We start from the raw sequence: 65,136 nt of genomic DNA on the forward strand, positions 1-65,136 counted from the left end.
TCAAATTTAAAAAAGTGCTCATTGTTCATTTTCAAAATGCTCACTACACATGAAGTTTAATCTACTTAAGAACTGAGCCTCTTTTTTAGATCTGTGGTTTACAAGTTAAAATCATTTTTTTTGCTAGAAAATTACTTAGAACCCCCCAAACATTATATTATAAATAAATACTTTTTTTTCCAGACACCCTACAGACTAATATGGCGGTCATTGCAATACTTTGTCACACCGTATTTGCGCAGCGGTCTTACAAACACAAATTTTTGGGAAAAAAGTTAGCCCGATTTTTTTTTAGATTGTGAAAGAATGTTACGCTGAGTAAATCGATACCCAACATGTCATGCTTCAAAATTGCGCCTGCTCGTGGAATGGCGACAAACATTGACCCTTAAAAATCTCTATAGGCGTCATTTAAAAGAGGAGGTCTTTTGCTAGAAATATTGCTCTTGCTCCAACAATCACGGTGATACCTTGCATGTGTAGTTTGAACACTGTTTTCATATGCGGGCATGACTTATGTATGCGTTCGCTTCTACGTGCGAGCTCAGCGGGACGGGGCGCTTGAAATTTTTTTTTCCCCCATTTTACTTGGGTCACTTTTATTCCTATTACAAGGAATGTAAACATCGCTTGTAATAGAAAAAAAGCATGACAGGACCTCTTTAATGTGAGATATGGGGTAAAAAAAAGACCTCAGATCTCACAGTTACACTTAAATGCAATAAAAAAAATTCCCCTTTAAGACCACTGAGCAGAAGGGAGGTTGATGTCGTTTCCTTCATTCAATGGTATAGAGCCGAGTGGGAGCAATCTTTCCCTCACTTGGCTCCATGTTACTGAGGGAAGAGGACCAGATCGGCTCCGCCACTATCGACGGCTACAGAAAGTGGCAGAGACCACCAGGGAGCGCCATCTCTCCCGCCACTGATAAAAGTGATCTTATGGCGAATCTGCCGCAGAGACCACTTTTATCTGAAAGCGGACTGCCCACTGTATAACAGGATACCGGGGTTTTGCCAGCTATCTGCTGCCATAACAACGGTTGCCCCCGCAGGCGCCCAGTCAGGATAACAGAACCACTGCCCGGCGGAAAGTGGTTAATGGCTGTATACTATATATATATATATATATATATATATATATATATATATATATATATATATATATATATATAAAATTTATTATTTATACACACACACACACACACACGTGATCCTGTGCACAGCTGCCACCCTGTAGCAGTGAAACTGCTATTGGTCGGTCGGCAAGTGGTTAATAAAATATAGTAACATGCATCTGCGCCATAAAAATCAACACTAAAGGCAATATTTAAAGTGTATACTGTATATTCATCCAACCTCCTATTACTGCAATGATTTTCAACCTCAACATTTAATTTAAATTTCTGCAAAATTCAAGTTTCTTGGGTCACATTTATGAAACTTGCCAAAATAGTCTGGAATGCTATGACTGGTCTTGCCTTTGCTAAACTCCCTAACATGCTCCTCTAGATGGAAAGTGTTTAGTGTGTTTGACATAGTGTATGCTAGTCACACTCCAAAAGCTTCATGACATGTTCTTGTCACATATCAAAAAATTGTTTTAATCGCAAAGTTCCTCCCATGTGCCAAAATTTCTCCAATTATTCAAATCCCCTAAATACTTCTTTTCCATCTAAAAAAGCATTCCAATATTGGTGGTCTTTTTGTAAAATAAAACTATGAACTAAGGTGTCTCTTAAAGTGAAGGCCACGCTAAAACTATTTTAGGTTGATCAAGTAAAATTATTTGAATCCTCAGTACGGTTTTAAAATGACACTGGCATAGCTTCTATTCCTCCCAAAGCCTTTTAAAAATGGTACTTTGGAATCAGTGGCTTGTGTGGGAGCTGGCCAGTGTTCAATAGGGATGAGCCGAACACCCCCCTGTTCGGTTCGCACCAGAAAATGCGAACAGGAAAAAAGTTCGTTCGAACACCCGAACACCGTTAAAGTCTATGGGACACGAACATGAATAATCAAAAGTGCTAATTTTAAAGGCTTATATGCAAGTTATTGTTATAAAAAGTGTTTGGGGACCTGGGTCCTGCCCCAGGGGACGTGGATCAATGCAAAAAAAAGTTTTAAAAACGGCCGTTTTTTCAGGAGCAGTGATTTTAATAATGCTTAAAGTCAAACAATAAAAGTGTAATATCCCTTAAAATTTCGTAGCTGGGGGGTGTCTATAGTATGCCTGTAAAGAGGCGCATGTTTCCCGTATTTAGAACAGTCTGACAGCAAAATGACATTTTGAAGGAAAAAAGCCATTTAAAACTACTCGCGGCTATTGCATTGCCGGTCCGACAATACACATAGAAGTTCATTGATAAAAACGGCATGGGAATTCCCCACAGGGGAACCCCGAACCAAAATTTAAAAAAAAAAGACATGGGGCTCCCCCTAAATTCCATACCAGGCCCTTCAGGTCTGGTATGGATATTAAGGGGAACCCCGCGCCAAAAAAAAAAAAAAATGGCGTGGGGTCCCCCCAAAAATCCATACCAGACCCTTATCCGAGCACGCAACCTGGCAGGCCGCAGGAAAAGAGGGGGGGGGACGAGAGAGCGCCCCCCCTCCTGAACCGTACCAGGCCACATGCCCTTAACATTGGGAGGGTGCTTTGGGGTAGCCCCCCAAAACACCTTGTCCCCATGTTGATGAGGACAAGGGCCTCATCCCCACAACCCTGGCCGGTGGTTGTGGGGGTCTGCGGGCGGGGGGCTTATCGGAATCTGGAAGCCCCCTTTAACAAGGGGACCCCCAGATCCCGGCCCCCCCCCTGTGTGAAATGGTAAGGGGGTACTTACCCCTACCATTTCACTAAAAAACTGTCAAAAAATTTAAAAATGACAAGAGACAGTTTTTGACAATTCCTTTATTTAAATGCTTCTTTCTTCTATCTTCCTTCATCTTCTTCTTCTGGTTCTTCCTCCAGCGTTCTCGTCCATCATCTCCTCCTCCGCATCTTCTATCTTCTTCTCCTCGGGCCGCTCCGCACCCATGGCATGGGGGGAGGCTCCCGCTCTTCTCTTCTTCATCTTTTTCATTTTCTTCTCCAGGCCGCTCCGCACCCATGCTGGCATGGAGGGAGGCTCCCGCTGTGTGACGCGTCTCGTCTGACGGTTCTTAAATAACGGGGGGCGGGGCCACCCGGTGACCCTGCCCCCCTCTGATGCACGGTGACTTGACGGGACTTCCCTGTGACGTCACGGGGAATGCCACAGGGAAGTCCCGTCATGACCCGTGCGTTAGAGGGGGGCGGGGTCACCGGGTGGCCCCGCCCCCCGTTATTTAAGAACCGTCAGATGAGGAGACGCGTCACACAGCGGCCCGGAGAAGAAAATGAAGAAGAGAAGAAGAAGAAGAGAAGAAGATGAAGAGAAGAAGATGAAGAGAAGAAGATGAAGAGAAGAAGATGAAGAGAAGAAGATGAAGAGAAGAAGATGAAGAGAAGAAGATGAAGAGAAGAAGATGAAGAGAAGAAGATGAAGAGAAGAGCGGGAGCCTCCCCCCATGCCATGGGTGCGGAGCGGCCCGAGGAGAAGAAGATAGAAGACGCCGGAGGAGATGCTGGACGAGAATGCTGGAGGAAGAACCAGAAGAAGAAGATGAAGGAAGATAGAAGAAAGAAGAAAGAAGAAGCATTTAAATAAAGGAATTGTCAAAAACTGTCTCTTGTCATATTTAACATTTTTGACAGTTTTTTAGTGAAATGGTAGGGGTATTTTTGTACCCCTTACCATTTCACACAGGGGGGGGCCGGGATCTGGGGTCCCCTTGTTAAAGGGGGCTTCCAGATTTTGCTAAGCCCCCCGCCCGCAGAACCCCACAACCACCAGCCAGGGTTGTGGGGATGAGGCCCTTGTCCTCATCAACATGGGGACCCCAAAGCACCCTCCCAATGTTGAGGGCATGTGGCCTGGTACTGTTCAGGAGGGGGGGCCGCTCTCTCGTCCCCCCTCTTTTCCTGCGGCCTGCCAGGTTGCGTGCTCGGATAAGGGTCTGGTATGGAATTTAGAGGGACCCCCACGTCATTTTTTTTTTTTTTTAATTTTGGCAGGGGTTCCCCTTAATATCCATACCAGACCTGAAGGGCCTGGTATGGAATTTAGGGGGATCCCCACGTCATTTTTTTTTTAAATTTTGGTTCGGGGTTCCCCTGTGGGGAATTCCCATGCCGTTTTTATCAATGAACTTCTATGTGTATTGTCGGACCGGCAATTCGTTAATAGCCACGAGTAGTTTTAAATGACTTTTTCCTTCGAAATGTCATTTTGCTTTTAGACTGTTCTAAACACAGGAAACATGCGCCCCTTTACAGGCATACTATAGACACCCCCCAGTTACGAAATTTAAAGGGATGTTACACTTTTATTGTTTGACTTTAAGCATTATTAAAATCACTGCTCCTGAAAAAACGGCCGTTTTTTTTAAAACTTTTTTGCATTGATCCATGTCCCCTGGGGCAGGACCCGGGTCCCCAAACACTTTTTATGACAATAACTTGCATATAAGCCTTTAAAATTAGCACTTTTGATTCCTCCCATAGAGACTTTTAAAGGGTGTTCCGCGGCATTCGAATTTGCCGCGAACACCCCAAATTGTTCGCTGTTCGGCGAACTTGCGAACAGCCACTGTACGAGTCGAACATGAGTTCGACTCCAACTCGAAGCTCATCCCTAGTGTTTAAGTATAACTAAAAGCATTTTTTTATATATTTTGGATAAAGTGGAGAGGGATTAGAATGCTTGTCAGGTTTTTATTGCTTTCTGTGCCCCCGTTAAGGAAACTTTACCCTTTCTATTTGTCCTGTTTATCCATATTATTGAAGTAAAGTAAAAGAAAATCCTACATTTTTGGGTTGTCCCCAGAAAAGTAATAGAGGAGAAATGTTCTAATGTGGACACTAGGTCTGGTGACATGGAGGTCCCCAAGAAATTCGATTAATTTGCAGGGGTTTCCTCCCACTTCCCGTTTTAGCTATGGGACAAGAAGTGAAGGGAAAGGTCTGCAAAGGTACACAGATAGCGGAAAAACATCTGACAGGGGTTATAACCCTCCCTTACTCTATCCAAAATGAAAAAAAAAAAAAAAAAAAAAAAAAAAAAAAAAAACACAGAGCTGACAGAGGTACAGGTTTTGTGCATGAACAGAGAGAAGTGTTTTAGATGGTCAGGAGGACCAAGGTACGAGGCCTGAGCAGTAGTTAACAAGAGCCAGGAGGCTGAATACTGTTCTTCTGTATTGATGGTGGAAACCCTCCCTGTAAGAAGTTATTTGTTTGTGAACTTTGTTTTAAATAAAAGTGGGCAAAAAAAAAAAAGCACTAAAAAGCCCATCTAAAGTGAAGTGGACTGGACTCACTGGGCTATATTTATTAAAACTGAAGCGTGCAAAATCTGGTGTAGCTCTACACAGAGACCAATCAGGTTTTGACGTCAAAGCTTAAAGTGATTGTGGAGTCTTTTTTTTTTTTTTTTTTTTTTTTTTTTATAAAACAACACAAAAAAACAAAAACAAGTTATACTTACCTCTTCTGTGCAGCTGGATTTGCACAGAGCAGCTCAGTTCCTCCTCTTCTCGGGTCCCTCTTTTGCTGTCCTGGCCCCCTCCTCATATTGAGTGCCCCTCAGCCAGCAGCTTGCTACAGGGGACATACAAGCCGAGTCAGAGCTCCATTTATCCATTCAGACACGGAGCCCCGAACCAGCCCCGCCCCTTCTCTCCCCTGATTGGCCATCAGGTTTTAATTGACAGCTGAGGGAGACAATGGCGCCGCTGCTTAGTCTCAGCCAATCAGGAGGAGTGTCTGCGACAGCTAAAGCACTCATGGACATTGCTGCAGAGAGAAGGTAATTAATTAGGAGGGTACTGGGGTGGCTGCTACACACAGAAGTTTTTTTATCTTAATGCATAGAATGCATTAAGATTAAAACACCTTCTGCCTTTACAACTCCTTTAATTGAACAAGCTAAAGTTAGAAGCTGATTGGGTTATCAAATCTTTCTCTCATTATCCTGATATATCCTTCTATTTTGTCACAACACTGACACATATTCATTACACAGCAGTGTTTTATCCAACACTCACACTAGGTTTCACCACTCCATTCACATATTCATTCATCCACAAAAATGTTTTTTTTTATTTTTTTTATTTTTCTCAGTTTTATTTTACCCATTCACCTATACACACACACTATATTTTAGATCATGTTTGATTGATTGCACTCTTTACACCTGTGGAAATGTGATGTGGCGTGGTGGTCGGGCTGTCCCATGGCCTATTCCCCTGGACCCCCCCAATGGGAGGGAGGGGTTTGGGAGCCTCTTGCCTCAACCCCGGTTAAGACATCATGTCCAGGCCCTTTTTATCCTGAAGCTGAGCCCAGTTTATGAGCTGATCCGTAAGTCTTTGATTAGTTTGCGGCTTTCAGTACATAAAATTGTGTCCCTTGGAGGGCATTATATGCTAATAAACCTCTTTCATTTATCCCTCTTTAGTTTGATTAATGCATCACACTCCTGATGAGTAGCTGTCAGGAAGGGCATGCCAGCACCCAAGATGGCTGCCGAAGAAGACGACCTGTTACCTCTGCCTGTCAGGAAGGGCATGCCAGCACCCAAGATGGCTGCCGAAGAAGATGACCTGTTACCTCTGCCTGTCAGGAAGGGCATGCCAACACCCAAGATGGCTGCTGAAGAAGATGACCTGTTACCTCTGCCCCTGTCAGAATGCCATTGGTGCACACACACCCTGTGACAGCTTTTGACACCCCAACAGGCTACTTAAACTCAGTCAGTTTCCAGACTCAGTGCTGTCTGCTCTACAGCGTTCCCTATGTATCCTGCAATTACCTATCTGACTTCTGTTCCTGTTGTGACCCGGCTTGCTTCCCGACATTCCTGTTTTCTGCCTGCATCCGGCCCCGGCTCGTCCTCTACATCTGCCTGCTCCTCCTGCCACTTCGCTGCCAGTCTGCTGACAACCCGGCCTGTAATCTGATTCCGCTTCCACTTCAGCCTCTGTTCCTGACGTGCCTGTTTATGTATGACCCGGCCTGCCAGTACCTGCCTTCTCTTTAGCCTCGATAGTGCCACAATCCCTTCTGCTGCACCTGCACTTCTGCCTGTGGGGACCGGTTGTCTACTCACACCAGCTACCTGCCTACCACTGCTCTGGGATTCCTACAGACACCTCTACAGCCCGGCCGAGTGCTCCGATCCAGCTCCAGGTTCAGCGATCCCGCCAGGCACTCGTGCGACTCTGCATCTCGGTGCTTCCTGTCAGCTCTATCAGGGGCTCCAAGTCAGAGTTGTAAGAGAGGTCGTAATCTGCATATCAGGCTCCATCACCAGGTACGTGACAGCAGCTATAGACTACGAAACGCGTAGAGTCCACAACCAAGGGTGCCAAGACCAGTTTGTCTTAATCATGGATTTTTATATTTTAATATTTTATTCCCTGAACATCATGCATTGAGATGTATTTTGGATGTATGATGCGATCTTGAATCTATTCTGTTGATTATGTTCATATGACTATTTATATAATCATTTTCTATCTTCATCTACATCAATCATGTTTACTATACATTGTATGACTGTTTTAATTATAAATGATGAATTTATCAATAAACATATTAGCACTAATGTCAAGGTTATTATTACAGTTATTAGTTTCATTATTATTATCAATATCAGTGCTATTATGATTGCTATTATGTTCAATATCATTATTATTATCAACTCCCATGAATTGATTTGATGTGTGGGACAGTCATGCAATGCATTGCATAATGGCGGCACCACATTGTATCAATAATTATCAAATTATACATCATTTAATTAAATCTAATTTTATTCTTCAATATTCACTGCATAGACATGCCTCATGTAAAGTCCCACTACCTCTCCTTTTTTCCACATATTCATGTATTAGGGATGGAGGCATGTCGATGCTAGTTGTGGCAGGTCACTTTTGTCCTTATTGTGCCATTCATCCCCCCATCAAGTATCTGTTGGTGGGGTCCGTGGGTTCACTGCAGATATCTTAGCAACTTTCATTCCATGTCTGAGTAACTAAAAGCTGATTGTTCATAATTTAAAGCATCCAGCTGTTTATCTGGCAAAACATTGCCTTGGGATTTATCTCAGGGTAAATTAAAAGGATCAATTTTTAAACTCATCACCGGAATGACTGCTCCCCTTCTTACTGACCTCATAACAACTTTGATTTGGCCAAAAGAGTTGAATCCAATTTGTTGGCAATAGTCTCATGAGACAGTACCAATGTCTAGAGAGTACAGCTCACTTTTGCAAATACTAAGGAAGAGTGTTTGGGTTTATGACAGACAGGGTAAAGGCACAATCTGCCAACCAACTCTATCATAAATACTAAGATAGAAGATTTGTGTTCAGGACATGGACAGGGAGAAGGAAGGCACATACAGACACCTCCAATGATGGCTTATTTCAAGGAAATGATGTGCCTCGGACAAAGATTTCTAAACTGTCCAATAACTTCACCCCCATCAAGTCTCGGTTGGTGGTGGCTGTGGGTTCACTGTGTCTGCGGGTTCACTGTAGGTATCTCAGCAACTTTCATCTCATGTCTTTTGGTAACTAAAAGCTGATTGTGAACTATTTAAAAGCACCCAACAATTTATCTGGCAAAAAAAAGTCTTGGACTTTAAAACTGATCCTTGGAATTTACCGTGACATAAAACCATTACCGGAATGACTGCTCCCATTCTTGCTGACCATATAACAACTTTTATTTGGTCAAAAGATTTTTTTTATCTACCCAAGAGGAAATGGGCTGGCATTCATCTCATGGGACAGTACTAATGTCTGGAGATTACAGCCAGGGCTGGTGCAAGGATTTCTGACACCCTAGGCAAAACCTAATTTTGCCGCCCCCCTTTGCCCTGCCCATGTATACAGTGGAGGTGGCGGGGTGGAGACTTTTGCGGCGCCTCTCCACCTTTTTTTTTCAGCTGTGGTCCGCAGGCCCGCACTGGGGGGGAAATGTGAACACCGATAATATATAATCATCAGTTGCAATGTGGAATCTACATATTTCAGCTCATACAGACATAAGTGCGTTTAGGTCTAGTGTGAGTTCAGACGCAGTACAGACCACTTACTGCTGACAGCGCAATCCAGTGTACATTTTATACTGCCATACATATGCCCCTTGTGTCACATATTGTCTTTTTTAATGGTATATGGCTATTTATAGCAGATTACTAATAATATAATATAGAAATAATAATAATCAACCCCTCTACAGCAAACACCTACATTTCAGCTTCCAGACACAGAGGTGCCGATTTTTTGCCGATATGACATTCAATAAACATTCTTGATAATCAGATAATTTTGTGAACGCGGACAATACAATGTATTTGGGGGGGCAGTATGCAGTGGGACAGTATGCAGTGGGGGCAGTATGCAGTGGGGGGGCAGTATGCGGTGGGACAGTATGCAGTGGGGGCAGTATGCAGTGGGGGGCAGTATGCAGTGGGGGGCAGTATGTATTTGGGGGTGGCAGTATGTAGTGGGGGGGGCAGTATGTAGTGGGGGGAGTATGTAGTGGGGGGGCAGTATGCGGTGGGACAGTATGCAATGGGGGCAGTATGCAGTGGGGGCAGTATGCAGTGGGGGGGCAGTATGTAGTGGGGGGGCAGTATGCAGTGGGGGCAGTATGTAGTGGGGGCAGTATGTAGTGGGGGCGGAGTATGTAGTGGGGGGGCAGTATGTAGTGGGGACGGAGTATGTAGTGGGGGGGCAGTATGCGGGGGGGCAGTATGCGGGGGGGCAGTATGTAGTGGGGGCGGAGTATGTAGTGGGGGGCAGTATGTAGTGGGGGCAGTATGTAGTGGGGGGCAGTATGTAGTGGGGGGGCAGTATGTAGTGGGGGTGCAGTATGCAGTGGGGGCAGTATGCAGTGGGGGCAGTATGCAGTGGGGGGGCAGTATGTAGTGGGGGCGGAGTATGTAGTGGGGGGGCAGTATGTAGTGGGGGGGCAGTATGTAGTGGGGGGGCAGTATGCGGGGGGGCAGTATGTAGTGGGGGCGGAGTATGTAGTGGGGGGCAGTATGTAGTGGGGGGGCAGTATGCAGTGGGGGCAGTATGCAGTGGGGGGCAGTATGCAGTGGGGGCAGTATGCAGTGGGGGGCAGTATGCAGTGGGGGCAGTATGCAGTGGGGGGCAGTATGTAGTGGGGGGCAGTATGTAATGGGGGCAGTATGCAGTGGGGGGGGGCAGTATGTAGTGGGGGGCAGTATGCGGTGGGACAGTATGCAGTGGGGGGCAGTATGCAGTGGGGGCAGTATGCAGTGGGGGGGCAGTATGCAGTGAGGGGGCAGTATGTAGTGAGTGGGCAGTATGCGGTGGGGGCAGTATGCGGTGGGGGGGCAGTATGCATTGGGGGCAGTATGCGGTGGGGGGCGGTATGCGGTGGGGGGGCAGTATGCAGTGGGGGGGCAGTATGCAGTGGGGGGGCAGTATGCAGTGGGGGGGCAGTATGTAGTGAGGGGGCAGTATAAGGTGGGGGGGCAGTATGAAGTTGCACCCCTGGGAGCAGTTCCCTGTTTGTGTGCAGATTAGGGAACTGAATCCTTATAGACAGAAGGAACTACTGCAGGGCAAAACTTCAGTCACTCACCTCATGGTTACAGGGGAAGATTCCCGGGGCTGCCATCTCGGCTCCTCCTCCGTCCTCCCAGTGCATTTTCAGCCAGAGAGAAAACCAATGTATGTCGTAGTCAGCCACACCCCCGCCCTGCCCACCATCTCGATCAGCCCCGAGATAATCTACAGGCTTCAGAGAGAGTCCTCACAGGCTGCCAGCCCTATGAGGCTAATCGATGTGTACTGCAGCTGAAGACAAAGTAAAAGGCTGCTCCTGCCAGATCCCTTTGCGAACCTAGCGGAGGACTAAGCACCCACCTGGCGCTGCTCTGGGGGAGGGGAGGAGGGGGGGGGGGGTCTGCCAGTGCGCCCTAGGTGGCTGCCTACTCCGCCTAGTGGTAGCACCGGCCCTGATTACAGCTCACTCTCACAAATACTAAGAAAGAACGTCTCAGGGTACTTAGTACTGGGAGCAGACATGCTGATTTGAGGTTCTGACAGTATTCCAACTATGGACTGGATTTTGTTTTGTGAACTTCATTTTCTCGGCTCGTCGTAGTGTTGTACGTCACCGCGTTCTTGACGATCGAAAGTTCAGCAAGGCAAGCTTGAGCGTAATCCCTTCGGAAAAGCCATCATATCTTTTTCCGACCAAAATCCTGATCGTGTGTACGCGGCATAATAGTCACCATTACTAAAAGGATTAATCACTGTCTCACTCACTCATTCCTTTTTATAATAAATATCTTGAAATATGAAATCTCTGGAAAATTACTTTGTTTTCAACTTTTTTTTCCCCCAGAGATGAGATTATATATGTCAACCTATTCTTTATTCGAATACATAACTTACTAAACCATAAACATCTTAAAATCCAAGCAAACTTTTCTTAATTTCCTATAAACATTTTTTGGGTATTGATATCAAACATAGCTAGTAGATATATTATCAAATACATTATTTACCAATTTGTACATCTAAGATATATAACATAATTAGAAAAGTAAATAATTATTTTGCAAAGTGAATATTCTCTACTCCAGCCCCTTCTCAACCTTTTCACCTCAAATTACCCCATTAAATAATTAAAATAATTTTTTTAACCCCTTCCCGCCGACCGTACGCACATCTGCGTACTCGGCTTTCCGGGGTTATACCGGGATGATGCCCGCAGCTGCAGGCATCATCCCGGTACCGTTGTTTAGAGCGGGCGATCGGCTATCCGAGTATAACAATCGATGCGGCTAATAGCCGCTCGGCTGTTATACCGGAGGAGCGGGAGGGGACATCCCCCCTCCCGCCGCCCCCCGCCGCTCTTACCGGGCCTCCCGTGCGTTCAGGAAGCCCGGTGTCCAATTGGTCACCTTCGGCGGCTGGGGGCGGGCTGGAACGAAGCTGTGGGCGGCTTCGTTCCAGCCTTCTCAATGTAAACACGGAAGCGACGTCATGACCCGTTTACTCAGCCGCCAATGGCACCGGTTTTAAAAAAATATACAGTGTTCAGAATCGCCGTTTTCGGCGATCTGAATACTGTGAAGTGCAAAGGAGGGATGGGGGGTCTTTTAGACCCCCCCATCCCTCCATAAAAAGAGTACCTGTCACCACCTATTACTGTAACAAGGGATGTTTACATTCCTTGTGTCACATTCCTTGTGACAGCAATAAAATTAAAAAAAAAAAAAAAAAAGATTTTTTTAAAACACAATTTACAAGTATAAAAAAAAATAAAATAAAAAAATTTTTTTTTTTAAAGTGCCCCCGTCCCCACGACCTTGTGCAGCGAAGAAAACGCATATGGAAGTCGCGCCCGCATATGTAAACTGTGTTCAAATCACACCTGTGAGGTATCGCCAAGATCGTCAGAGCGAGAGCAATAATTCTAGCCCTAGACCTCCTCTGTAACTCAAACCTAGTAACCGTAAAAAAAATTTAAAGCGTCGCCTATGGAGATTCATAGGTACCGTAGTTTGTCGCCATTCCACGAGTGCGTGCAATTATAAAGGGTGACATGTTTGGTATCTTTTTCCTTGGCGTAACATCATCTTTTACATTATACAAAAAAATTGGGGTAACTTTACGGTTTGGATTTTTTAAAATTCATGAAAGTGTCCCTTTTCCAAAAATTTGCGTTTAAAACATTGCTACACAAATACCGTGTGATATAAAATATTGCAACAATCTCCATTTTATTCTCTAGATTCTCTGCTAAAAAAATATATATAATGTTTGGGAACTCTAAGTAATTTTCTAGCAAAAAATACGGATTATAACTTGTAAACACCACATTTCAAAAATAGTCATGAAAGGGTTCAAATAATTTTCAGGCCTCAAAAAAAAAACCCCTACAAATTTTTTTATATCTACAGCACAAGGTACATTAGCATTATGAGTAAGTTATAGATACAATCATAAAAACCATGATCTATATAATCAGAACATTAAAGTTAATAATAATATTAATAATAATAATAATAATCAGAAAGGAAGACAGTGAAAAATGTCATTGTGGACAGTTAAAAGAATATTGCCCTTTACTTTAGTGATCAGTATAGAAGCCCATTACATCGAATGTCAAAAGTAAAGTCCCCCCTCCCCCATAGAGGGTCAGTTGAGAAGGATCACCCTTACATTTACTGTAAAATCATATAGGACATGGGTGAACAGTTGGAGGAAGAATGTCCATTACATTGGTCGATACTCAATGAACCTCTGAACAAAACAATGGCATTCAAAGGAACCCAGGTTGAAAGGCTGCTCCTTTAGTAAATAATACCTTTTGAAATGTATTAAGCCTATAAACAATACAGAAGGAAACAAGCCTAGCCTCGTGAAGCACACTAACAATAAAGTACAATGAACAGCTAAACAACCCTTACATATGGTGAAATGATGCCACCCAGGACCTCCATCCCTATGTTTACATTAACAGAGCATCTGAGAAGAAATTCCACAAACCCAAGAACATACAAATTCCATACAGATAATGTGGCTGATTTACTAAAGAAGTTGAGAAACACAATAGATTGTGTGCATATTCACATCAATTATCCAATCATGCGCATATGAAATTAGTAAACATAAATTGACATTTAATACAAAATTAATACTGCGCATGTAAAAAAGGTAACTTAGTGTGGGGGAAAAAAAAAAAAAAAAAAAAGCAGCACCACAAATGATATTACCACAAAAAAGAGAAACAAAATAAAAAAAAGGGGTGTTGCACTACAGTCATTGATATTAAAATAAGTTGAAAAAAATAAGTACAAATAAAGATTCCAGAAAAGTATCAGTCTCTCAGATGGACCATAATGGTCAAATGGCAAGCTCCGTGATTCAACTGTGAATAAGATGCACAAGAGATAAATAGATTGGATGCTTGGTCCCCAACCAAGCCTCCCAAAGGAACAGGGGCAATTGGACTGTAAATAAGATGCATCCAATCCCAACAACCACCACCACCACAATCAGTTGAACTCTCACCAGAGAGCCTGGACCCTTTATTACGAAGGGTAAAACAGGCTTGATGTATTTATACTGGTAGAGGTCATCAGTAGGGGATGTATAAAAGGAACCACTTCAGGATCAGTTTCAGAGTATTCAGAGGACTCCACCCAAGCAACGATCGTGCAACCAGATCCAAATAAAACATAGAACGCTAGATAGTGTAAAACCTCTTAAGGGTTGCATTTAAAATAAAGTATTGTACTTTTACACGTATCCATAGTAAAAACAGCATTGCATGGTAAAAAAAACAAACAAACAAAAAAAAAAAACAAACAAAAAAAAAAAAAAACAGGCTGCCACAGAGCATCCAAAACATGTAAAAATGCGTGGTAGCAGGAACATACAGCGTAGCCTGACCGGTTTGGTCAACAAAAGGACTTCTTCCGGGGGTTCCAGAAGTCCTTTTTGTTGACGAAACGGGTCTGTTGATGAAAATGATCTGATGCTGATCAGCAGACCGATATGTTCTGGGGGGCATCCCCCTGACAGAACACAATAGCTCAGCGGGGGGGATTTCTGTACTAACATTGCATAAATAGTACAGTGGCTCCTCCCGAGCTCTTCAGTTTTTTTTTTGTTCCGCCTACTGGGTTAAACGAAAAAAAAAAAAAAAAAAAAAAAAAAAAAAAAGAAGGAGGAGGAAGAAGAAAGAAGAAGAAGAAAGAAGAAATAAGAGTGTGTACCAGGCTTTAAAGACCACAAAAAAACATTCCTTTAACCACTTCCTGCCCGACGTACGTCATACGACGTCCTTGATTTTGAGCCGTGATATCTGAATGATGGGTGCTGTTACAGGCATCATTCAGATATCAGCTTTCTCAGCCGGCGATTCCCTACACCATAAGAATGATCATAGCGGCTGTTCCACTGCTTGATCGTTCTTACAGGCGACGAGTGGACATCCCCCCCTCCCGCCGGTGCTTCTACCGACTCATCGCTTCCATCGGTGAGTCGGAGACAGGATCCGCCGGCCCCGGATGTTTACCATAGAGATTTTTGGCAGACCAGATGGTTGCCGGAGTCTCTATGATCGTTTGGAGGCTCGGCGCGATGTTATGACGTCATGCCCAGCCTCTGCATTCAAACAAACGGTGCTGCTCGGCTGGGAAGCTGAGATAGTTTTTCTTTTTTTTTTTTTTCTTTTTTTATTTCAGGCTTCCCAGTCTAGGAGGTGAGATGTGCGGTCTTATTAACCCCATATCTCACTGTAAAGAGGACCGATCATGCCATATTCCTATTACAAGGGATATTTACATTCCTTGTAATAGGAATAAAAGTGATTAAAAATATTTATTTTTTTAAATGTCAAACTAAACAAATGGAGTATGGTTATGAAGAGGAATCTGTCACCTATCATCATTTGCACTTGCACTTTTTTCATCTATTTTCTGCACAAACTGTTTTATGAAGACTCACTTTGTTCACGCTGGAACTGTATTACATTAATTGGATTGACTTGTGGCTATTTTATAGCGTTTCTGCACTTTATGCGATTTTTGTTATTGCATGCAACTTTTTTTTATCTCATGCGTTTTTTTAATTTTTTCCAGATTTGTGATTTTTTTTTTCATCTTGATGCACTTTTAGACTATTTTTGGATTTATTCACCTTCATTTGGATTTGTTTATTTTTTTAATTGATGTCATTTTTCATGAATTTTTACTGTTATTTATCCAATGTCACTTCCTATGAATTTAATGGATGTTTAGTCATTTTATTTATGTGATTTTGCACTTTACGCATTTGCACTTTACTTGAAGAATTGGATTCTATATTTATTTCATCACATTTATGCACTTTGAGTTAGCGTCACATATCTTTACCTTATATATTTCAAAGCGCCCCTGTCCCCGTGTGCTCGCACGCAGAAGCGAACGCATACGCAAGTCCCGCCCACATATGAAAACAGTGTTCAAAATACACATGTGAGGTATCAATACAAACGTTAGAGTGAGAGCAATAATTCTAGCCCTAGACCTCATCTGTAACTCAAAACATGTAACCGGTAAAAAAATTTAAAGCGTTGCCTATGGGGATTTTTTTTTTTTATATAATTTATTTATTTTTCTTTTATATAACAGGAGAAAAATGAACAATCCTTCTGTATATTACATTCCATTTCTGCACATACAGCCAGACAAGAAATAAAAAAAATAAATAAATAAAAATACATGATAATAACTCGTTACATTCCATTTTCTCCTGTCTATTTCTAATATATTATCCAATAAAGATGGATAAAAGAATGAACCCAAATAAACAAAGAAATCACAAAAGAGGCAAAGAAGACAAAGAAATAAGAAGAGTAATCTTCCTCCCTCATTTCCGCCCTCCATGTTGTTACTCCTTGCCGCGTTAGGAGGGGGGCGCTTCCCCCAGACCCGGCCATAATGCTCCAACTACCTCTCAGTATTCCGACTGCAGTTCCTATTTATAGTCCATTTTCCCCTCCTTTCCTTACCCCCTCCCAAAAACAAAAAAACAAAAAAACAAAAAAAAAAAAACAAAAACAAAAACCAAACATGGAACTTTCCTCCCTCCCCCCTGCCCCCCCCCCCCCCTTAATTTGTATCAATTTGTTTTTTCCCTTCCTCTGAAGAAATAAAACAGTTCCATGGCGACCACGTTTTTAAATAAATTTCCCTTTTTTTCCCCTAGTTGTCCAGGTCTTCCATCCTGTTTACTTCCTCTACTTTCCTAAGCCACATACTCACTGTAGGGGGTTGTGCCTGTTTCCACTTAAGCGAGATGCATGCTTTAGCTGCATTCACCAAATGACACAAAATAGAGTTCCTATATATTTTCCCTGGAATCTCTGACAGATGCAAAAGGAAAAAGGTCTGGGTCTTCCTGTATTTCCACATCGCTAAATTTTTGAATTGTCTCCCGGACCTCCCTCCAAAATGTCCTCACTCTGGGACAAGACCAAAATACATGTAGCAAAGTCCCCTGTTCTATCTGGCATCGCCAGCATCTGATGCATTCGGGAAACATTTTTGAAGTTTATCTGGGGTTCTGTACCATTGTGAAAATGATTTTATAATTAGTTTCCTGTATTTTGGTACATATTGCTGTCTTAAATATTGAATGTATCATATTAGTTTTTTGTTTCTCCGAAAAGGTCCTCCCTAAATCTGTTTCCCATTTCCGGAGGAAAGGTAACTGATAGTTCTCCGATGGTTTAATCAACAACGCATACATTCTGGAGACAGTATGCTTTATTGGTTCAGTCTCCATACAATATTTCTAGAGTGGTAACAGATTCCGATCCAGAGGACTTGGCAGTACCCTAGTACATAGATAATGTCGTAGTTGTACCGCCGACCAAAAATCTAATAGGAAGGGGCCATTTCTGTCTACCAATTCCTGCACCGTTGGCCACCTACCAGATCTCAAAAAATGCAATGCCTGATACAGTCCCCGTTTGATCAGGACGTCAAAAGGTCCTTTTTGTGTTCCGAATATGAATTGCGGGTTCCCCAATATAGGTACTAAAGGTGATTTCGGTGTTGATAGCCTACCCTTAAAAAAGAGGTTATAACAAACACGGAGGGTAGGTCCTATTGTTGGGTGTGTCTTAGTTTTAGATGCCAAGTCTTTGAAACACCAAGGGGCCCTATGCAGTAACTCCCCACTCTGCGCTTGCTCCAATCTTGGCCAAATTTTAAGTTCTCCATGTCGGCACCAATCCAACAGGCGGCCCAGATGTACTGCCTGGTAATATTTATATATATCTGGGATGGCCAGCCCCCCGTTTTGTTTTGGTAGGGACAACAGTGTCCTCCTGATCCTAGGATGTTTGTATGCCCAGATGAATTTTGTAAATAATATTTGTATGTTTCTAAAGAACTTCCTAGGGATTGCAATTGGGACTGCCTGAAGGAGGTACAGAATCTTTGGTAGGATATTCATCTTAATTATATTGCTTCTTCCAAACCAGGAATGTAATCCCTTATGCACTTTTTTTAACGCTGGCGGGAAATTAAGCTCATATGTTTTAGAAGGGTCCACTGCTATACAAGTCCCTAGATACTTCAGGAATTGATCTGCCCATTTAAATTTATAATTTGCTTTTAATGACATCATCATTTCTTTCGGGACAGCTACTGCCAATGCCTCTGATTTAGAGAAATTTATCTTGAAAAAGGAAAGTGTACTGTATGTCTCAATTTCTCTAAATAAGTTTGGGAGTGAGATTATGAGATTGGTCATTGGGAAGAGCATATCATCTGCATATGCTGCAACTTTATGTTGAGTTCCTGCTACCGTTATTCCCCAAATATCCTTATTAAGCCGAATTCTACATAACAGAGGTTCCAGTATCAGTGCAAACAATAAAAGGGGACAATGGGCATCCCTGCCTTGTCCTGTTCCTTATCGCAAATGGGGGGGGGGGGGGGGGGAGACTACTCCGTTTACCTTCACTTGAGATTTAGGTTCTTTATACATACCTGCAATCCATCTAATCATTTTCCCTCCCAGTTTTATGTGACGAAGGACTGCAAACATGAACCCGCATCCCACCCTATCAAATGCCTTCTCCGCGTCTGTTCCTAGAAACACACACGGAGTCTTAGTTGAGTTTGCATGCATCAAATTCAGGGTTTTGATGGCATTATCCCTTGCTTCTCTTGTTGGAACAAATCCTACCTGATCCTGATGGATAGGAAGGGTAATTGCTGTTGTAGTCTTAGGGCTATAATCTTACAGAATATTTTTAGATCCGCATTCAATAAGGATATCGGCCTATAACTTCCACATTGCTTTGGATCCTTTCCTTCTTTTGGAATCACTGCTATCATAGCTCTTAAAGTCTCTAGGTGGGAAAGAGGCTCCATCCCCCAGCTCATTAAGCTTTTTACCCAGATAGGGTCCCAATATTGATGAGAATAATTTATAGTACTGGGCTGAGTGCCCATCTGGTCCTGGTGCCTTCCCCATTTTTGCTAATCTTATTCCTCTCTGTACCTCTTCTAAAGTAATTGACGAGTCCAACTCCTCCTGCACACTAGTAGTAAGGCACGGCATTCCACTTGCTTTTAGATACTCCTCCATCACTGTTCGATCTGGTGCGTCAGTATTCAAATTGTAAAGTGAATAGTAGAACTCGCCAAACACCTCGGCTATCTGTCCAGGCATCCCAACCTCCTCCCCATCTCTTTTCCTCACTGAGGGAATAAACGTTCTTGTATGCATTTCACGGAATGCGCCTGCAAGTTGCTTGCCACATTTATTGCCCGACTTGTAGCTACATTTAAGTCCTATTTGTAATGCCATTTTGGCTCTATATTGTAATAGGTCAGTTACTTGTCTACGGGCATTTAATAATTCTCGTTCCACTTCTGCAGTCTGAGCATGTTTATGTTGTGCCTCTAAGCCTTGGATTTTGGACAGTAGCATTTGGCTTCCCTCTCCTTTATTCTTGCTCCGTGTTTTATCATTACTCTCCATATTACTGCTTTATGTGTTTCCCAGATTACTCCCGGGGGGGCTATCTGAGTTATCGTTCATCTGGAAAAACCATTCTTTTTCCCTCTGGACGTCCTCCCTTACTATGGGATCCTGAAGAGGGCTTTCATTAAGTTTCCATAGCCTTGTTGATGTATGGTGTCTGTCTGTCAAGTTATATTTTAAAAATATTGGTGCATGGTCTGACCATGTGATTAAACCAATAGAGGCCTCACTTACTGAGTAATTGTTTGTGTGGTAAAAAAAAAAAAAAATCAATACGTGAATATACTCTATGTGGGTTGGAAAAGTATAATCTTTTTCCCTTGGATGGAATAATTGCCACACATCTACCATTTTTGCCTCTGCCATTGCTTGGGAAATCCCCTTCCTTACTTTAGGTGTCACTGAAGATATTCCTGATGAAGTATCTTCTTTGGGTATCAGGGGTACATTTAGATCTCCTCCCATGATCAACTGTCCTTCTTTGAACCCCATGAGTTTTTCTAATATATTTTTAACAAAAATATCTTGCTGGGAGTTTGGGGCATAGTATGAAGCCAGCGTCACTGCCTCCCTACCAATGGTTCCCTTTATGAACAAATATCTTCCTTTTCCATCTATCATGGAATCTTTATAATTCCATGCCACTGTATTCAATATCATAATAGATACTCCCTTGGTTTTGGATTCAGCGTTTCAAGCGTGGTACAATATAGAATAATCTCTACTTCTTAACAGAGGAAGGTTATTTTCTCTAAAGTGTGTTTCTTGTATTAATGCAATATCTATATGCAGTCTCCTTAAGTCCTGAAGTAATGTACGTCTTTTTTCCAGGATATTTAGTCCCTTAACGTTAAAGGACATTACAGAAAGGTTTTCCATTTTCTCCTACTTCACCACCAACTCCACAATACTTGTACCCAAGAAGTAGGTTCTTTCCTCACCAATCCCTTATGAGGGTCTGCGTTCCAAAGATGCAGACGATAGTAAGGGAGATGGAGGCAGGAGGGGAGAGGAAGGGGGGTGGGGGCGGGAGGAGGGGGAAGAAAAAAAAAAAAAAAAAAAAAAAAACCAAACAAAAAATAAAAAAACCCAATTTACAAAAAGTTTAAAATAGTTCCCTTCCCACTAAAGGGCCTCGAGACGGTCGTCTACCTTCGACCACCCCGAAGATCCCTAAAGCACTACTGCTTTTAGCACTCAGTTTCCAGATCTATGGCAATTTGAATGCTGGCCTATTAGGGGATTATGGTTGAGCACAGCTGCTCCAGTCCGAGCCTTCCGAGCCTACTCCACCAATATAAAAATAGCGCACTTTGCTTATTCTCTGTACCATTCCCACTATAACTTCCTAGTGAGTCAAAAAAAAAAAAAAAAAAAAAAAAAAAAAAGGGGGGCGGCGGTGAGGCCGGAGCGGAGGAAAAGTAACAATTCACCAATTCAATAATTCCTTACATCTTCTGTATTCCTCCATCCCTCTCTCTTGTACATCAGCCCACGTCTTATTTTACCCCCTTTTCTTATATCTCCATTATACAATATGGGCACATGGACTCTATTATCTGTTCATTCCTTCCCTTATATTCAACATTCACCCAATTACATTACAGTGGGGTGCTCAATAAAAAGAAAAATGGGAGGACCATTTAACAATAGTCCCACCACTCTCTTAAATAAGTAGGGGTGGTGGGAGTAGGGCACAGGCACTCCCCCCCCCCCCCCCCTCTACATTTGCGTCTTATTATATATTCTATTCATTGTGTACCACTAACAAAAAAAAAAAAAAAAAAACACAACACCAGTTACCCAAATAAAATATTAAATTAATTCCTTGTGACCCCCCTCTTACCCTACCCCCCCAATACTCCCAGTCTCTACTTCCATGCCCTACCCTCCCTTCCCTTCATATTAGTGTCTACCCCTGTGTTTCATTCCTCTCGTGCATTGATCCCATCTCCTCCGCTTCCTGTTATACCTACCTGCTATCCTTCCTATTGTTCTGATTCCCCTAAGTACGATCACTGTACATACAGAGAATATAGTGAAAAAAAAAAATGACATAACAGTGATATAACAGTGATAAATCAGTGATATAAAACATTCCAAACCAGCTTAATCAAATCACACCTTGCTAATTATCCCTTACCCCTTATGTGTTAGGAGAAAAAAAAAAGAAAAAAAAAAAGGGGTATGTTCCCTAAATCCCCCACCCTCGCCACTCCACCAATTCCCCCCCATTAACTACTTCCATACAGGGCATTTTCACCCCCTTCCTGCCCGAGCCAATTTTCAGCTTTCAGCGCTGTCGCACTTTGAATAACAATTGCGCGGTCATACAACACTGTACCCAAATGAAATTTTTTCCCCACTAATAGAGCTTTCTTTTGGTGGTATTTGATCACCCCTGCGGTTTTTATTTCTTGTGCTATAAACAAAACAAGAGTGACAAGTTTGAAAAAACACAATATTTTTTACTTTTTGCTATAATAAGTATCCAAATTTTTTTTTTTTTAAACTAATTTTTTCCTCATTTTAGGCCGATACGTATTCTTCTACATATTTTTGGTAAAAAAATATCGCAATAGGCGTATATTTATTGGTTTGCGCAAAAGTTATAGTGTCTACAAAATAAGGGGATAGATTTATAGCATTTTTATTATTATTTTTTTTTTACTAGTAATGGTGGCGATCTGCGATTTTTATTGTGACTGCAATATTGCGGCGGACACATCGGACAATTTTGACACATTTTTGGGACCATTCACATTTATACAGCGATCCGTGCTATAAAAATTGCATTGATTACTGTATAAATGTGACTGGCAATGAAGGGGTTATACAGGAGGGGGCGCTGTAGGGGTTAATGTGTTGCTAGGGAGTGATTTTAACTGTGTGGGGAGGGGATTCACAAGGGGAGGAGACCGATCGATGTTCCTCTGTACAAGGAACACACCATCGGTCTCCTCTCATCTGACAGGATGTAGATCTGTGTGTTTACACACACAGATCCACGGTCCTGCTCGGTTACCGGGCAATCGCGGGTGCCCGGCGGACATCGCGGCCGTCGGGCACACGCACCGTGACCCGAGCGATGCGGCGCGCGAGCCCCCTGGGCTGCCTGGAAGGCTGCGCCATCATATGACGGCGGCCCAGGATAACAGCTGCACCGTCCCGCCGTCATATGACGGCGGACGGGCAGCAAGTAGTTAATTGTTCTATCTCTTCACCAATTCATTCTTTACCCTCTCTCTCTTCCATTCTTCAATATCTCCTTCCTTATTCCCTCCCTCTCCCATCCACCTATTTTATCTACCCCCCTTTTATTTAATCGACTCCCTCCTACCCCATCTCCCTTCCCCAAACCAACCTCCATTCACTTACATCCATTTATCTACTTCCTTCCTTTAGTTATTCCCAATGATTCTACCCATTTCTTCCATTCCTCGCTCAATCTTCCACTCACCTTCTTTCACCTTTCATACTACTTATATTCCCTGTATTATTAATTATTTTTATATTATTTTCATGTCCATATATCTTCCCCATTCTCTTCATGGGTAGCCTTGGCGTAGTCTCTAATTGATACTAACCCAAATATATGGAATAAAAAAAAAAAAAAAAAAAAAAAAAAAAGTGTATACATGTCCAGGGATAAAAGGAAGAAAACAAAAGACATGGGTGGTTCCTGCAGTTTCTTCTGGAGTTCCTGGAATACCTAAAGCCGCTGCTCATACTAATGCCAGAAAAAAAACAAACATATTATTGTCTCTCCCCACCGGTCTTCCTGTATGGCATCAGTATGGCATTAGTTTTATGTCTACGGCAATGGTAATCGCCAATTCAGGACCTCGAACGGTTCCACATTTAAGAAGGCAAACAATTTTGGGAGGTCACTATGTACTCGTAAGGTAAATGTTAGCAGGCCCTTCCTTATTGCTACTGCCAAAGGATACTTCCATCTATACGTGCCCCCCTCTTTCCGTACACTGTCCAACACAGGACGGAGCAGGGCTCTGCATCGCAGTGTCGCTCGAGATAGATCAGGTAATATCTTCACCACAGTCCCTTTTATTTCAATAGTACCTGCCTCTCATGCCCTCCGGAGCAGGGTCTCCCTATGTGTATATCGGTGGAGGCGGCAAATAATATCTCGGGGTCTCTGAGGGTCTGATGATCTTGGGCCCATCGCCCTATGCACCCTATCCAAGTCCATGTTGGCAGGGGTTTTACCCTCTAATATTTTATGGAAAATACCCATTACCTTCTCCTGGAGGTTCTCCTGTTCTATGGCTTCTGGAACCCCTCTGAGCCGCAAATTGCATCGGCGGCTTCGGTCCTCAAGATCGTCGATCTGCAACTGCATATCTGCCACCGTCTCCTCATGTGCCTCTCTCTCCAATGCCTCCACTCTTTCCTCTAAAGAGGACACTGTTTCCTCACCCATTGTAAGGCGGTCTGTTATATCTCGGTATGTACCTGTTGCATCTCAATGCGGTGTGCTTCTTCCACTTTGTGGATGAGGACCTCTGTCTATTTTTGTAGGAAGGGCCTGTATTAGGGACCTTAAATCCTCCTTCATAAACATACTGCTGCTGCCGGGGAAGTACCGTTTCAGGGGCTCCTCCGACCCTCCATACTTGTGGTGTACTCGCCATTTCCCTGCCTCCTTCTCCCGGGACGGCTTTGTCCGCTGTTACTTGCTCTGCTCTTACTAGCCCCACTCCCTTCAGGCTTGCTAATCTGGTATCTGGTTTCTGTTCCTGTAAGGCTGAGAAATGTTGTTTGATTCCCAGCTGTATATCTCTATTCCTCGCTGTCTTGTGGGAGGTCTTGGTGTCCCGCTGTTTAGCCAAGCTCATGCCGGAGAGTCCGGCCTCAGTGACTATCTCAGCTCACTATCTCACTCTGCCTTGCTGTGTCTGGTGGGGTGATGTGCGTCCTCACTCAGCCATAATCAGGCCACCCCTCAAAGGTTGACTCTTAAACGGTAAGTTAAGTTCTTAGTGAGTTTTCCTGGACCCTATAATCTGCATCCACTCAGACTGTTTTTGAACAAATTTGGACAAGCATCTGCCAGCAGCCTGTTGACGTACTATTCTTAAGACAACTGACAAGTCAGACAAGTAAGACAAGTCAGCCACACAGTCCAGCAAACCGACAAGCGGTTATAATGGTTATTATAACAAATGTCCGGAAGCAAGTTTCATATACTTAGCATAACTCCTTATTTTGCTGATAGTATAGTTGTATAAGATAGTACCACAAAGCTGTGCTTTTGAGATTGTGCATATAACTGGATTCTTGTATGGTCAAGTTGTTGCTAGAGCAATATAACATACAAAACACCATATAGTGCTTTATAATACTGTTGAAATAAATTTCAGAGTTTTCAGAGTGATCTCCAGGGTAACACTAGATGGCGCTAGATAGCACTGAATAACGAATCCAATATGTTCGGAGTTCACTGACAAAGCTTATATGACAGCGTGTATGATAACATTGCCAGTCTATAGAGTATTATGTACATTAAAGTTATGCAAATTTTATATGAGTCACTAACTTTTCACAGCCTGAAACCAGTCCTCCTAGCACTGCTTTGTTTAGCATAGGCAATCACACATGCTGTAACCTTGTCCTCAGATCCAGCTAATCAAGCAGGCAGACAGGCGGCTTCTCTCTTCACTTCCCCCCTCCTTCTGATCTCAGAGACCGGTGTCTTGCCGAGAAAGTTCCCCCGGCGGATAAGGACCCCCCTGTACTGCACAGGCGCAGCGCTTGCGCAGTACGAACGACTAGGAGCCGCTGAAAATGGCCGAAGCTGAAAAACTTCAATCAGCTGTACACGGCGCCTGCGCCCTGGGTCCAGGTTCAAGCCCCACCATCCAAGTGGACCTAGAGGGAGAATAAAAAAGTGCCAAGCGAAGCGAGGCCGTGCCCGAAGCGCGGCGAGCGAAGCGAGCCCACGAGGGGCCCACTTACAGGCGCCGTGTACAGCGGATTTCTATTCTATTTGGCTTCGGCTATTTCCGCCGGCTCCTACTGCACAAGCGCTGCGCCTGCGCAGTAGAGGGGGGTCCTTATCCGCCGAGGGGAACTTTCTCGGCAGAACACCGGCTTCAGATTCCAAGGAACAGCATATAATTAAAGCAAAGCCCGATGTTGTAGAGATAAGGAGGGTGCAGGGAGACAGATAGAGAGGCACCGCACAAAACACAGAGTTCAAAGCTCACAGTCAGTGTTAGTATCCCCTCCGCTCTGCTAGGAATGCTAAGAATGCAATCCACTCCACTGCACTTCTTCTCTGTTCTCTGGACTTATTCCGGACGTAATCTGAATATTTTACCAGTCCGCTGTGTTGCCGTTCCTCTCTAACCCCTAGATAGCTCCAAGCTGATCCACAGGCAGAGTTCCAGGTGAGATCCACAAACGATCCCCCATATGGTCCCCTCAGCGTCTGCTCAGGCTGTGCAGCCAGCTGATCAGTCAGGAGGATTTTTAGATAGGCTGCATTGAGTTAAGAGTCAGTAGTCAGGCTGGAGTAATACTCTGATGTTTAGCTGTACTCATGCCAGAATCTCCGACCATACTAGTTCTGATGGAGTGCTCGGAGCTCGTGTGCTGTGCGTCCTCACTCAGTCATGCTCAGACCACACCCCCCGCCTATGGGGATTTTTAAGTACCGAAGTTTGGCGTCATTCCACAAGCATGTGCAATTTTGAAGCATGACATGTTAGGTACCTATTTACTCGGCGTAAATTCATCTTTCACATTATGCAAAAAATAATCATATTTAGGCCAACTTTACTGATTTGTTTTTTTTTTAAAGCACAAAACAGTTTTTTTTCCCAATAAAACCTGTTTGAAAAATTGCTGCGCAAATACCGTTCAAGATAAAAAGTTGCAATGACCGCCATTGCATTCTCTAGGATCTTTAAAAAAAAAAAAAAAAAAAAAAAATTATATATATATATATGTCTGGGGGTTCTATGCAAATTTCTAGCAAAAAAAAAAAAAAAAAAAAAAAAAACACAACATGATTTTTACATGTAGGAGAGAAATGTCAGAATTGGCCTGGGTGGCAAATGGTTAAAATAGAACTATAGGCAAAACTTTTTTTCTCATTTTGGATAGAGCAAGATAGGATAACTACCCATTTCTTTTTGCCATCTGTGTCCCATTGAGGAGATTTCCCTTCACTTCCTGTCCCTTAGCCAAAAAGGAAGCGTCTGGAAATCTCTGCAAATTAAAGTAATTCCTTGGGGACCAGCAGCTCATCAGAACTAGTGTCCCCATTGGAAAATTTCTAATTTTACTTTTCTGGGGACAACCCAAAATTTGGGATTTTCTTTTACTTTCAATAATAATGGTAAACATGACAAATAAATAGAGAGGATGAAACTCCTTAATGGCGGCACAGACAGCAATAAAAACTGACAAGTGTTCCAATTTCTCTCCACTCTCTCTCTAAAAATAAAAATGTTTGCCTTTAGTTATACTTTAAGCCTAGTTACACGATTAGCTTATCGGACGAATGATCGTCCGCTTTTTTTTTTTTTTTTTGCATGCTAGTAACCATATCGAAAACAAATAGATTAATAAAGTATGAAAATTCTCATACGACAGAATAAAAATTCGTAAGCGATGTAATGCATTTGTATTGTATTCTCAATCTAAAACTGTACTGATTAAAATAAAAAGATTTTGCATTTGTCCCTTTGGAAATTTTCATACGAAAGCTGTGAATTAACGATCAGATTATTATACGATCGTGTCAAAAGCTGTATTTTTTTGTACAATATTCTGATGTGTGTACGGGACTTTACCAACTCCAGTAGCTTTTGTCTTTTGAATACAATTATAGTATCAGCTGGGTAATGTTAATGATGGAATTTTTTCAATGAAGGTTCCCTCCTATTGTCTTCCCTTCACATCTTAGAATATCAATGAACCTGTCCTGACTGTGTATTTGACGGGGAGCTGAGACAAAGAGTAGCTGAATCCTTCTAAAGAATACATTAAATTGCCTAATTTGTTAAGCAGAGCTTATCTTTTCAGCCAATCAGAGGCTCAGGCTACCAAATTGTATTCAATGGTGATGAAATAAAAGGAGGCGAGGGAGAATTCAGTGCATTACAAGAACTGCCAGGCAAGAGGACAAGAAGCTTTTACAGGATCCCGATACTACATTATACCAGGTAGGTTGACTTTTTTTTTTATAATTGCATATGCACAATTAAGATGTGTTTCTTCTTTTATACACTGAGAAGGGAAAATTTGAAGGTGGACAGTATCAGTGGTATTTTTTCTGGTGGGTTTAAAATGTTAAAGTCAACTTTAAAGAAAACAAAAAAAAATACAATTAGTTAGCTGACTGCCAACCAGGAAATTTTGCCATTTATAAAAAAAATAAAATAAAAATGTACTCAGCTTGGGTATTTTAAAAATCGAGTGCATCAACATTCAGCTTTCAATTTCGAGAAGTGATATACTGTACACACATTATAGCTTGTTAGCTTATTATAGCTTGTTACAGGATACTGAGAAATACAGTGAGTGATATTTACAGCTGTTTTACATTCTGCTACTCTGCTTTGTGAATCACCAATTGGCAGCCATTTTAAACTATACCCTTGACGAGTTTGCTACAAATTTTTGATGAACTTAAGGGATTTAGCCATGTACATATTCTCTGTTACTATATTGGTTAGAAGTTTTTATTTTATACATAATTATGGTGATTTAAAAGGGAATACTGTTGCATATACTGTAATGCCCCGTACACACGATCAGATTTTTCAACGGAAAATGTGTGATAGGACCTTGTTGTTGGAAATTCCAACCGTGTGTGGGCTCCATCACACATTTTCCATCGGAATTTCCGACACACAAAGTTTGAGAGCTTGCTATAAAATTTTCCGACAACAAAATCCGTTGTCGGAAATTCCGATCGTGTGTACACAAATCTGACGCACAAAGTGCCACGCATGCTCAGAATAAATTAAGAGACAAAAACTATTGGCTAATTGGCTACTGTCCCGTTTATAGTCCCGACGTACGTGTTTTACGTCACCGCGTTCAGAACGATCGGATTTTCCGACAACTTTGTATGACCGTGTGTATGCAAGACAAGTTTGAGCCAACATCCGTCAGAAAAAAATCCACGGATTTTGTTGTCGGAATGTCCGATCAATGTCCGACCGTGTGTACAGGGCATAAGTCTTATGCCGCGTACACACGACTGGACTTTACGGCATACTTGGTCCGGCGAACCGGAGTCCATCGGAAAATTTGATCGTGTGTGGGCTCCAGCGGACTTTGTTTTCTCAAAAGTTTGACAGACCTAGAAATGAAACATGTTGTTTCAAATCTGTCCGATGGACTCGAGTCCGGTCGAAAAGTCCGCTCGTCTGTATGCTAGTCCAACGGACAAAAACCAACGCTAGGGCAGTTATTGGCTACGAACTTTCTTGTTTTATTCCAGTCGTAGGTCATCACGTATGAATCTGTCGGACTTTGGTTGATTGTGTGTAGGCAAGTCCGTTCAGTCGTAAAGTCCGTCGAAAAGTACACCGGACAAAGTCTGCCGTAAAGTCCGCTCGTGTGTACGCGGCATTACTCCTATACCTTTGAGAAGTCTGTTATACATCATTGATTGTAACAAGCCCTGGCCTGCTACACATATGCCCATCTTTCTATCTCCCTACTAAACGTTCAACAAGTTCTATCTGCATGCTATATGGATTTTAGATACACCATCAGGGTTGTTTGCTGGACATACAAATAAATTAGTACTTATTCAAGATTTACAGTTAATACCATGTTAAGAGTTAAGATTAGGGTTATTAAACGGGAAAGTTAAGGGTTAATTTGAAATCGAGGTTAAATTTTAGGTTTGGTTGGGGTATCAAGCAATAGGAGAAGCCTAAAATTTATGTAAAAGTTAGAAATAAGGGAATGTGGAAGAATGCTTCTGTCTAGCCACTAAGGACAGAGCCTCGTTTTGAGATTTTGGTGTTTAAAACAGGTTTCTTTGCTAGAAAATTACTTAAAACCCCAAAACATTATATATTGTTTTTTTTCTAACACCCTAGAGAATAAAATGGTGCTCATTGCAATACTTTTTTTCACACCGTATCTGCACAGCGGTCTTACAAGCGCACTTTTTTTTGGAAAAGACTCTTTTTTGAATAAAAAAAATAAGACAACAGTAAAGTTAGCGCATTTTTTTTAATATTGTGAAAGATAATGTTATGCCGAGTAAATTGATACCCAACATGTCACGCTTCAAAATTGCCCCCGCTTGCGGAATGGTGTCAAACTTTTACCCTCAAAAATCTCCATAGGCGACGTTTAAAAAATTCTACAGGTTGCATGTTTTGTGTTACAGAGGAGGTCTAGGGCTAGAATTATTGCTCTCGCTCTAATGATTGCGGCGATACCTCACATGTGTGGTTTGACCACAGTTTTCATATGCGGACGCTACTCACGTATGCATTCACTTCTGCGCGCGAGCTCATTGGCACGGGGCGCTTTAAAAAAAAAAAAAAAAATTCTTCTTATTTTACTTGATTTTATTTATTTTTTCACTGTTAAAAAAAATAAATAAATAAAAAAAAGGGTCACTTTTATTCCTATTACAAGGGATGTAAACATCCCTTGTAATAGAAAAAAAGCAGGACAGGTCCTCTTAAATATGAGATCTGGGGTCAAAGAGTCCTCAGATCTCATATGTGCAAAAAAAAAAAAAAAAAAAAAAAAAAATTTGTCATTTATAAAAAAATAAGAACAGAAAAATGTGCCTTTAAGACGTATGGGCAGAAGTGACGTTCTGACGTCGCTTCCGCCCTGCTATAGTATGGAGACGGGTGGGGGCCATCTTTCCCTCACTCGTCTCCATACTCAGCCACAAACAGGTCCCGATCGCCTCCGCTGCTGCCGACGGCTCCGGGGTAGGCACCTCTCCCACCGCCGATAATGGTGATCTCGCAGCAAATCTGCCGCAGAGACCACCATTATCGTAAACAGAACCGTTGGCTCTAAAGATGGATACCTCGGTTGTGACAGCAGCTGCTGCTGTTACCGAGATATCCATCTTCAAACTGCCAACATATATGTACAGGAGCCGGTTGGTAAATGGCTAGGAAAGGCCTGCACCAAGAACCACCCTTCCTGAGTCCCTGGTCCAAAAAAAAAAAAAAAAAAAAGAAAAAAAAGGGGAGGGGAAGAAGTATAATTTATCGCCCTCTCTAAAGCAGTTTTAAACCCATCAGCAAACATTTATTATATTGCAGCTTACCAAATCTTAGTTGTGATTGCTGCATTAATTTTTAGGCATTCTTTCCTTAATTGTCAAGTAAGTCTGCCGTTTTTCAACAGCACAAGGTCTCCTGCAAATGTAGCAGTTAGAGTAGCAAGACAAACCATTTACCACTGACAGGGGTGCTTATAATGATCAGATTTTATTCCCCCCCCCCCCATGTAAAACCTTTATACAAAAAAAATAAAAAAGTTGCTGTAACTGCAGTGTGAACTGAGGTTTGGCTTGAATTTGTTAATGTATCTAAAACGGTTCCTCCTACACTGACAATGCTGCTGTCCAAAAGGTGCCCCCTGTGCCCATTCTTTCAGAGTGGGGGGCACTCTAATACAGGAGGTGTGTTACCAGCCAGATCACTGGGTGAAAAAGGCTTAAAAAAAAAAAAAGAAAAAAAACAAAAAAACGAATGCAACCACCACATCTAAGGATTGGTAAACTGCAATATATTATATTTTCGGTTTTGGGTTTAGTACAACTTTAAGAAGATACTCCACTCTTAAATACAAGCCTGTCTTCAGCCCTTTAAAGTTAAAATGTCCTGTGTGTCCGAAAACAATACTTTCACATCTAGAAATATAGTGCGTTTTTAAATCTTTGTGTTGATCTGTTGTAGAAATTATGATTTCTACTACTATTTAATTTTCATTCTTATTACAAGCATACACTTTAACCGGTTTAAATTTCTATTTTAGAAGTCTTGAAGCTGAGAAGGTCTTTATCAGCACACAATGAGTCTGGGAAAAGACAAGCCATATCCGTGCTCTCACTGCAAGAAAAGTTTTCTTTGTAAGGCACATCTTACAATTCACCTGCGGGTTCATACTGGAGAGAAACCGTTTTCATGTTCTGAATGTGAAAAATGCTTTAGTGTTGTATCACATCTCAATAATCATAAGAGGATTCACACAGGAGAGAAGCCTTTCAGATGTTCAGAATGTGACAAGTGCTTCACAGAAAAGGGTCATCTGATTAACCACCAAAGGATTCACACAGGAGTGAAGCCATTTCAATGTTCAGAATGTGATAAATGCTTCTCACAGAAGGCACATCTTACACAACACCAGATAACTCATACAGGAGAGAAACCATTTAGATGTACAGAATGTGACAAGTACTTTTCACTGAAGAAACTTCTTGCTCGACACCAGAAAAGCCACACAGGAGAGAAGCATTTTCGATGTTCAGAATGCAACAAGTGTTTCGCGCGGAAGGCACAGCTTATCCTGCACCAGATGACTCACACAGGAGAGAAACCTTTTAGATGCTCAGAATGTGATACATGCTTCACAGAAAAGAGAAGTCTTACTCAACACCAGAGGATTCACACAGGAGAGAAGCCATATGCATGCCCGGAATGTGGCAAGTGCTTCTCTTATAAAATAAGTTTTGTTCAACATCAGAAAACTCACACAGGAGAGAAGCCATATAGATGTTCAGAATGTGACAAATGCTTCTCACAAAAGACAAATCTTACCCGACACCAGAGGATTCACATTGAAGAGAAGCAGTTTATATGAAGTGGAATGTATAAGGTAGAATTTAACGTGACATAAGTTTCACCTTACTTCAACTGGCTTGTTCGGGCCTTCTCTGACTGCTTCCGACAGCGTATCCGAGTCGGAGTTCTTTTTTCCCCTTACTTTTTCTCTTTCCTTCTCTAGACTCTGACTTTCCTTTACTCCCTCTTACTTTCTTTCTGGCTCCTCTTTTTTTTTCTTGTTCTTACAGATGCCATCCTTTGGGGTTGGTCGCAGTAGTTGGGCCACCCCTAGGATGACTGCGAGTAGGCTTTGGAATATGACCTTTTTCCCCCTTTTCTTTTCATTTATTATCCTTCGATATCATCCCAATTGCATAAAAGTTGTTTAACTACGATTGTTCTGTTCAAATTCCTTTTGGATTCCTCCAATACCTAATCATTCTTTAGCTCCTGTGACCTATATTCTTGCTTCTGATTTCTTATGTTGTGTCATAAAACCAATAAATAAATTGAAACAGAATGTAGCGAGACAAGTGCTTTCTTGCTTAAAGTGACTGTAAACCCAATTCATGAAATTTGAGCTGGGCACATAGATCTGCAGCGTTTTCTAATCTCCCTTCAAAGTCCTGTGTCTAGTAGCTATCTCTTGCTGTGTTCCTCTGTTATCAGCCTGACTAGTTTCTGTTCTATTATAAGAGCAGTTTTGAGTCGAGGGAGGTTGCTATAAATAGATTAGCAGAGCTCTGGTCGATAGGTAGACTCTCTCAGGTCTGTTCTTTCTATGAGGAGATGGGTGTGTGCCCAGGCTTCTCTGCAGGAAGAGGAAAAATCCTAACATGATCTCCACTTTCTAAAGGATAAATACAGATGAAGACAGAATATATACATGTAAGACTTGTATAGGGAGGTTTGTTTCATCTCTGTGTATCATCTGAGGCTGTTCACTTCACTGAGGGTTTACATCTACTTTAAGATGAGCCGACTATTCAACTGAGTGATCAGTGCCGTTTGATCACTCAGTTCTTGGTGCAGAGCTGGCAGAGGACAGATGTATAAGGGAAGAGAAAAAAGGAGAATGCGGCTGGTACTGGAATCGAAACGCCGCGCTTCCGGGACCTCGTGTGTCAATGTCTATGGTCCTCGGGCGGACGACGAGGTCATCGCAACACATGAGGTCCTGGAAGCACGGGCGTTTCATTTCCAATACAGACTGCATCCTCCTTTTTTCTGAGTGGGACATCCATGAATACCCACAAGTGAGGACAAGAGAGAGAGCGATTGCTGGATCCTGGTGTGCTGAGTGGAACTTCAGCTTAAAAGCCCTGGCAGGGTAATCAGCCACAGGCGTTTTGACCTTTTTAGGCCTCTTTCACACTGACGATCCGTTCAGGTCCGCCTGTCAGTTTTTTAGGCGGACCTGAACGGACCTTCCATAGATCTCTATGGAGCGTCGGATGTCAGCGGTTACATGTCCGCTGACATCTGACCCGCTCCGATCCGAAAAAGTGTAAAGGAGGAAAAACCTACTTTTCCATCCATTTTCAAATCGGATCGGGTGACGACGGACTCTACGGTCCGTCATCATCCAATCCCCCATAGGGGAGAGCGGCACTCTGACAGGTCCGTCGCTGCACAGTGTGCAGCGACGGACCTGTCATCTTCCTGCTCAGCGGGGGTCGGCGGAGCGATCCCCGCTGAGCAAGCGGATGTTCAAAGGGGCGGATCATCATGGATCCGTCCCGTGTGAAAGAGCCCTTACAGGTCGAATCTATCCGGTAAGCAGGCATTTCTCTCTGGTGATGGTCACATGTGGTGTGGATAACATTGAATATTTGGAATGCTTCTATGAACTGTGATTGGGAATTCAGGTGTGTGACATCTTCACTACCTCGAGCTCTGCACTTGCTTTTTTCTATCACATAAGACTGTGTAATATTTTAGATATATATTTTTTATGATTTTTTTTCCTGGAATAAGGACTTTTTATTGCATCATTATTATGTCGACATTCTTATGATTAGTATGTCATGTTAAACGTTATGCACGACTCTGCTCTTTGTTATAGAGGACAGATGTAGCATCGGATCGAGGATGTAGCCACTTAGGGGAGTATATTTTTTTTCCACAACTCTATTCTTTTGTTTTAACTTCAGATACAGTAATTCTATGGAGAGAGAATCTGTATTCATATTCTGAACCTTTTAACAGTTTTGTTTTAAATATTTGCATATGATTAAATATAAGGGTCACTCAGTACAGAAACCATATGAGTGATGGTGTTTTACACTTTAGTATTCTTTTGTAATGCAATATTGGTAGCTGGAAATTAATGTAAAAAAAAATAATCATAAAAATAAAGGGGCTGCCTTAACACAATGCAGAGCAATGCTTAGCATAATCCGCTTTAATGCACCTCAAAGGTGTCAATGTAAAAATGTAAAAAGCAACCAATGCAGGTATGCTGTACATAAAAGTAGGTGGAAAGAAATATGCACAGATGACATTCACTGGATGCCATTATTGACATGGACGACTTCATTCGACACCATGTTGACCAGAATGACATTTGTTGGATGCCAGGATTGACGCAGACGACATTCACTGGACGCAGATGACTTCACTGGACATTGGCCCGGACGACAATGGCTGGACTCCGCAATACGGAAAATATTCGCTTGATGCAGATGACATTTGCTGAACACCATGTTTGGCACAAATGGCATTTACTGGGCACCATGTTTGATACAGACAGTAATCGCTGGGCACCACAATTTAAACGGACGTCATTCCCTGGATCAAATCCCAATAGCTTGTACATGTATTTGAACTATCAGGTGCTAAAAGGGGTGTGACCACATTAACACTATAAATTGTGGAGGGACCCGCTGCATACTGCTACACCCTTCGCATCAAACTATGCAATGAAAAACAGGGATATTTAGTTCCCATATATTGCAATACATGTTTAAGCTGGCCAACTGCGTCAAAGTAATCCCTCTTCTGGCCAGTTCTACACTGCCTTGCCACTGCAAGAAGGAATTACTTTGATGCAGTTGGTCAGCTTAAACATGTATTGCAATATATATGAACTAAATATCCCCTGCTCTGCTTCCGGAGCTGAGAGCTCCAATCTGCATGGACGATCCCCAGCAGCCTAGATGGCCTCTCCGTCCTCCTCCTCCCCTCTCCCGGGCGGCCCCTGATGGAGGAGGGTGGGGTCCCTCTCTCTGTCTGTGTTCGGTGGGCATGCTGTAACAAGGTCCTGCCCCCCTAGACCGGCTCATGCGATAGTGGATTGAATCAGTGTTCTGCCTATCACACAGGCTGGTCTAGGGGGGCGGGACCTTGTTACAGCGTGCCCGCCGAACACAGACAGAGCTCCGTGATTCAGTGCGGCGGATGTCGCTCTGTGCGTGTGTGTGTGTACCAGGAAATGGTGAGCATCATGTGCGGTTTGGCACAGTGAGGCAGCAATGGTGGGCACAGTGAGGCAGCATTCATGGGCACAGGCTGCAATAGTGGGCACAGTGAGGCTTTATTCACGGGCACGGGCTGCAATAGTGGGCACAGTGAGGAAGCAATAGTGGCCACAGTGAGGCTTCATTCACGGGCACAGGCTGCAATCATGGGCACAGTGAGGCAGCATTCATGGGCACAGGCTGCAATAGTGGGCACAGTGAGGCAGCAATATTGGGCACAGCGAGGCTTCATTCACGGGCGCAGGCTGCAATCATGGGCAGTGAGGCAGCATTCATGGGCACAGTGAGGCAGCAATAGTGGGCACAGTGAGGCTTCATTCACGGGCTGAGGCTGCATTCACCGGCAGTGAGGCTGCAATGGTGGGCATAGTGAGGCTGCATTCATGGGCACAGGCTGCAATGGTGGGCACAGTGAGGCTGCATTCACCGGCACAGTGAGGCTGCAATGGTGGGCACAGTGAGGCTGCATTCATGGGCAGTGAGGCTGCAAAGATAGGCACAGCGAGACTGCATTCACGGGCACAGTGAGACTGCATTTGATAGGCACAGTGAGGCTGCACTGATGGGCACAGTGAGGCTGAATTCACAGGCACACTGAGGCTGCATTTAATGGGCACTGGTGAGGCTGCATTGATCTCCTGTATCATGTCTGCAGTATCTGACCATCTTTGGTATGATGTCCTCAGTCTCTGTCCATCTCTTATATCATGTCTGCAGTCTCTGAGGGAGTCTGAAGAGGAGTCAAGAGTGGGAGCACTGCCGAGATGGGGGTCACGGGAGAAGTCAGACATGTGTGGACTGTGGAGAGGAGACTATAGAATAAGACCAGAGCCACCGAACTGGAGCCAACTGACTGATCCCTGCACGGTGCACCTGAGAGTAGGTCAGTGACAGCATCGACAGGCCAGTCTGAGGGGGGGGGGGGGGTCACTGATGTAAGGGGGAGTAAATACAATAATGTAAGGGGGCACTAATATAAAGGTTTCCCCCTTATGTAACCCTCCCTCCTTACCTTAGCGTATTCTTTCTGCAGAAGGTGGTCTCTGGTCAACAGAGTCCCCCCCCCCAGTTTCAAGTTCCTGTAGTCCCGTTGATGATTGACCACTTTTAACTGGAATTTGCCTTTATATATAAAGCATCATGTGATTTCATATCTGTCTCATCTATATAGAATACACTCTTCAAATGTGCTTTAAAATACATGGTTTTCCCTTTCATGAACAAGAAAGTTATTCTATTGGGCTGGTGATAATTTATCAGTGGGGGTGCAGTATTATATGTGGGGTGTATATTATCAGTGGGGGGGCAGTATTATATGTGGGGTGTATATTATCAGTGGGGGGGCAGTATTATATGTGGGGTGTATGTTATCAGTGGGGGGGCAGTATTATATGTGGGGTGTATGTTATCAGTGGGGGGGGCAGTATTATATGTGGGGTGTATATTATCAGTGGGGGGGCAGTATTATATGTGGGGTGTATGTTATCAGTGGGGGGGCAGTATTATATGTGGGGTGTATGTTATCAGTGGGGGGGCAGTATTATATGTGGGGTGTATATTATCAGTGGGGGGGCAGTATTATATGTGGGGTGTATGTTATCAGTGGGGGGGCAGGCTTTGGTGAGCAGAGACCCCCTTTACACCAGAGTCACAGCATCCCCCCTTAAAATCAAGGTTCCCAGAACACCCCTTACATCAGATCCCCTCTTAAATCAGGATTCCACTTTACATTAGAGTCCACAGAGCTCCCCCCAGCCTTACAGTGCAAGTGGAAATTCTGTGCAGACTCTGATGCAAGGGGGGGGGGCTCTGCGCAGATGTAAAGAGGGGCTCTCTGGGGACCCGAATTTAAGGGAAGGCTCTCTGGGGACCCTGATGTAATCAATAAATATTGTTTGTTTGTACCTCATTCTGTTCTATATTGTTGTACTTATTCTTTGACTGTTTTGTTTAAAGGAGGGAGGATTGTATTGGGAGCAATGAAGTGTCAGGTGTGATTGTGTGGCAATGGCAAATGGTTTACATAGCTCATGGCATCACAGGTCAGGTAGAGGGCCCCAGGGAGGTCAGGATCGGCACCGCATGTAATAACACTTACTAATAAATAGGGGCAGATTAATGTAGGGCTATTGGAGCTGAAGCTCAAGGCCCCTACCTTAATTTAGGCCCAGCCACCTAAAATGAACAAGCCCCCTGAAAGTACCCCCAGCCCACCATATCACAGCTGTGTCCCCAATGCAGACTTCAATTCCCCCCCCAGAGCCACATTGTGCTTGTCTCTGGTTGTATCTTGTACTAGGCACTGATGCAGCACCATAAAAAGACCCCCCAAAATCCCCAGCACCAGGGCCATGATGCTCTTAATCTGGCCCTGCTAATACATCACAACTGTATGAATCGGACATCTAACAATACCTGGTAACCTTGTTATGATGGTCCTTGTTTGATATTTTCTTGTTATAAGATGACAACACTTTGTTCCTTTCTCCCAATTCCTCTCCTGCGTTGTCACCCTTCCAGCAAAGATTATGAGATTTGCTAAAACTGATGCACACAGAATCTGGTGCAGCTGTGCATATTACCCAATCAGCTTCAAGGTTTTCTTGTCAAAGCTTAATTGAACAAGCTGAAGTTAGAAGCTGATTGCTTACTATGTACAGCTGCACCAGATTCTGTGTGCATCAGTTTTAGTAAAGCTCCTCCTATAAGCTGCTATGTAAAGACATCATCCTCCTTTGTCACTATCATAAAGCATGACCAGTACAATGATATGCAGTTGGCACGGGATCACATGCATTTAAACATGAAGTGGCTGCAAATAGACTGTAGGAGATCAGCAGCACTAGGAGGAATTAAACAACAAAACATAACAAAAAAATAGGAACTATATTTTCTAATACTAACACATGCTGATTATTTATGATACACAGTGTTTTAACAAACCCCATGTCTTTTTAATTAGGGTTTATATCTGCTTTAAATAACTATAAGGCAGGGTTCACACCTATGCGAATTTGATGAGAGTTTCTCCACATCTAATTCGCATGGTAGGAGATTGTGACTGGCTCTCTATGGAGCCGGTTCACATATCTCCGATGCAAATTTGCACAGGGGTCCTGTGCGTCTTTTTGTCCATTTCAGCCCAAAATTTTGGCTGGAATCGGACCTGTAATGGTGGACGGAGACACACCGGACCCCTGCTGTAAACCGCATGCAATAGTGTGAACCCAGCCTCAGGATCTCCCCTTCTGTATAATTCTTAAATAAACTAATAGATTGTAAGCGCTTCCATATTCTGCATCCTCCCTTTATGCCCTAACAGGTTGTAAGCTCCTCTACCCTAAAGATTGCTCCTGTATTCCATTCATAGAGTCTGCGCTCTTGCCTCTTCTATAGCACTATAGCTCATACTTTGATTTTAAGCATTTGTAGCATCACTATTATACTCCTACCCATTGTAAAAGATATTTTAAGAGATTTTCAAAATGTGCCCTAGTTACTAAAATTAAAGCGGTTGCTCACCCTAGAAAGTAAAAAAAAAAAATGAAAGGTCAGCAGCTACAAATACTGCAGCTGCTGTCTGTTAATAAAAGGACACTCACCTGTCCAAGGATCCAGCACTGTCCTCACCCGGGCCAGTTCTTTTCAGGTCCCTGGCGCCAGCATGTTTAGTGTGGGAAGGCTACTGTGGCTCCACAGCCAGCTTCCTATTACACATTCATGAGCCGTGCTTTGCTTTGTGAATGGTCTCCCACCCTTCTGTGGCACATGCCAGAAGACTGTGGGCAAAGGAGAAAGGAGGGAGGAGGGGGGGGGGTGCAAACTTCTGCTTGGATCGTCTAGGCCAGGGATCTCCAAACTTTCCAAATAAAGGGCCAGTTTACTGTCCTGGAGACTTTTGGAGGGCCAGACTGTGGCCAGTAGGAGTAGAAAAGGTCCCTGCATTAGTGAGAAAAAAAAACGCCCCATTGTTTGTTTTTAGTGAGTGTAAAGCCCCATACACACTATTAGATTCTCTGCAGATTTTTGTCTTCAGATTTACCAAAACCATGTAGTGCAAGGGCCTGCCTGATTGCATGCAAATTGTAACTCTTAAGGTTTGACCTCATATTATAGGTTTTTGGTAAATCTAAGACAAAAATCTGCAGAAAATCTAATAGTATGTATGGGGTCTTAAGCCTTGTACACACGATTCGATTGTTGGCCTACCGAGCGTCTGATTTTTGTCTTAAGGGCGTGTGCCTGGATCTTGTCTTGCATACTAACGGTACACAATTGTCGAGCAACAAACATGAATGTAGTGACGTACTACGAGGAATTTCAGCTCTTGAGCGCCACCATTTTGTGTTTGGTGAGCACTATATCCGAGCATGCGTGTTTGTACTTTCAACTTTTGTGTGACGGACTTGTGTACTGACCATCAGAAAATCTGACAACTGACCGTTGTCCGCTGAAAATTCACTAGCCTGTCATCCAACATTTGTTGGCCGAAAGTTGGACAACAATTGTCAAAAGGAGCGTACTAACGGTCAGCTTTTCAGACAGTCTGTCAACAGACAGTCCCCTGCCAACAATCGGATCATGTGTACTAGGCTTTAGCGTGCCCAATTATTGGTGTAAGTTGGAGGAATTTTGTCCCAGCATTGATGTAATTGGGAGGAATTCTGTTCCATTGTTGGTATCAGTGGATGAAATAGTGCCCCGGGCAGGATAAAAGCAAAAAGCTGCAGTTTGGAGACCACTGGCCTAAGCAATCCAAGCTGGAGTGGGTACATGTAAAAACCAGGTACCCACCCCTCAAAAAAGTTGAAGAGGGCTGAAAAGCAGCACCTCCCCTTTTGTAGGAAGGTCTGCTTTAATTATGGCATGTAAATGTTTATTCCCATGTTTTTGGATATAGATGAAAAATGCGCAAAGTGAATGGCACCCCAAACACGGGTAGCAGTTGCATGTTTTGAAAATGAAAAAATTGCAAAAAGGCACATTGCCAAACGCACATGGCTTAATGCCAAAAAAATGGTACTTGAGCTTCTTTGGCATATTTGTTGAGTGACAGGCAGCCCATTCAAGTCAATGGGTTGTCACACTAAAATGGACGATGCAAAATGCAAAGTGTCACATCGCTCGGGTGTAAATGCAGCCTTAATCAAGTATCCTGTTGGTTTTATTTTATTTGAACACTTTGACTAAAATGAACAGTTTTAACAGTAGAGGAATAAAATGATAAAAACGCAGATCATTACATCTGCCTAAAAATTCAGAGTAAACAGCATCACAGCAGGAATTGCCAGTAAAACAGTGTAAATGCCATCTTTTTGTTATGTTGAATTTAAGTTTACGGCTGGGTTGACACTGGTGCGATGCGAGAAACCCAATGCGATCCGATTCCAGTGCGGACCAAAAAAATGGTTCTGTACCATTTTGGTCTGAATGCGATGCAAATTCAGCCATAGAAACTATATGGCTAATGGAGTTGCCACCTCATCCCTTTAAACCCAAATACCTTTGAATTACACAGGTTCTGAGGCTAATTAAATGCGGATAAGGGACCAAGTGAGTTTAATTAACACCGTAATCAGCCACAGAACCTGTGTAATTCATATGTGTTTGGTTTTAAAGGGATGAGGTGGCAACCATAATGGCTGAATTCACATCGGAGGTGATCTGCTCATGCAATGTCTGTTTGAAACCAATGTGTGACATGTTTTTGCTTGAAGAATCTTTGGTGACGCAGCTCACAAATTCATTGTTATGAGGCTTAACTAAGAACAAAAAACATTCCTTTACCATTCCCAGTATCTTTTGACTTGGTAATATAATTATAGTATCACCTGTTTATGCTAATGATGGGAAACATTCTTTTCAATTAGGGTTCCACTCTATTGTCTTCCTCTTCCCTTCACATAGAATGTTAATGAACTTGTCCTGGCTGTGACTGTGTAGCTGAAACTTTATAATTTAAGTAGATTGCACCCTTTCAGCCAATCAATTAGTCAAAGGCGGTGAAATAAAAAAAAAATTAAAAAAAGGGTGAAGCTGGGGTGAGTCAGCTACAAGAACTGCTGTACAAGAAGTGTCTGCAGGACCCTAGTCCACATTATACCAGGTTGGTACAGGTTTTTTTTTAAGCTTTCTCCAGGTTTTGTAATCAGGGCCTGGAGTTTGAAGGTTCCAAATTGTCTTGGGCGGGGTGGAACCTTCAATCCTAATGTCCGTGTCAGGAAGCTATGTGTTCCTGCTGGAGACTGCACCCCAAGGTTGGGGGGGATTCCTTGCCCTAGGACTGGGAAAGGTTGGGCATCTAGGCAAGTCTGGGAGACAAAGAGAGGGTTTGTGAGACTGAGAAAGCTGAGAAGCCTAGTGGGGCTGGAGGGAGTTCAGAAGTCTCTAGAAGAGTGAGCAAGTTTGGGGGGCTGGAGAGGCTATTCAGAGCGATACTGAAACAAAGCTGGGATAAACTGTGCTTATAATCAGCTATACTCAAGACCAGTGCATATAAATACAAACAAAATACATTTTGTTCTGTGCCTTTTAAGGGCCAGTTCACACCAGACGCAGTTCCGTGCGCTTTTTTTTTTTTCTGCGCTAAAAATGCCTGCACAGTATTTTCCATGTATTCCAATGGCTCTAGTTCACACCATGCAGTCAGTTTCTGCTGCAGAAACTGACCGGAACTGACTGTATTGGTGCAGAAAAAAATGGAATTACATCTGGCCCTTAGAGTAAATTTGTGAAAAAATGTACTCCTTACACCCTAAAACCCAATACCAATAAATAAAAGAAATGTGTGTTATATCTCTTTCTCTCTCTCTTTTTTTTTTTTTTTTTTTCTTTCTCTCTTTTCAGTTCAAACACTGGTTTTGACATAAACAAAGTCCAATGAAGAAATAACCTCCACTACTATTTAAATAAATCAAATAAAGTCCAAATAAGTGAAATAAACTTTTGAATATAGGAGAGTTCAAACACCATTCCAAATAAAGCTGTTTCCTCCGCTTGTGATCAGTAGCAATAACCTCCAGGGAATTTCATCGTCACATGCAGCCTCTTCCCAAATGGGTAGACCCCAAATTATAGGTGATCTACAACAGCATGTTTGGAGAAAGGGGTATTTTTGGGGAATTGGCTCTGTTTAATATTGTTGGGGTGCAGATAGTGAATCCCTGCTGATGTGGCCTGTGGTTCCTGGGTGCTTTTCTTAAACATCCTGCCGCTGTGACCCACATTGATGGTTTCTGACCTGTGTATATGGGTGGATGATCCCGGAATCAAACATGCTATTGTAGACCACCTTTAATTTGGGGTCTACCCATTTGGTAGGAGGCTGCATTTGGAGATGGAGATGAAATTCACTGGAGTTCTTGCTACTGATCACAAGTGGAGAAAACGCAGCTTTATTTGGAATGGTGCTGGATAAGGATAAGCTCAGGTGTGTTCGCATCCGCATGTGCAGAGCCCGCTAGGAAGTCGGCACAGCGCTAATCACAGGCAGTGTGACATTTCCCGATCTGTGCAGCCACGGATCCGGAAAATGTCTCACTGTCTGTGATTAGCGCAGCGCAGTGCCGACTTCCTGGCAAGCTCTGCACGTGCTAGTTGCGAACACACCTGAGCTTATCCTTAGTGCTGGAACTCCACTGTGCGCAAAAGTTTATTTCACTTAATTGGGCTTTATTTGATTTAAGGTCTGCCCTATAGGGGTGTGTGTGTGTGTGTGACCCGACTCCTCCAGATGGGGTATGTGCATGCACGGTACCGGAGGCTCGCTTCTGCTGTGATTACACACAGCAGAAGCAGATCAACAGGTACACGGTACCCAATGTCTGCCATCACCTGCCGATCATTTGGGAAAGAGACCGAACTGCGATCTGCCTATGTCAGGGGTAGGCAACCTCGGCCTTCCGGCTGTGGTGAGACTACAAATCTCGTCATGCCTGTGCTTGTCAGGGTCTTGCAATGTCTCATTGGACTTGTGGTTTCAAAACAGCTGGAGGGCCCAGGTTGCCTACCCCTGGTATGTAAACAAGGCAGATTGCCATTCTTACAGGAGGGAAGGGATGGAATTTGAATTTTTCAAAGCAGGGAATACATTTTCATATATTCCCCCTCATAAAAGCACCACACACTGATCACATAAACACTGGTCAGGCACACCATTAACCCTTTATTTGCCCCTGATGTTTAACCCCTTCCCAGCCAGTGTCATTAGTACAGTGACAGTGCATATTTTTTTAGCACTGATTGCTGTATTCATGTCACTGGTCCCCAAAAAGTGTCAGAATATCCACGACAACATGGCAGTCCTGGTATAAGTCACTGATTGCCACCATTACTATTAAACCAAAAAAAATATATATATATCCTATAGTTTGTAGACACTCTAACTTTTGTGCAAACTAATCAATATACAGCAAAGAAACAGTGGGGAAATGCTACATACATAAAGTACCAAAGCTGTCCTGTGCATATAATATATCTGCTAGATTGATGCCTCCCCAGCACTCTGACCCTTCTACACCCCAGATATCCCCCAGCACTCTGACCCCTCTACATCGTAGATATCCCCCCAGCACTCTGACCCCTCTACACCCCAGATATCCCCCCAGCACTCTGACCCCTCTACACCCCAGATATCCCCCCAGCACTCTGACCCCTCTACACCCCAGATATCCCCCAGCACTCTGACCCCTCTACATCGTAGATATCCCCCCAGCACTCTGACCCCTCTACACCCCAGATATCCCCCCAGCACTCTGACCCCTCTACACCCTAGATATTCCCTGCAGCACTGTTACCATATACCATAAGATACCCCCTTTGTATTGTGACCCCACTTCATCCCTGATACCCCCTACTCTGTGGCCTCTCTACATCCCATACCTCTAGCACTATAGCCACCCAAGCATTGCTACCCCCTATATACCACAGATCTCCCCTCAGCATTGTTTTCCCCCATACACCCTTGATATCCCCCAGCACCATTATTCCATCCATGTAGTACCCCCTCTTCCAGTGGAGATACAGTGCATGTAAACTTTTGGCTCTGTGCCCAAATCCAGCACTGCACTCACTTATACCAATCAACCAGGCAGAAGGAGGGAGCATCCCTCCAGGCATTCCAAGCCTTTCAGTGCAAACAGTGCTGGACATCTCACAATTAGGGATGAGCCGAACACCCCCCGGTTCGGTTCGCACCAGAACCCGCGAACGGACCGAAAGTTCGCACGAACGTTAGAACCCCATTGACGTCTATGGGACTCGAACGTTCGAAATCAAAAGTGCTCATTTTAAAGGCTAATTTGCATGGTATTGTCCTAAAAAGGGTTTGGGGACCCGGGTCCTACCCCAGGGGACATGTATCAATGCAAAAAAAACTTTTAAAAACGGCCGTTTTTTCGGGAGCAGTGATTTTAATGATGCTTAAAGTAAAAAAAAAAAAGTGAAATATTCCTTTAAATATCGTACCTGGGGGGTGTCTATAGTATGCCTGTAAAGTGACGCGTGTTTCCCATGTTTAGAACAGTCCCTGCACCAAATGTCATTTTTAAAGGAAAAAATCTCATTTAAAACTGCTTGCGGGTTTAATGTCATGTCGGGTCATGGCAATATGGATGAAAATCAGTGAGACAAACGGCATGGGTACCCCCCAGTCCATTACCAGGCCCTTTGGGTCTTGTATGGATATTAAGGGGAACCCCGCACCCAAATTAAAATAAGGAAAGGTGTGGGGCCACCAGGCCCTATATACTCTGAACAGCAGTATACAGGCGGTGCAAACAAGACAGGGACTGTAGGTTTGTTGTTAAGTAGAATCTGTTTGTAATTTTGAACATTTTTAACGTGTTTAGCTCCAGCCAAAAAATCTTTTCTAAGCTTTTTGGAAAACATAGGGAAGGGTTATCACCCCTGTGACATTTGTTTTGCTGTCTTTCCTCCTCTTCAGAAGATTTCACCTCACTTTTTTGTCCCAATGAAAAATGTTTTTTGAAAATTTGGGTTTTTTTGTGGAACAAGGATTGGAAAGCATCAGTGGAAAGGAGAAATTGTTTTCCCATATTAACTCTTACAGGAGAGAATTTCCCTTCCTAGGGGTAGATTTCATCTCACTTCCTGTTGTCTCCTTCCGTTTGCAAGTAGGAGTCGTTTGTAAGTTAGATGTTTGAAAGTAGGGTCCTGCCCTATATACTCAGCAGAAATTTGGGCCTTAGGTGTTGCTGTGGCCACAACACTGTAAGCCCTCACAGGGCCCTGCTGTGAAATATTAGATCAAGAATTGTAATTACATGCCCCTGTTGAACAGGAGCTGAAAAATTAGGCCTTAGGCACTGGTGCTGGTGCCACAACACTGCAACCCCTCACAGACACTCTAGTTGGAACGCAGGAACGAGCCCTGCTGCAAATTATTGCTTCAAAAATTGTAATTACACGCCCCTGTTAGACAGGGGCAGAAAAATTGGGCCTTAGGCACTGGTGCTGGTGCCACAACACTGCAACCCCTCACAGACACTCTAGTTGGAACGCAGGAACGAGCCCTGCTGCAAAGTATTGCATCAAAAATTGTAATTACACGCCCCTGTTAGACAGGGGCAGAAAAATTGGGCCTTAGGCACTGGTGCTGGTGCCACAACACTGCAACCCCTCACAGACACTCTAGTTGGAACGCAGGAACGAGCCCTGCTGCAAAGTATTGCATCAAAAATTGTAATTACACGCCCCTGTTAGACAGGGGCAGAAAAATTGGGCCCTAGGCACTGGTGCTGGTGCCACAACACTGCAACCCCTCACAGACACTCTAGTTGGAATGCAGGAACGAGCCCTGCTGCAAAGTATTACATCAAAAATTGTAATTACACGCCCCTGTTAAACAGGGGCTGAAAAATTGTGCCTTAGGCACTGGTGGTGGCGCCCAGAACCAAAAATGTTCTTACAAGCTATCAGCGTGATGATTGAGGAGGAAGAGGATAATTACTCAGGGATAGTCACTCAGCATCAGCATAGGCAGTCTTTGAAGGGATCTGAGATTTCAAAAAAAATTATTCGGTTACATCAGCATCAGGTGCTTGGTAGCTGGTGGTGATCCAAGACTCATTCATTTTTATGAAGGTCAGCCGATCGACCGAGTCGGTGGACAGACGCACCCTGTGATCGGTTACCACGCCTCCAGCAGCACTGAATGTGCGTTCCGAAAGAACGCTGGATGCAGGACAGGCCAGTAGCTCAATTGCATACTGTGCAAGCTCTGGCCAGTGATCCATCCTCAAGACCCAGTAACCCAGAGGATTTTCGGTGGGAAAGGTGTCCAAGTCTGATCTTGCCCCTAGGTATTCCTGCACCATGTAAAACAGACGCTGGCGATGGTTGCTGGAACCGATCATACCTTGGGGCTGCGGACCAAAAAATTGTCTGAACGCATCGGTCAGACGGCCACCTTCTCCACCGCTCCTTCTTTGACTGACCGAAGCCTCAGCAACACGTTGTCCAGAAACAGGAGTTTGTAACCTCCCAGTCTCTGGGAACGCGTTGCACAGACCTTTCTGCAAGGCCTCCCGAAGATGTTTCATCCTCTGCTCCCTCTGCGATGGCAAGATAAGGTCCGCAACCTTACCCTTGTAACGTGGATCAAGGAGGGTTGCCAGCCAGTATTGGTCCTTCTCCTTGATACCACGAATACGAGGATCCTTACGCAGGCTTTGCAGGATCAGGGAGGCCATGCAGCGTAGGTTTGCTGAGGCATTCGGTCCGGAGTCCTCTGGGTCACTAAGAACGACATGGTCCGCAGCCACCTCCTCCCAGCCACGTACAAGTCCATGTGTTTCTTGGGACTGATCCCTTAAAGACTGCTGCTGATGCTGAGTGCCAGGCTCCACCTCCATACTGACACAATCTTCCTCCTCCTCCTCTTCCTCCTCGTCCTCTTCCTGTGTGATCGGCGGGCACGCAGGAACACTGTCTGGATAAAGGGGGCCTTGAGAGCTAAGGAAGTCCTCCTCTTCCTGCCTCTGTTCTGCCTCAAGTGCCCTGTCCATTATTCCACGCAGCGTGTGCTCCAACAGGTGGACAAGGGGGACAGTGTCACTGATGCATGCACTGTCACTGCTCACCATCCTCGTGGCCTCCTCGAATGGTGACAGGACAGTGCATGCATCCCTGATCATGGCCCACTGGCGTGGGGAAAAAAAACCAAGCTCCCCTGACCCTGTCCTGGTGCCATAGTCGCACAGGTACTCATTGATGGCCCTCTGCTGCGTGTGCAGCCGCTGCAGCATGGCCAACGTTGAGTTCCACCTGGTGGGCATGTCACAGATTAGGCGGTTCTTGGGCAGGTTAAACTCCTTTTGGAGGTCCGTCAGCCGAGCACTGGCATTATATGACCGGCGGAAATGCACACAGACTTTCCTGGCCTGCCTCAGGACATCCTGTAAGCCCGGGTACCTGCCCAAGAACCGCTGCACCACCAAGTTAAGGACGTGAGCCAAACAGGGCACATGGGTCATTTGTCCCTGTCGGAGGGCAGAGAGGAGGTTGGTGCCATTGTCGCAAACCACCATTCCTGCCTTAAGTTGGCGTGGCGTCAACCACCTCTGAACCTGCCCCTGCAGAGCTGACAGAACCTCTGCCCCAGTGTGGCTCCTGTCCCCCAAGCACACCAGCTCAAGCACCGCATGGCATCTTTTGGCCTGCGTACTTGCGTAGCCCCTTGAACGCCTACGGAGCACCGCTGGTTCCGAGGAAGAGGCCATGGAGGAAGAAGAAGAGGAGGGGGTGGAGGAGAGAGGTGTGTCACAATCAGCATTTTGGAGGCGTGGTGGCAGAACAACCTCCAACACTACTGCACCTTGTCCTGCATCCTTCCCAGCTGCCAGCAGAGTCACCCAATGCGCCGTGAAACTTAGGTAACGTCCCTGTCCATGCCTGCTGGACCATGAGTCAGCGGTAATATGCACCTTACCGCTGACCGCCCTGTCCAGCGAGGCATGGACATTGCCTTCCACATGCCGGTAGAGAGCCGGAATCGCCTTCCGTGAGAAAAAGTGGCGTTTGGGTACCTGCCACTGAGGAACCGCACATTCCACAAACTCACGGAAGGGGGCAGAGTCTACCAACTGAAAAGGCAGCAGTTGAAGTGCTAGCAATTTTGCCAAGCTAGCATTCAACCGCTGGGCATGTGGATGGCTGGGAGCAAACTTCTTTCGGCGGTGCAGCAGCTGGGGCAGGGAAATTTGCCTGGTACAATCTGACGTCGGTGTACCAAAAGCAGATTGCCCACAAGTACTTGGCTGTGACACACCTAATTCTACACCTTCATTCCTCTCACTGCAGGTCTCAGAGAGGACTGAAGGTCTAGTGGGGTTGGAAATCTCAGCTGATGAGGAGCAAGGAGAGATCCTCTTTGTTCTTTGGTGTGGGTCTTTTAGATACGCTTGCCAACGAACTGCATGGCAGGTCAACATATGTCTGGTCAAGCATGTGGTACCCAAGCGGGAGATATTTTGGCCACGCGAGATACGCTTGAGACATATGTTGCAAATAGCAGCGGTGCGATCTGATGCACTCGTCTCAAAAAAGGCCCACACCAAAGAACTTTTTGAATAACGCGCAGAGACTGCAGCGCCCTGCACATGTGGAGCTTTGGGGTGTGATGCAGTCAATGTGTTGCCCTTAGGCTGGCCCCTGGAGGGCATCCTGCCTCGTTGGTGATGTGCTGCCGCCTCCTCCTCCTCCTCCTCCTCCTCCTCCTCCTCCTCTCTCCTATCAGGCACCCACGTTGAGTCAGTGACCTCATCATCCCCTCCCTCCTCATCACTGGAGCAAACCTGGCAGTATGCTGCAGCAGGGGGAGCATGACTGCCAGATTGCTGTCCTTCTTGGGCACCCCCTCTGTCCGCGCTCATGTTACTGCCTTCATCGAGCTCAGTATCGTCATCAGAGCCTTCCAAACGCTGGGCATCCTCCTGGAGCATGTACCCAACACTGTGGTCAAACAGTTCGAGGGAATCCTCATGAGGACATGGTGGAGCTAGGGAAGGAGTCACTGATGACATTGAGCTGAGGGAAGAGGCCGCTGCTTTGCCAGACAAAGCACCCTGGGCATGGGTGAGAGAGGATGAGGAGGATGAGGACGGCTTGGTCATCCACTCGACCAAGTCTTCCGCATGTTGCGGCTCAACATGGCCAGCTGCCGAAAAAAAGGCCAAGCGTGTCCCATGGCCACGTGCTGATGAGGATGCACCGTCTCCACGACCAGCACTAGACACAGAGCCTGCTTGCCCTCTCTTATTGGCTTGTGACTGTCTGCCTCTCCTTCTTGGCCTTCCAGACATACTAATGGCCTGTAGCTGCACTAAGCTGGGATAGAACACCTGTAATTTTCTTCAAGTAGCTTTATATACTGTAACCAGACAAGCCTGCCTGTCAGTAGGAAGATAACAGGAACGGATCTAGCTGAACACTGTGAGCAGGACGCACTGTACTAAATGTAAATAGTCTAGCTGCCTGACCGTGGTACTAATAGGATCAAATAGAACACCTGTAATTTTCTTCAGGTAGCTTTATATACTGTAACCAGACAAGCCTGCCTGTCAGTAGGAAGATAACAGGAACGGATCTAGCTGTACACTGTGAGCAGGACGCACTGTACTAAATGTAAATAGTCTAGCTGCCTGACCGTGGTACTAATAGGATCAAATAGAACACCTGTAATTTTCTTCAGGTAGCTTTATATACTGTAACCAGACAAGCCTGCCTGTCAGTAGGAAGATAACAGGAACGGATCTAGCTGTACACTGTGAGCAGGACGCACTGTACTAAATGTAAATAGTCTAGCTGCCTGACCGTGGTACTAATAGGATCAAATAGAACACCTGTAATTTTCTTCAGGTAGCTTTATATACTGTAACCAGACAAGCCTGCCTGTCAGTAGGAAGATAACAGGAACGGATCTAGCTGAACACTGTGAGCAGGACGCACTGTACTAAATGTAAATAGTCTAGCTGCCTGACCGTGGTACTAATAGGATCAAATAGAACACCTGTAATTTTCTTCAGGTAGCTTTATATACTGTAACCAGACAAGCCTGCCGGTCAGTAGGAATTTAACAGGAACGGATCTAGCTGAACACTGTGAGCAGGACGCACTGCACTAAATGTAAATAGCAGGAACGGATCTAGCTGAACACTGTGAGCAGGACGCACTGCACTAAATGTAAATAGTCTAGAAGATAACAGGAACGGATCTAGCTGAACACTGTGAGCAGGACGCACTGCATTAAATGTAAATAGTCTAGATAGAAGATAACAGGAACGGATCTAGCTAAACTGAATACAGTGTATATATATATATGCAACACCTGGGATGCATATATATACACAATACACTGTAAGTGCAGCTAACTGACTGACTGTTCTGCCTAATCTATCTAACTCAAATCAAATGACACTGTCTCTCTCTCTCTCTATCTCTCAGCACACCGGAACACACACTACACAGGGCCGCCGTGCAGGCGGCCTTATATAGTGTGGGGTGTGTACTAAATGCCCTGAGCCGTAATTGGCCAAAGCCACCCTGGCTTTGGCCAATTACAGCTCTCTCTACTGACAGCGCTGTGATTGGCCAAGCATGCGGGTCATAGTGCATGCTTGGCCAATCATCAGCCAGCAATGCACTGCGATGCCGCAGTGAATTATGGGCCGTGACGCGCCACACGAATTTAGCGCGAACGGCCCATAACGTTCGCAATTCGGCGAACGATCGAACAGCCGATGTTCGAGTCGAACATGGGTTCGACTCGAACACGAAGCTCATCCCTACTCACAATAACACCATCCACAATGCCACTACCGCAGGTGGGCTCTCAGTGCTGCTGACTCAGCATCTCCCACTCCAGCTCCTACCCCGTGGGTCCCGAGCATTCAAGCTGCATGGGGCGGGGTCAGAGCATCACTGTCGCTCAGGCTCTGCCCTCCCTGCTTTCGGGGCAGCGTGGGCTCAGGGACCAGCTGCTTTGGGGAAAGTGCAGGCCCCCCCCATGCAGCTGGGGCCCCTGGGCAGTGCCAAGGTGTGCCTTCTCATTAAGACAGCCCTGCCCTGATGGGGGCTTACGTAACTAAATCAAGTGACAGGATGGACATTTTTCCTTATGGTGCATGTCACCAGGATCTCTAGTCTAGTCTAGTCTAGTCTAGTTATTACAACTACACTTTATTTAGTAAACTGCTTGGGTTATAGGTGTGTGCATGCATGTTGTTGGCATGATGCAGCTGCTCTTAACAGACAACGTTGTCTAATTTTAATATGATTCTGGTATTGGTAATGGGTACCTAGTCTTGGCTTTTTTGTACTTTTTTTAATAAAACATACAGAACTGTCCCCTTTCATGGAGAAAGGGACTAACCACATAAATAGGGCTTGCGACGATGGGCGGGAGGGTGGGATGCGTCCTCTTCTTGCTGATGCGCTGTAGACTGTGTATTGTGCAGTTGAAATTTCTTCATATATTGACTTGCCACCACCACCACATGTAAACCCATAAATTTAACCAATTAAAACTACCGTATTTATCGGCGTATAACATGCACCCCAAGTTTAGGAGGGAATTTTAAGGAAAAAAACTTACATTTTAATGCCCATCAATGCAGCCTTATCAGTGTCCATCTGCAGCCTTCCCCAGTGTCTTTGCAGCCCTGTGTCATTATTGCAGCCTTCCCTGTGTCATTGCAGCCTTGTGTCATTTAAAATTTGGCGCCGTTCGGAGGAGAGGAACAAGCGCCGCCGGGATACACAAAGCCGTGTGTACTTCGGCTAGACTCGGCTCTGCTCACAGTCAGGGGCAGGACTGCGAGAGGAGAGAAGCGAGCGCCGCCGACATACACAAAGCCGAGTGTACTTCGGCTAGACTCGGCTCTGCTCACAGTCAGGGGTGGGACTGCGAGAGGAGCCAAGTCCAGCCCAAGTACACTCAGCTTTGTGTATGTCGGCGGCGCTCGCTTCTCTCCTCTCGCAATCAGTGGAGATGGGCGGGACTGCGAGAGGAGCCAAGTCCAGCCCAAGTACACTCAGCTTTGTGTATGTCGGCGGCGCTCGCTTCTCTCCTCTCGCAATCAGTGGAGATGGGCGGGACTGCGAGAGGAGCCAAGTCCAGCCGAAGTACACTCGGCTTTGTGTATCTCGGTCCTGCTCGCTCCTCTCCTCACAATCAGCGGGGATTGGCGTATAACACACACCCATGATTTTCCCCTGATTTTAAGGAGAAAAAAGTGCGTGTTATACGCAGATAAATACGGTAATTGTAAAATTTTAAGTGGTCAACTTTCCTAACTGACTTTTCAAATTTCGTTGCCCCTCTCCCAGTGATTTCTAATTCACTATTGCTGTTTTCTAGCTGGTCTAAAACAGCTTTTGATGTTAAAGGACGCTTTTTGGTTGCCATGGACGTTCTCAAGTTTCCAGGCAGAAAGAACAGTGTATATATAATATTAAAGTAAAGGCAGGGCACTGGACAAAGCATTGGGGCCAAAACTGAGGTGAAATGATTTGATATGGTAATGTAATCTTACAGATTACAGTATGTTGTGTGTGTGTGTTAATTTTGTTGTACTTTTTGAATTTGCCGCCGGGCTCCGCCCCATGCATCGCGACACTCGCAGGGAACGGAGCCCGGAACAGTAATACATCAGGCGGAGGACACAGCGGGGGACATCGCAGGATCCTAGGGACAAGGTAAGTAACCTGTACCTGGATACTGCAATGCAATCCCGGGGTTGGCTTGGGGTTACTGCTTTTGGTAATGAAAATTAACCCTGAGCCACACTCGGGAATACCGCTAGGGAGGTTAAACTACATAGGGGGGAAAACTGTGCAGCAGTGGGCCTGCACAGTGAGGTGCTGCAACTGCTGAGAGGAAAGCTGTGTAAAAACTTTATTTTCTCTTTTAATAAAAGTGGGTTTCCGTTCCCTTTTTAAACTACAGTTTGGACTGAAAAAGCATCTACCACACAAGCTAGAAATCCCCCAAATCACAAATGTGTTTGATGCAGACAGTGGAATCCAGGTCTTTGCTACCACAGTAAGTTCATGCCATCAACTGATGTTGGTACAGCCAGGCGAAAGGCGTTTCATGCAGGTGGTGAAACTGAGATCAAAAAAGCATTGCTTTTAACTGTGTAGCAAGCCAGTGTGTCTGTGGCTAGAGAGGATGTCTCTGTTCAAGTTTGAAGTTGCCATGGACAAGTGCCCTTTGTCATTGGGGGTTTTACAGCATACCTGGGCTAGCTGAGAGGTTGTGGATATAGGAGTTTGCCTGCCAAAGTTCAGAACAAGTGGCATCCTTGGGAGGAGGATCAAGGAATCTGGAAAGGCCAGCGATTTCCATCCCAGGGCAACAGAGGAAAGTCTACTACCTAGTAGCTGCCAAGCAATTGTGGCACAGTATTTGGCATCTGGTGTAGGATATTGCAAAATTCCTAATGAGCACAGGTCTGCTGTTACCCCTATAGCAAGGATCCTGTTTGGCGTGCAGGGGGTGCCAGAGTCCAGAAAGGCTGTAATGTTGCCCCATGGCCACATAGGGGCATTAGCCTGCAATGATGCATTTGAGATAAGAGCGTGCACTCGAATGAAGGCTACAACACCTCCCCCGGGAATGAGTACAATTGTTGCTGTGGAAAATACTGGCCGTGGAATGGATCCCAGTGAACCAGGAGTATGTCCAGTGGGGAGATCTGCTTTGTGTGTGAATATAGACTTGCTACAGTGTGCTACCCTGAGCAGCGGGGAGGCACAAATAAAAGCCCAACCTGCAGAAAGGCTGAAGACTAAAAAGGACACGTGGACTCTGTACGTGCCTCAGGTAATCCAGCAGAGTGCTGAGAAAGCTGTACTAGAGGGGACCACAAAAGTTCTTATGCCATGTCCCCTAGTGACAGTGACAGGGGCTACAGGGATGCCCAAGGAAACCTCCCAGGAGTCCACAGCCAGTGGCAGCTGGTGCTCAAACAAACTGAAAAAATGTTGAAAAAAAACCATCAAACGCAGCCAGTGTGCCCAGCAGCCCATAAAATGCTGCCAGTGTGCCCCCCACCCGCTCGCCATCTGCCCGGCACTTACCCTATGTCTGTGGGGCATCGGGTGATGGCAAGGAGCGTGGTCCTTCGTGCGTTCCCTCTCCTGCCTCATCTCCTGTCCTCTCCTCCATAGGCGTCCAATAGCGGCGCCTGTCATTTCAGCCAATCAGGTGACAGGTAACAGACACGAGCACCTGATAGGTGGAGAGGCGTTCAGTGTTAGGAAAGGGAATAGTCATTTGCTTTCCTAACACAGCTGAGTGGACTGCGAGTGCCAAGCATGGCGCTTGCAGTTCACCTATTTTTCCCTTCCCGTCTTTCAGGACAGCCACATTGAGAGACCTTGGCTCCTCCTCTTCCTGGGAAACACTGCGCCAGCCCCCATAAATTTTCACCTCCCCCTGCCAGCCTCAGTTGTTTGTGTTTCCCCTGGGTGGGGAGACACTGCGTCTGGAACCAGGCCTAAGCAGTCAGGGAGACTGGGGGCTATATTACTAAAATCCCTAACTAAAGAGACAGGGGTCTCTGGGTCAGCGGCAGGCTACATACCGGCCGCATCTCGTCCGCCTCCTCCACTTTACCGAGCGCTGGTGGAAGTCTGGGGGGGCCCTCTTTCACAGCCACAGGGCTGTTAGCAGGATACACCTCTGTTCCCCCTGTACAGGGTACAGGCCGCAGTGGAGCCGAGCAGGCCAGACGGCGGGTGACGTCATTTCCGGCGGGGGGGCGGAAGTGTGTCCTTTGACCCGCAGCTTCCGGTTCCGGGTCGTGCGGCGCTGATAGAGGGCCGGGCACAGGCTTGAGAGGAGTTGTTCACTGCACAGGCAGTGTAAAGACTCCACAGGCCGCCCACCAGCATGTCGGAAGCAGATGCTCAGACGGCGCTCAGCGATGCCAGCTCCAGCCAGCCTAAGGTAAGGGTACCCTGGGGAAGGGTTCCCCCTCTACCTAGGCTTCCCATCCCCCCTTAGGGTTCCTGTATGGGGGGGTGGGGAAGAAACCCCTCTAGGTGGGCAGAGGGGGGGGAGACCAGGTCCCTCAGTAAAGGAGGGACTTGAATCTCCCCAGGATTGTATTGCTGTGTCAGGCTGTGTGGGATATTGATTGGTATTTGGTTTTTTTCAATGTTTTTCAGAAAGCTTCTGAGAAAAAACCCCCACATAGCTCTAAGAGAAAGTGTGCCTCCTGTAGGGACACCCTGGGGGAGGCTTGGAAAAAGGTCTTATGTAAAAACTGTATAGATGCTCTTGTTGACGAAAGAACTTCTGAACAGGAGTCAGGGTTAGCAGCATCAGTTAAGGAATTATCTTCAACCTTCCAATCATTTAAGACCCTGTTTGAAGGGTTACAGGTTCCCCCTAAACCCTCTCCTGCATCGCAGAATACAATCCCATGTTTAGCACAGGACTCTGCATCTTCCCAACCAGGGACCGCCACCTCAGCTGAAATGGCAGGCACTTCCAGAGAGGAAGCAAGGGAGAAACCTGACAGTGCTACCTCCGGGTCTCAGGACGACTCGGAGGAGGAGAGTAGGGAGGGGGAGTGCAGGAAGCCCTCAAGGTACAAGTTGTCCCTTGATGAGGTAGAGGACCTCTTAGGGGCTATCCACACTACCCTGGGTATCCAGGAGGATAAAAAGACCCTATCTCTCCATGACCAAATGTATAGGGGCTTGAAAGAACAGAAAAGAAAGGTATTTCCTGTTCATGAGGTCCTAGTAGAAACGGTCAAAAAAGAATGGCAGGATCCCGAACGAAAACCCTTCTTTTCTGGGGCCCTAAAAAGAAGATTCCCTTTTTCGGACGATCCTGCCTCAGTCTGGAACAAAAACCCCAGATTGGACGCAGCATTCTCGCAGGTGTCCAGACACACAGATCTGGCCTTCGAGGATCTGGGAACTCTGACAGATACCATGGACAAGAGAATAGATTCCCTGTTAAAAAAGACCTGGGAATCAACTCTAGGTAATCTGAAACCAGAGATGGCAGTCACGGTAGTGGCCCGAAACCTCGAGCACTGGCTTACGCAAATCCAGGCTCATATTGAGGCAGGTACGGCTAAGGAGACTATCTTAGCGTCCTTTCCAACTATACTGAGAGGCGTAGCATACATAGCGGATGCTTCGGCAGAGTCAGTGCACATGTCAGCCAGGACTGCGGCACTTGCCAACTCAGCCAGAAGAGCTCTCTGGCTCAAAACGTGGCCAGGCGACAATGCATCAAAGGTCAAGCTGTGTGGCATTCCACTGACCGGTGATCTGCTCTTCGGCCCAGGTCTAGAGACAGTATTAGACCGTACCGCTGATAAAAAGAAAGCATTCCCAGTTAAACGGAAATCCCCAAATCAACCCAGGAAAGGGTTTCGTCCACAAAAGAGTAGGCCTCCCAAGTCACAGGGGAAAAAGACTTGGAGCCAAAGGGGTAAAGGCAAAGGAGGTGCGATTTTTCGCCCTCCTGAACAGCCCAATAAGACCCAGTGACTCAGGGGTCACAGTGGGGGGAAGATTGGGAGCCTTCCTTCCACAATGGGAAGTAATCTCCCCCAATCAATTTATACTGGGGATCATACGAAGGGGGTATTGTCTGGAATTTACAAAGCCCCCTCCACGTCGAAGCTTAATAACGCTTCTCCCCAAGTGTTTGGCAAAAGCAGAGGCCCTCCTAGGGGCATTAAGGGAACTAGAACATCAGAATGTGGTGTGCAGAGTTCCAAAGGAAGAAGAAGGGACAGGCTTTTATTCACACGTTTTCGTGGTGAGAAAGCCTTCGGGGAGTTACAGGTTAATTCTAAACCTGAAACCTCTGAACAAAGTGATTGTTTACAAAAGGTTCCGGATGGAATCAATATTCACTGTCAGGGCGTTACTTCCCCAGGACTGTTACATGGTGTCGCTAGATTTGAAGGACGCCTACCTCCACATCCCCATTGCGGAGGCCTTTCAAAAATTCCTACGCCTGGCAGTAAAGGTGGAAGACAAAACTATTCACCTACAGTTTCAGGCGCTGCCATTTGGCCTATCCTCGTCACCCCGAGTATTTACGAAAGTCAGGGCGGAGGCCATGGCCTTTTTGGGAATCAGGGGGGTATCAATTATTGCCTACCTAGACGATCTTCTTCTCTTCGCACCATCCTCAGAACAACTAATCAGGGATTTGGAACTCACAAAGACAACCCTGAAAGAGCTAGGATGGCTGCTAAATCTGGAAAAGTCCAGCCTTATTCCAGCTCAACAGATTTCCTATCTGGGATACCTGCTGGATTCTACTCGGCTAAGAGTTTTTCTCCCACCAGAAAAAATTCTGAAGCTAGATCAAGCAGTAGCATGCCTTCAGAGCAGTCAGCAGGTAACAATACGGGTGGCTATGTCAACCCTCGGCCTGCTGACTTCTGCCATCCCGGCAGTCCAGGGGGCAGGCCTTCACTTCCGTCCCCTGCAGGCACTGATTCTAAAGGTGTGGGACCACAGCCAGCAGTCTTTAGACACGCTGCTTTCTATCCCTCCTCGGGTCAAGAGGTCCCTCTGGTGGTGGAGGAAGCAGATAAATCTGTCTCAGGGGCGCCTGTGGATCATTCCAGTCTCCAGAGTGATTACTACGGATGCAAGTGGCAGAGGCTGGGGGGCACATCTGGGATCCCAGTTGGCGCAGGGGACATGGAAGGAAGAGGAGCTCAAAAGGTCCTCCAACTGGAAAGAACTAAAAGCAGTAGGACTGGCACTCACAGCTTTCAGGGAAGACCTACTGGGACAACATATCCAGGTACGGTCCGACAACTCTTCGGCCATTGCTTATATAAACAAGCAAGGTGGCACAAGAAGCGGGGGGCTGTTAAGCATAGCCTCAGAGGTTCTGGGCTGGGCAGAGGCCAATGCTCTGTCCCTTTCAGCAGTGTACTTAAAGGAGAAGGAGAATGTAGTGGCCGATTTTCTCAGCCGAACACAGCTGAGAGAGGCGGACTGGGTACTCAATCAGGAGGTGTTCGACCTCATAGTCAGGAGATGGGGCCTCCCAGAGGTAGACCTATTTGCCTCAGGAAGCAATACAAAGTCCCCATACTTCTTTTCTCTCAGCAGATGGGAGAACGTGTTAGGAGTAGACGCTCTGACACAAAGTTGGCACTTCAGAGTTTGCTACGCCTTCCCACCCCCGGTGCTTCTGCCAGCAGTTCTAAGAAAATTCCAGGTAGAAAACACCACACTAATTTTAGTGGCTCCGTACTGGCCCAAGAGAGCTTGGTTCTCGATTCTCGGGCAGTATGCGGCGGAACCGCCCTGGCTCCTTCCGTCCAGGAGGGATCTCCTGTCGCAGGGCCCAGTTCTCTGCCCCCAGGTAGCCCGCTGGAACTTAGCTGCTTGGCTTCTGAAGAAGAGATTCTAAGAAGCAAGGGCTTTTCAGATCAACTGGTAGCCACCCTCCTCGATAGTAAAAAGGAGGAGACGCGCCAAATCTACCAAAAGGTTTGGGGGCGTTTTAAGGCTTGGTGCCTAGAAAACTCCTTTAAGGTGCAGAGCCCTATAGCAGTCCTGGAGTTTCTGCAGTGCGGGGCTGTTAAGGGGTTAGCCATCAGTACCCTTAAGAGCCAGGTTTCAGCACTTAGCACATATCTTGAAAAATCCCTGGCCACCAACGCTTGGGTGGTCAGGTTTTTCAGAGCCCTGGCAAGACAAAGACCAGTGCAGGGTCCTTCCTTCCCTAAGTGGGACCTTTCCCTGGTCTTGCAGGTTTTGACTGAACCCCCGTTCGAACCTTTAGAGGAGTGTACTCTAAAGGACCTAACCTATAAAGCTGTTTTTTTGGTGGCTGTAACCACAGCCAGGAGGGTCAGTGAGTTAGAGGCTCTTTCAATTAGACCCCCCTTTTGTGTTGTATTTCCGGATAGAGTCGTTTTTAAGACTGACCCGGCTTTTCTACCGAAGGTGGCTTCAAAATACCATAGAAGCCAAGAGGTAACTTTACCAACCTTTTGTCCTAATCCCTCAAGTGAAAGGGAATTCAGGTTTCACACTTTAGATGTCAGGAGATGTATCCTACGTTATTTGGAACTGACAAAGAATTTTAGAAAGTCAGATTCTCTCTTTATTTCTTTTTGCGGAGCAAGAAAGGGACAGAAGGCGTCTAAACGCACCATTGCCAGGTGGCTCAGAATAGCTATTAGTCAGGCCTACAGGCTAGCGGGTAGAGAGGCCCCCATGGGAATTAAAGCACACTCTACCAGAGCTATGGCGGCTTCACAGGCGGAAAGAGCTGGAGCAACGCCAGAGCAGATTTGCAAAGCAGCCGTATGGTCTAGTTTCACTACTTTTGTGAAGCACTACAGAGTGGATCTGGTATCAGCAAGTGAGCAATCCTTTGGGCGAAAGGTATTGCAAGCTGTTGTCCCACCCTAACTGGTAAGTGCTCGTCTATCCTCTCAATGTGGCTGTCCTGAAAGACGGGAAGGGAAAATTAAAGTTACGCTTACCGGTAACGTCTTTTCCAGTAGTCTTTCAGGACAGCCCTAGTACCCACCCGAGGTTTTGGGGGGTCTTGAGGAAGACCTAAAAGAAAAAAGGGCACAATAGTAATATGTGATAGTATGTTATTAATGTGTGCTTGTGTCTCCCCAGCTATCCAGAGGTGCTCTAGAAAAAACTGAGGCTGGCAGGGGGAGGTGAAAATTTATGGGGCCTGGCGCAGTGTTTCCCAGGAAGAGGAGGAGCCAAGGTCTCTCAATGTGGCTGTCCTGAAAGACTACTGGAAAAGACGTTACCGGTAAGCGTAACTTTAATTTTCAGCCTTGGAGCTTTACCAGCTCCGCTTGGGCCGTGCGTTCCACGGAGCTTCAGATGTGACTTCCGGTTTCCCTCTGGTACAGGGGGATGTCCCCGTGCGTCAGAGGGTGGGGTGGGGTCACCCGGAACATCACGGTGTGGCCCCTCCCTCAGTTATTAAAGAACTGTCACAAGAACAGAAGCGTCACACAGCAGGAGACTCCCATTGAGGTGGATCGTCCGGAGGACAAAGCGGGGAAGAAGCCGGAAGAAGATGTCGGAGGAAGAAGAGGGGGAAGAACAAGATGGAAGAAGAAGACGTTAATAAAGGACTTGTCAAAAACCGGCTATTGTCTTTTTTAACATTTTTGACACTTTTTTTGTGAAATGGTAAGGGTACATTTCTACCCCATTACCAATTCACACAGGGAGGCCGGGATCTGGGGGTCCCCTTGTTAAAGAGGGCTTCCAGATTCCGATAAGCCCCCCGCCCGCATACCCCCACAACCTCCGGGCAAGGGTTGTGGGGATGAGGCCCTTGTCCCCATCAACATGGGGACAAGGTGCTTTGGGGGGCCGCTACCCCAAAGCACCCTCCCCATGTTGAGGGCATGTGGCCTGGTACGGTTCAGGAGGAGGGGCGCTCTCTCGTCCCCCCTCTTTTCCTGTGGCCTGCCAGGTTGCATGCTTGAATAAGGGTCTGGTATGGATTTTTGGGGGGATCCCCACGCCATTTTTTTTTTTTTTTTTTTTTTTTTTAAATTTTGGCACGAGGTTCCCCTTAATATCCATACCAGACCTGAAGGGCCTGGTATGGAATTTGGGGGGACCCCCACGGAATTTTTCTTTTTTAATTTTGGTTCGGGGTTCCCCTTAATGTTCACACCAGACCCAAAGGGCCTGGTGATGGACTGTGGGTGAATCCCATGCCGTTTTTTTTTTTTTTCAATGACATTGCGTATTGCCAGGACCGACAATTCATTAATAGCCGTGAGTACTTTTAAATGACTTTTTTTCCTTTTAGAAATGTCATTTTGCTCTCGGACTGTTCTAAACACGGGAAACATGCACCACTTTACTATACATACTACATACTATAGACATCCCCCAGGTACGAAATTGAAAGGAATATTTCACTTTTATTGTTTCACTTTAAGCATTATTAAAATCACTGCTCCTGAAAAAGCAGCCTTTTTTAAAACTTTTTTTTTCATTGATACATGTCCCCTGGGGTAGGACCCAGGTCCCCAAACACTTTGACAATAACTTGCATATTAGCCTTTAAAATTAGCACTTTTGATTATTCATGTTTGTGTCCCATAGATTTTAACGGTGTTCGCGTGTCCGAACTAATTTTTTGCCTGTTCGCATGTTCTGCTGCGAACCGAACCGGGGGGTGTTCGGCTCATCCCTACACACGATATGAAAATCGGATGGAAAAATTTGTACAATGAGCTGTCTTCCGATTTTCAAATTGTTAGTACGGTGCTTTCAACAGCCGATTACAATTTTTCGTCAGACAAAAGCTGGATGTGCAGGCTATAAAATTTATAAACTTTTAAAGATTTTCGTTTAAATGGTACGGTTTTCGTACGAAAAAAGTCGTAAGAGCAAGACTACACATGATCAGAATCGAAAAAATACTTACAAAACTATTCAACACATTACATCACTTTTGAAGTTGTATTCTGTTGTACGAAAATTTTCGTATTGTGAGTAACCTTTTCACTTTCTACATGAGACTAGCATGCCACAAAAATCGGATGTTCGTTCATCTGAAAATCTAAGCGTGTGTACGAGGCTTTAGAACAGCTCAGGATGCCCATTTGCGAACAGAGCCCTGTCAGAGCTGTGTGCTGCTGCTGGAGACTGAACCCCGTGGGGGGGTTCCTTTCCCAAGGCCTGGGAAAGTTGGGACTGCTGGGAAACTGAGAAAGCTGCAGTGGCTGGGAGACCGGAAGTCTCTGGAAGAGTAAGCAAGCTTGGGGGAGCTGGAGAATCATATTTAAAGGCCAGGAGTGGGCCTGTGCAGTGAGGTGCTGCAACTAAGGTTGAGTTAGTCTGAGGTGCTTGTGGTCTGTAAAACCCGAGAGTGTAGCGCTGCTACTGACAAGAGCTAGGTGGCTTGGTATTTTTGAATGATTGCTTTTCTGTGAGAACCTGACACCTCTACATAATTAAGCACAGTGTAGCTGTGCGAAACTAGTCCACCTCTGTTCTGGCTCTGCAACTGTGGTGTGTGTCATTATTTGCATGGAACTTTCAATAAATGGACTTCAATTACGTTGGTGTGCAGCCAATTTCTTCCTTCAATCCCCTACACGGGCAATCATTGTGTAAAAGACTTTGGGGTTGATTTACTAAAGGAAATCCACTTTGCACTACAAGTGCATTTGGAAGTGCAGTCGCTGTAGATCTAAGGGTAAGATCTGAAATCAGGGGAAGCTCTGCTGATTTCTATCATACAATCATGTACAAACAAAAATGCAGTTTTTTTAAATTTTCCTTGCATGCCCCCCTCTACAGTGACTGCACTTCCAAGTGCACTTGTAGTACAAAGTGGATTTCCCTATAGTAAATAACCCCCTTTGTTTTCCTTTTAAATAAAAGAATACAGGCTGTCCTGAAAGTAATGTAAAAGTGGGCAAAACTTTTTTTTAAGTTATTCAAATTTGGCACAGCGGTACTTCTCAACATTGGCTCCATTGCAACAATGCATTTGAGAACAGATCTGGTGGTGGCGTCAGATTACCATAGAGCTGGCCATGGAACGGATGGTCCCTGGCAATCTCTATGATCCTGGGAGGCCGGAAGCGACCTGATATCACTTCCTGCACTGACTGATGTAAACACTGCCAGTATTTTTTACCTTTGAAAGCAGATACCTCTTTTTATTTGAATTTTTTTTATTCTTTTTTTTTGATCTTGTGCTTTCCAGGGTAGAGGAGATATCTAGGGTCTTAAGCGTGGTACACACTATGAGGATTTTTATTGCTTCCGTTCAACCCAACGAGTTGAACGCAAAAAGCGGTCAGCTCCGGTCAGAGCCGCTGTACTAACAATTTAACATTGGTACAGCGATCTCCCCTGCTGAGCTGTTGTGTTCTGACAGAACACTCCGGTCAGCTGATAGGGAGGTGGTCGGCTGCTAGTTATCCAGCATGCTCATCTGACAGAAGCCAGCCAAACTGCCAGCTTCTGTCAGACCGGCTGCCACACACACTGGCCAATTGTCGGATTCTTTTTTTTTTTTTTTTTTTTTTTATATAAACAGCCTAATGTAACCCAGAATTCAGACCGTGTGTACAGGGCTTTGACCACAGATGTCTCCATAAAGAGGACCTGTCATGCCTTATTCCCATTGCAAGGAATGTTTACATTCCTTGTAATAGGAATAAGTGATAAAAAATCAAATTTAAATTAAAAAGACTGTATAAAAATAACATTTACGTAGGTTATGCCTGCATATATAAATTGCATTCGGCCCACAAGTGAGGTAATACTGTGAACGTTGGTGAGAGCAATAATTCTAGCACTAGACCTCCTCTGAAGAAGAGGACATGAGAACCACTGCTGGCTAACGTGTTTTGAAGGGGTACCTTGTTCCTCAGAGCCATAGGAAAAAGGGCTCTGAGTAAGAAGGTACCCCCTTCGAAACGCACCAGCCAACAGTGGTTCTCATGTCCTCTCCTTCATTACCTGGAGACTGTTGATATCGGGCCAATTGCCATCGGTTGAAGGCTTTCATTCAGCCGGTTTCATTCACATGCTTGTGAGAGGTTTATTAAAAGAATGAATTAAAAACCAATCAAAAGGATAATGCACAAGGCTGGTGTGCCCTCTTTTTTCTTTATTTTCTCTCCAAAGAGTGGACCCGTCACAGCCCATGCTATCACAAGGGATGTTGTTCATCCCTTATGATAGCAATAAGTGAATCCGAGAAGAATGCAAATGCAATCGCACCCCACGTGAGGTATTGCTGCACATGTCAGACAAGAGCAATAATTCTAGCACCAGACCTCCTTTAACTCTAAGCTGGTAACTTGAAAAAGCTTTTAAAACCTCGCCTATGGAGATTTTAAGATACTGTAGTTTGGCGCAGTTCCACAGCGTACACCATTTTAAAGCATCATATGTTGGGTATTTTCTTGGTGTAACCTCTTTTATGTTTGTACTAAAAAAATAGGTATTCTAAGTAATTTTCTAGCAAAAAAATGCTGTTTTTTTACATGTGTGACAGGAATGTCAGAATTGGCCTAGACTGTAGCTGGTTAAATCTTTAGGTTGGTCAGTTGCAGAAATTCTTTTCAGTCTAATTTTTCTTCTTATGTCTTGCAGGGAACTACCATAATCGCAGAATTTGCATTGTAGAAGTCTTCAGCACATGATGAGGAACAATTCAGACAAGCCATATACGTGCACA

At 44.9% G+C, this 65,136-nt stretch overlaps 1 protein-coding gene and 1 pseudogene across 1 annotated transcript; both read left to right on the plus strand.

Moving 5' to 3' along the window:
• The first annotated feature begins 27,688 nt into the window (after positions 1-27,688).
• LOC141133407 (uncharacterized) lies at positions 27,689-32,645 on the plus strand. Its single transcript, XM_073622783.1, has 2 exons — positions 27,689-27,825; positions 31,640-32,645. The coding sequence occupies exon 2, from the start codon at positions 31,676-31,678 to the stop codon at positions 32,462-32,464; it is 789 nt and encodes a 262-aa protein (XP_073478884.1). The 5' UTR covers positions 27,689-27,825; positions 31,640-31,675; the 3' UTR covers positions 32,465-32,645.
• A 32,455-nt stretch (positions 32,646-65,100) lies between these two features.
• Positions 65,101-65,136, plus strand: part of LOC141134060 (uncharacterized) — a 1,180-nt pseudogene continuing 1,144 nt past the window's right edge.

This window comes from Aquarana catesbeiana, linkage group LG03, assembly GCF_042186555.1.
Source record: "Aquarana catesbeiana isolate 2022-GZ linkage group LG03, ASM4218655v1, whole genome shotgun sequence".
NCBI classification, from domain to species: Eukaryota; Metazoa; Chordata; class Amphibia; order Anura; family Ranidae; genus Aquarana; species Aquarana catesbeiana.

Bases quoted from the DNA above. Each gene is read 5' to 3' on its own strand.
- LOC141133407 (XM_073622783.1), top strand. From the start codon at position 31,676: ATGAGTCTGGGAAAAGACAAGCCATATCCGTGCTCTCACTGCAAGAAA.